The sequence below is a fragment of the Castor canadensis genome, chromosome 4 (assembly GCF_047511655.1).
Source record: "Castor canadensis chromosome 4, mCasCan1.hap1v2, whole genome shotgun sequence".
NCBI classification, from domain to species: domain Eukaryota; kingdom Metazoa; phylum Chordata; class Mammalia; order Rodentia; family Castoridae; genus Castor; species Castor canadensis.
In genome coordinates this window covers 126,641,438-126,713,526 of record NC_133389.1, presented here as the reverse complement: position 1 = coordinate 126,713,526, position 72,089 = coordinate 126,641,438, and positions in this window count along the sequence as shown.

The following is a 72,089-nucleotide window of genomic DNA, read 5'->3' as shown; positions in this document are numbered from 1 at the left end:
GAAGAGAACCAATTAAACTTTTGCCAATTTATTTTTTTCCATGAGAAGAGCCATTCGAGAAGAACGATAAAAGTTGAGAGCTGCATATTTATAAACTTCTGTGCCAAGGCTTGCAAAGACTCTAAAGATGGCTGTTCTGTTATCTCTGTGTGACATTGGCTCCACTCCCATGGTGACCACAGCTGGATCAGGCCTGGCCCTGCCCATGCAGAAGCCAGTCTGAGCTATGCCAGTAGCTTTCTAGTTCAGAAAGCCAGGACCCCAGGGCAAAGCCAAGACATGATCAATGCCCAAGGGTGAGCCTTGGTGGCAGGACATACAGCCCCAAGCTTTGATTTTTTGTTTTGTTTTTGTCATCCTGGAATCAAGATGTGTGCCCTACAGGTAGTAGTTCTTGGACAAAGCTCCTTTAGCCTGCAGCCTATTTCCTTTCTCTCTTTCTCTCTCTCTCTCTCTCTCTCTTTCTCTTTGATCATAAAAGTAACATTTGGAGGTACTAAGATATAGTGAGACGGGAGCCAGAAGTTCTGGTGTGCTTTTATACGGTAGGGCAACTATAGATAACAATAATGTCCTACATCTTTTCTTAAATGGTAGAAGAAAGAATTTTGAATGTTTTAACCAAAAGAAATGATAAATATTAGGTAATAGATATGTCTACCCTGATTTAAGCATTATGCAATGCATACATGGATCAAAATGTCACATGGTAGCCTGTAACATGTATAATACAGGTTTTTGTGAATCAATTAAAAATAAACTTAATTTTAAAAAGTAGTACTTGGTAATTGGGCAGCTGCACAAATTAGTCATCAATTCCTTATTTGTCCCTTTACCCTCACCACAGTGTGTCACATGAATGGTCTATAAATCTCATTATTTGGTTTCTCATAGAGACCAACAGAATCCCTAATGCTGCTCTATATTTGACCAAATCACTAGGATCACCTCATTTTCTGTGTGAATTTGGGTTAATGGTCTCCTATAGTCTTGAGAGATCAGAAGCATCACAATAAATAAAAATAATATCTGCATAAAGCATTGCTCCAATCTTACAAGGCCAGGCTCACAGTTTTCCATTATTTGCTCTTTTCTAGAGAACTACCCAAATTATAGACAGATTCCCACCACTGCTTTGATTTGAAATTGAAATGTAGACCAGAAAGGGAATTTAAAAAAAAAAAAAAAAACCCTAAGCAAGAGGGAGTCGGAAACTGATGGAGCAGACAGGACTAGATAGGGGACCAGAGGGTCTTATGCCTGCCCCTAGTTGCTAAGCGGGCTCCTCTTTTATAGGGACTGTACAGTTTCACTCAGGACAAAAGAGAAGTTAGTAAGATTGCAGGGCCTGTTCATCTTACTCCAGCTCATCCCAAAGTTTCCTTAGTCAGTTTCTCATGTTCCATGGCTGCCCATCTAGGCCAAACTCCTACTAGTGGATTAGGATCAGAAATTGGCAAAGCTGTCGTTGAGAAATAAATGAGACATAACAGAGAATCCAGAAGCAAACCCACATACATATATGGTCAATTGATTTTCAACAAAGATTCTAAGGCAATCCAATGGAGGAAGGAATAATATTTTTGACAAATAGTACTAGAAAAATTGAATACCCAAATGCAAAAAATGAACCTCAACCATTACCTCATGCCATTTAAAATAATTGAAATGTGTCATGGATCTAAATACAAGGAGTATAAGTATAAAATTTCTAGATAAAAATGTAGAAGAAAATACTATTGACCTTGGATTGACAAAGATTTGCTTCAAATCAGCTACAGAAAGCACAAAGTATAAAGTAAAAGAAGATTAATTGGACTTTTTGCTTTTCAAAAGACTTTGTTAAAAAAATAAAGAAAGAAGCCCAGGCTGAGAGAAAATATTTGCAAAACAAATCTAACAGAGGACTAGTTTCTAGAACATGTAAAGAACTCTTCCAATTCAAAATACCTCCATTACCACGATGGGCAAAAGATGTGTGCAAACACTTTACTAAAGAACGAAAGAAAATGGTAAGTGAGCAGATATAAAGATTTTATTATCATTAGTTACTAAAGAATTGTAAAATAGGACTGGAGGTGTGGCTCAAGCAGTAGGGCACAAAACTCTGAGTTCGAACTCCAAAAACAAAGAATTGTAAACTTCACATTAAGTTTTCACTATACACCCACTACAATGGCTGAAGTTTTTAAAACATAATAGCTAAAAAGAAAAAGGTGTCCATTAATTGGTGAATGCACAAATTAAGATATATCCATAGAGGAATATTACTGAACAACGCAAGGGCATAACTTGTAGACCTTACATTCGAACACACATATGATTTTGTATCTGGTCAGTCCTTCAAGGTCCCCCCGTTTAACACAGAAGTGGCCACAAAAGTCCCAGCTACAGCAACACTGATACCTTCTGGTCTTTTCAGCCTGCATTTTTGTGTTACTTTTACTTTCTTTTTTCTTTTTTTTTCAGTACGGGGGCTTGAACTCAGAGCCTACACCTTGAGCCACTCCACCAGCCCTTTTTTTGTGATGGGTGGTTTTTTTTATTATTATTATTGATATGTGCATACAAGGCTTGGTTCATTTCTCCCCCCTGCCCCCACCCCCTCCCTTACCACCCACTCCACCCCCTCCCTCTTCCCCCAACCCCCTCAATACCCAGGGGGCCAGGCTAACCTCACTCAGAATGATGTTCTCCAATTCCATCCATTTACCAGCGAATGATAACATTTCGTTCTTCTTCATGGCTGCATAAAATTCCATTGTGTATAGATACCACATTTTCTTAATCCATTCGTCAGTGCTGGGGCATCTTGGCTGTTTCCATAACTTGGCTATTGTGAATAGTGCCTCAATAAACATGGGTGTGCAGGTGCCTCTGGAGTAATCTGTGTCACAGTCTTTTGGGTATATCCCCAAGAGTGTAATGCTGGATCAAATGGTAGATCTATGTCCAGCTTTTTAAGTAGCCTCCAAATTTTTTTCCAGAGTGGTTGTACTAGTCTACATTCCCACCAACAGTGTAAGAGGGTTCCTTTTTCCCCACATCCTCACCAACACCTGTTGTTGGTGGTGTTGCTGATGATGGCTATTCTAACAGGGGTGAGGTGGAATCTTAGTGTGGTTTTAATTTGCATTTCCTTTATTGCTAGAGATGGTGAGTGTTTTTTCATGTGTTTTTTGGCCATTTGAATTTCTTCTTTTGAGAAAGTTCTGTTTAGTTCACTTGCCCATTTCTTTATTGGTTCATTTGTTTTGGGAGAATTTAGTTTTTTAAGTTCCCTATATATTCTGGTTATCAGTCCTTTGTCTGATGTATAGTTGGCAAATATTTTCTCCCACTCTGTGGATGTTCTCTTCAGTTTAGAGACCATTTCTTTTGATGAACAGAAGCTTTTTAGTTTTATGAAGTCCCATTTATCTATGCTATCTCTTAGTTGCTGTGCTGCTGAGGTTTCATTGAGAAAGTTCTTACCTATACCTACTAACTCCAGAGTATTTCCTACTCTTTCCTGTATCAACTTTAGAGTTTGGGGTCTGATATTAAGATCCTTGATCCATTTTGAGTTAATCTTGGTATAGGGTGATATACATGGATCTAGTTTCAGTTTTTTGCAGACTGCTAACCAGTTTTCCCAGCAGTTTTTGTTGAAGAGGCTGCTATTTCTCCGTCGTATATTTTTAGCTCCTTTGTCAAAGATAAGTTGCTTATAGTTGTGTGGCTTCATATCTGGATCCTCTATTCTGTTCCACTGGTCTTCATGTCTGTTTTTGTGCCAGTACCATGCTGTTTTTATTGTTATTGCTTTGTAATATAATTTGCAGTCAAGTATTGTGATACCTCCTGCATTGTTCTTTTGACTGAGTATTGCCTTGGCTATTCGTGGCCTCTTGTGTTTCCATATAAATTTCACAGTAGATTTTTCAATCTCTTTAATGAATGTCATTGGAATTTTGATGGGAATTGCATTAAACATGTAGATTACTTTGGGGAGTATCGACATTTTTACTATGTTGATTCTACCAATCCATGAGCATGGGAGATCTCTCCACTTTCTATAGTCTTCCTCAATCTCTTTCTTCAGAAGTGTATAGTTTTCCTTATAGAGGTCTTTCACATCTTTTGTTAGGTTTACACCTAGGTATTTGATTTTTTTTGAGGCTATTGTAAATGGAATTGTTTTCATACATTCTTTTTCCGTTTGCTCATTGTTAGTGTATAGAAATGCTAATGATTTTTCTATGTTGATTTTATATCCTGCTACCTTGCTATAGCTATTGATGATGTCTAGAAGCTTCTGAGTAGAGTTTTTTGGGTCTTTAAGGTATAGGATCATGTCGTCTGCAAATAGGGATATTTTGACAGTTTCTTTACCTATTTGTATTCCTTTTATTCCTTCTTCTTGCCTAATTGCTCTGGCTAGGAATTCCAGTACTATGTTGAATAGGAGTGGAGATAGTGGGCATCCTTGTCTGGTTCCTGATTTTAGAGGGAATGGTTTTAGTTTTTCTCCATTAAGTATAATGCTGGCTGTAGGTTTGTCATATATAGCTTTTATAATGTTGAGGAACTTTCCTTTTATTCCTAGTTTTCTTAGAGCTTTTATGTGATGGGTGTTTTTGAGATAGGGTCTCGTGAACTATTTGCCCAGGCTGGCTTTGAATGTCAATCCTCCTGATCTCTGCCTCCTTAGTAACTAGGATTATAGGTGTGAGCCATCAGTGCCCAGCTGTGTTACTTTCTTAACCATCTTATATATAGGGGAATATTTTTATCCTTATGGAACAGACATAAGATTTAAAGCAGAGGAATTGTCACTTCCCAAAGTTTAAATTACACTGATCCTGTGGGACAAATTTTATGATTATTTACTCATTTGTATGTAAATCAAAGCACAAACAATGATCCAAGTTACCTGACTTTTTTTTTTTGGTGGTACTGAGGTTTGGACTCAGGGCCTCATGCTTGCTAGGCAGATGCTCTACTGCTTGAGCCACTCCACCAGCCCTTTTCGGTGTTGGGTATTTTTGAGATAGGGTCTTGCAAACTATTTGCTGGGAGTGACTTCGAACCTCTATCCTCCTGATCTCTGCCTCTTGAGTAGCTAGGATTATAGGCAAGAGCAACCAGTGCTGGGCTAATTGGGCAACTTTTGATCAATTCCTTTTTCAAGCTCATTATTGAAAGAATTAACCCAATATTCTTATTAGTGAACACCAGAATTTATATATATATGTAAATAAATATATATTGTATTCATTGTATTATTCATGTATTGATGTTTAATATTATCTGTATAAGAAAATGACCTTAGAGATATTATACCTATATTATATCTATATGGATGACCTATATCTATACTTATCAATGTGAGAAAATGGTCTTGTCCTACAAACAATTTGGGCAGCTCAAAACACTTCTTTGATTGGATAAGAAGTCTCGTGTAACTTGATGTAACTTGCCAGATTCAGTCAGTTTCCCTCTGTGATGGAGGCAGTCATGTAAACTAATCTAGTTCAGCTGATAGTAATAATTCCAGAAATCCAACACAGAGGAAAAATAAACATACAGGTTTGGAATGTTACTAAACACTTGCAAATGTATGTAGAAATATGATAATGTATACTATTTTGTGAGAAGATTGTGGTTGGCATTAGTGATGTGTCATGTGATTGCATTAATTGAAAAGAAACTCAAAATGGTTTAATTGTGCCTGATATTCAAGTAATAGAAATGGAATTTAAAGTGTCGCTAGAAAATGGAAAATGTTACCAAGGTGAAAAGACTTTCAAACTGTGAGTGCAAAAGCAAACCATTAGCACGCATCACCTTTCAAGGTGATAGGGACTGCCAGTGACACGGACAAGGCTGAAAGACGAGTAGGAGGTGAGCGTTGGCCTCTGGCAGGTCAGCTCTGAGAGCAGGAACGATGGCTGCATGGTGCCGTGTCCTCACATCAGGAGGTTGTAAGAGAATTGGCTGGCATGCTTAGTCTCATTGGTCCGAGAGGCAGCCGAGCACAGCAATGACGTGGGTCTTTGTGTAAGTGATTCAGAGCAGTTCTCAGCATGCCACATGGGCTGAGTTCAGGTGCTGCCTCTGCTGCTGCCATGGCTACCTGTCTGGGCAAATCACCACATGGTTCTTTGCCTGAGTTTCTTATTTGTAAGATGTGGGGTCATTCATTGCATCTTCCTGCAGCTAACTGTAAAGACTAAAGAAGTAAATATTGCGATGCTCTCAGGACTGTGCTGGTTACAACAGGAAATGATATATACATGTTTTCTAAGTAAAAATGTTTTTAGTTGACTATAAAAATGCACATATGGTGTTTTTGTACCAACATAAGCTTCTCTGGAAACTCATTCTCTGAGTGTCTCCTTAGATTCTGAGGTCAGGAGGAATCCTGATCCATCACAATGCTTGTAGCAGGGTGAGAGTTTACTGCAACCAGCCACACCCTTGACTGATGCAAGTTATTTTCACCCACAGCTTTGTTAATGAGGCAGCCCAGGTGGCAGTGCTTATGGCTGACCACAGTTTATTAAACCAGAGACAAACTCCTGACTAAATCTAAACAAAAAGATTCTCCTCCAAGAAATTTTAAATGGGAGACCTGAAACATTGAGGAGGCTAACTTTGGAATATATGTATATATACATATATATATGTGTATATATATGTGTGTGCGTGTGTATATATGTATATATGTACATATGTATATATATGTGTGTATACATATGTATATATGTACATATGTATAGAATGCATTATTATTTATTATAGTCATTCTGTGCAATAGAGCTCTCTACTCTTGAGTGTAACTGTTTTATATTCTACATAGAAGTAAGGTCATGCAGTATTTTTCTTTTTGTGCCTAGCTTATTTCACCTCCAGATTGTTCCAAAGGACAGAATTTCCTTCTTTTTCAGGCTGAATAGCATTCCACTATGTGTACATACCACATTTTCTCTATCCATTGATCCATTGATGGACACCTAGGTTGCTTCTGTATCTTAGCTATTGTGATTTAAGATAGGGGTGGAGGTCCTCTTAACATTTCTGCTTTCAGCTTCTCTGGATAAATACCTAGAAGTACGGTTGGTAGATCAAATGGTAATTCTATTTTCTGAAGAACTTCCCTATGGTTTTCTACAATGGCCGTACTAATTTACATTCCCACCAACAGTCCACAAAGGGTCCCTTTTCTCCATATACTTGCCAACACTTGTTATCTTTCATCTTTTTGATAATAGCCATTGTTTAGGTCTGAGATAGGATTGTGGTTTTAATTTGCATTTCCTTGATGATTAGCAGTGCTGAACACTTTTTCACATGTGTTGGCCACTTGTATGTCTTCTTTTGAGAAATGTCTATTTAGGTCCTTTGTACATTTCTCTTTGTTATCTTTCTATTGAATTCAGTTCCTTTTAAATCTTAGATATTTGTTAGTTACTTTTTTTTTTTGGTCTCTGTGACCAAAATGCCTGATATAAACAACTTAAGAGAGCAAGGTCACTTGGTTCCCCTCACTTGGGTAAAACATCATGGTGGTGGGAACACTGGAGGAGGACCTTCTTCACCTCATTGCAGATGAAAAGCAAAGGGAAGATTGGACCAGGAACCAGGTATAACCTTCAAAGTCATGCCCACACTAGCCCACTTCCTCCAACTAGGACTCACCTAAGTTTCTAGAACCTTGAAAAATAGCGCCAGCCAGGGACCAAGCATTCAACACATGAGCCAGAGAGGGACATTTCATATTCAAACCATAACAAGATATTAGCTCTTATCAGACATGTGGTTTGCAAAATAGTTCTCCCAATCTGAGGGTTTTTTTCCTCTACTCTATTGTTTCCTAAACTGTGCAGAAGCTTTTTGATTTGATGCCATTCTGTTTGTTAATTTTTGCCTTGACAGCCTGTGCTTTCCTATCATGTCTAAGAAATTTTTGCTCAAGCCAATATTGTGGAGTATTTCCCCTTTTTTTCTTCTAGTAGTTTTAGAGTTTCAAATCTTGCATTTAAGTATTTAATCCATTTTAATTTTTGCATATGGTAAAAGAGTCCGATTTAATTCCTTTTGCATGTGGACATCCAGTTTTCCCAACACCATTTTGTTGAAGATATTCTGTCTTCTATTGTGTATTCTTGAAAATCAATTGACCATAAATGTGTGGGTTTCTTTCTGGGCTTTCTATCCTGTTGCATTGGTCTGTGTGACTGTTGTTATGCCAGTGCCACCATGTTTTGATTACCGTAGTCTTGAAATAGATTTTGAAGTCAGGAAGTGTGATTCCCCCAACTTTGTTCTTTCTGCTTAAATTTCTTTGGCTGTTTAGGAGTCTTTTGTGGTTTCATATGAATTTTAGGATTGCTATTTCTATTTCTGTGAAAATAACCAAGCTAACTTTGGAAAGCTGAGGTGCAAGATCATGCAGAATCAAAGCTGGAATATCAACATAAGATGAAGTCACAGACCAGCAATCTGGGAGCACAAACCAAAAGCCAGAGAAAGAAATCCAATCCATGAGATTGTCTCTAGCACTCACAATTAATCCTCTGTTCTCTTGAGCTGGTTTGAGTGGATTGTTATTCCTGGCAAATGGAGACAGTGCTAGAACAGTGCTGGAAAGTAACCATTGAACATGGCCCATGGGGAGCACCACTGGGCCAGATGCCAACTGTGAGGAAAGCTGGAGAGAACTTTCAGTTGTTGAGGTCCTCAGCGTGGCAAGGCAATGCTAGGCCCTTACATACATCATCTCGTTTAAGCTAATGGTAATTCTATCACCCCACTCTGACCACCATGCTTATAGAAAAGACATGGAGGGTCAAAAGAATAAGTTGGTTTTCTCAGTTAGAATTGTATCTCAAATTTGCACAACTTTTAGTCCCAAGCTCCTTTTTAGAAAGTGTATTCAAGGTTATACACATGAAAAAATGCACATGATAGCTCTAACTCTTTGAATTGTCCACAATGTATTCAAAGACTGCTGTATACAGCATTATAGCAACAGACCCAAAGAGAGCCAGTCTCTGCTATTTTCCATTCTAGCAAACTAAGGACAACAAATGTTGGTTTTCAATGTCAGAAGTGCCTTTTAGAGATAGGGGAAGGAGTAAGTTCAGAACTTGGTTGAACTTGGGAGAGGAAACAGAAGAATTTCCCTTCTATAATGATCAAAGCGAAAGGACACTGTCAGTACATCCGGGTTGAATCTGGCAGCTTTCCTACTGTCCGGGGATCCCAGGGAGCCTCCATGTGGAAGTCATCTCTCCCTCCTCTCTACTCCCAGTGGCACCGGTTATAACATCCTTCTTGCATTTAATAGCATATCTCTGTACTTAATGCGTTCTAGGAACCCTTTTGCAGAATTGTGCAACCCTGGGCAGTATTCTGACATTATCTTTTCAGCAGATGTCAGTGTAAACAACTTATTGAGGAATCTCAGCTCTTTGGCTTGTGACCATTAAAGAATTTTATCTCTGCAAAAGTCAACACTAACTATACTGTGCTCATCCCACCCATACCTCTCTTACTGATCAGTAATGTTCCATTGATAATAACTAGGCTAGATTGCATACAGTTTTAGCCATCTTTGGTTATTAAAATAATCTTCCAGTCCTATATTTGTAAAATTTCAATCCCTAAGCACAAGTAGGACTCTGTGGTGGAGAAGGTGCCTGGCTCTCAGCCACCCCTTCTCCACTTTGATGCAGGTTCCTCAGGAGTATGGAGGAGGGGGAGGGAGTGAATAGGAGAGATGTCTTCTCTAACTGGTGGGTCTTTGGTCCTCTGCTTGGTCATCCACAGATGCTATTCCCACTGGATTGGGCTAGGATGCACAGCTAACTAGGCCTGAGGAGCCCCTGGTCATATTTAGCCTCTTCTGCCAGTTTACTCTGAGCTGGAGATCTCAAGCTACATTGCTGGAGTGCACCCTCCTTTTACCAATAATCCCGGCAAAACCATAGCTCCCAGGATTTCTCTACAATCTCTGGCAAACTCTCAGGCTCCCAGCAAATGGGGAACATGCCCACCACCTGGTATGACAGGGGAGAGCAGCAAATCTGCTAGCTGAGTAGTCATTCAAGAGAGTTTGAGATGCTCACGTATCTTTTCAAGGTTCTGTCAAGGCCTCTTTTCTAGTGACTTTGGAGTAAAAAAGGAAGAAGCCTTTCTCCTCCCATTGCTACACAACTAAAATCCCCAAGTGTCCCTTTCTCCCATATGTTCCTCCTTCTCTTTAAGCCCTGCCTACAGAGCAGGAGCCAGCCCCACATGGGTACATTCCTCTCGTTAGGATGAGCAAAATTCCCACCAGTCATTCTGTTACAAGAATCAGTCACCAATATACCCTTATGTTTATATCAAACAATAATATTTATTTGTAAAATCTCAACCCCTCTATGAAATTTTATTTTCCTAAGTTTTTTTTTTTTTTTTTTTTTTGAGACTGGACCTTACTATATAACCCAGCTTAGCCTTGAACTCTCAATCTTCCTGTCTGTGCCTCCTGAGTACTGGGATTATAGGTGTGTACCACCACTCCAGCTAACTTTTTTGAGACAGGGGCTCTCTATATAGCCCAGACTAGCCTTGAACTCACAATCTTCCTGCCTCAACCTTTTGAAATTTTAAGATATTATATAGGTTATTTGATTTTAATCTAAGTTTAAAAATATAATACTTCCAATTAAAATACTTTGGTAATTCTTTGGGTTTTAAAATGTTAAACATTAAGTTTCTAAAAATTGCATGTAAAATTTAGTGTAATTTTGGTAAAAGAGGAATTGGTAGAGTGAGGAGTAAGTTTTAGATACCTTATTATTTTCTTATAGCACTATGCTACCTGTTCCTTTTTCCTCCCCTTTATTGTTATTGTTATTAGCTTTAAAAAGTGTTTTTCCCTTCTCTTCCTTTAACTTGAGGGCCCTCAGGACTGAGGTAAAGGAGTCAGTCAGGGCTCAGGAAGCTGATGAGTCTCATATGGTCTGCAGGGCCAGAGCAGAGGAGGCAAGGTCAGGAGGCCACTGTCCTATGAGGAGGGAAAAAGAGGTGGGGAGAGAGTATAGGAGGATGAGTATGGTACAAATATTATGTATGTATGTATGTATGTATGTATGAAAATGGAAAAATGAGACCTTTTGAAACTATTTTAGGAATGGGGAGAGGGGACAAAGGAGAATGATAGAAGGGGTGAATTCAATTAAGATATATTGTAAGCACTTTTGTAAATATCACAATGTACCCCCAGTACAACATTAAAAAATATATATATATAAAATGATAGTGGAAACCAGTTTTTCCACAGCTGAAAAAAATGAGTTATAGAGAGAGTAATGACTAAAATGAACCTTATGATATTGTGTTAGAATAAAATGGTGTGAATTCACAGCTTTTATATTTAGGTAGATATACAAGTAGATACAGACATGTGTGTTTACATCTGCTTGAACATATATGTCCTACTTCTGTCCACTGAGAAGTCTCAGAAGCAGTGAGCACATCTAGTGACCAGATCTTGTTTTCTAAATACCATTCTTCACGGATAGGAATCAGGGCTCTTTGGAGAAATGGCTAAGGCTGAGAAGAACCTGGAGTATTTTGTTGTTCCAGAAAGTGAGCAAGCCTCAAAAAGCTATGGGGACCTATGTGTGACAAATTCACATAGGAACCAGCTTATGGAATTCCCCACTCACCAAATATGGGACAACTTGAACATGACAATAAATAACGATACAACATATGATAACCTATTGAGTAAACTTGAAATTTGTGTATCTTGCCAATAGGAATAAATCAATAAATAAGTAGGAAATAAAACAAAAAGCACTTCCTTTCAGTAAGAAGCCAACTAATGAAAGTAAAATTAATTATTAAATTAAAAATAGTAAAATTTGGCAGCTATCCTGGTAATATTTTATTCAGGCGAGAATCATCCAAGGATTAAAAGCAAGAGGAAAGGTTTTAAGGAATAGGTACTTACAAAATTTCCAGGTCACTCCCCACAAAATACTTTTTAGTTACATAGGGGAAAAATAACAACTTTACAGTGAATAAACATGGCAAACACTACCCTAACCAAATAATTAGAATATACATCACCTGTGATGAGACATGGATACATGTCCTTTGTCCTTTCTATTATGATGCACTGAGAAAGAGATCTCACTTTTGATATTTTGATATATATATAAAATACATAACTTGAATCTAACCATGAGGAAGCATCAGAGAATCTCAAATAAAGGGGTATAATACAAAATTGCTTTCCGGTACACTTTAAAAATATCAGTGACAAAGGATAAGAAAAGAGTGAAGGGGTGTCCTAGATTTAGGAGACTAAGAGATAGAAAAAAAAAAGATGTAACAAATAAATACAGCATATTATCCTGGATTGGGCAAAAAAAAAAAAATCGCAGAAGGATTTTTTTCTGCTGTAAAGACCATTACTGGGACGATCGATGAGGTTTACATGGGATCCTAAGATTAGATAGTAAAATTGTATTGTTGGGTCTGATAACCTAAAGCAGATGAGTGAGTGTCCCATCCCCCATGGAGAGCAATATCATTCCTGCATCCTGAGGAGATGGAGGCCTGCATTCCTGCATCCTAAAGGAGAGATGCAGGGTCTCATAAATCTGCCACAGGGCTGATAAACAAAACGCTCTCAAGGTTGTTCCCCCTCTCCCCCAGTAAGGGGCAAACAGACCAGCTCATCTAAGACAGCCCGCGTGCAAATGCATGGCCAATGAGAAAAAGCCACCTAACCCAGAGTTAGAACGTCCATAAAAACCCCAGCCTTCACCTGTGCAGTGAGCCACCGGCTTCCGGGCTCCACTACTCTTCTCTAGCTGTAGCCTTTCCTTTCTCTCTAATAAATCCTACTTTATATACCGGCTTTGACTCATCATTCAGCTGCCTCACAAGCCAGTTCTCTGGCTTGTGAAGGCAAGGACCCTCGACACCGGCATGTAACAGTATCAATAATAATTTATTGGTTTTGATGGTTGTTCTGTGATTAGATAAGTGAATATCTTTGTCTTTTATGAAATACACAGTGAAGTATGCAAGAGTTTGCAACTTACTCTCAATAGATTCAGACAGAAAAGAAATATACATATATACACATATTTGTTCAACAGGAAAAGAATGATAAATCAACTATGGTAAAAATCTCACCAACTGGAAATGTAGATAAAGGGTATATTGGATGTACTCTTCTTCCACCTTTTCTCTAAATTTAAAATTATTTCAAAATAAAAGCTCAAAATGGTACAAGGAATCACTGTGACTCATATTTTACTTTCATTCTTCAAGGGCAGAGACTTTGCTCTCTGCACCTGCTGTCCTCAGTCTGGCCTGTTTCCAGGCAAGGAAGAGAAAGCCAATGAATGTAATTGGTGATTATTCTTGTCTTAGCTTCCTTACTAAATTGTAAGCTACTAGAGGGCTTGAACCATTTCTTATTCGTCTGAGTTCCCCCAAGACCCCGCTCAGTGTCCTCTGCATAATTGACACGATTGGTTATTTGTGGAACTGAATAGAATAATGTGGCTGGTTGGATGTTAAGATAATGATTAGCTTCTGACAAAGATCCCCTTATGGGCCTGTGACAACAACAGCAGCACTTGAAACGCAGATTTCTCCTCCTGGGCTCCTGAAAGCCCGGGTCCAGGTTAAGCAGCCCTTTGTGGAGCTGCATTCTCTTGGAGGACCATCTGACTCTCCACTGAGTCACCTTTGGCAGGGAGCCTTCCTCTTGCTCTGCCACCATTACCCTGATGAAGTCCAGCTGGGGAATGAACAATGCATTTGTGCTCAAGTGGCAGCCGTCCTTAAAAGAACAGTCCCCTCACCCACAACAACAGCCATGCAGGCCAGACATTGGCCTAGTGCTTTATGTCTGGATGGGATGTGGACCCACTGGGCATTAGAAATGGCAGCTGCAGAGTATGCTATTGATAGAAGAAAAAAAAAAAAAAAGATGCCAGTTTGAAGTGGAAACTCTGCCCAGAGTGACAAGAAAGTCTTGCCATGTATTTCAAAACCACCAGTGTGGTTTTTAAAACTGTGTTTGCAGAGAAACCTGACACGATTTTGCCTCTGGACAGTTGTCCTGTTCCTTCTACCCTGAGTAGATGCAGGGTAGACTGGACATCAGCCTTTAGGGCCATGAATACAGAGCAGCTCCAAGCAAGCAATGGGATCTCCAGAAAAATCTCCAAAGGATGTGCATTTTCCAGGACTTTTTCTCTAAAGAAAAAAAAATTTCTATGGAAGTCTATGGGCCACTTGTCAGAAATCCATACCTCATGAAATAGACAGAAAAATAGTATCTGGTATAACCCACATCACAAGCTGGGGGTATGACTCAAGTGGTGGAGCACTTGCCTAGCAAACTGGAGGCCCTGAGCTCAATCCTCAGTATGACAGAATAAAAAAAAAAAAAAAAAAAAAAAAACAGGAAGAAACCCACAACACAGAGTGCTCACTAGGTGACAAACACTACTCTAAGAGCTTTGCATGATTATCTCTGTTAATCCTTCCAATATCCCTGACAGCAGAGGACAAAAAAGGGACCAAACTTGACCAAAGCCACAGAGCTAGGAAGTGGTGAAGACAATCTGAACTCTGACAACAATGTTAACTGTTCATGTCAGGTCTTTCAGAATTGTTTTTTGTTTTGTTTTATTTTGTTTTGTCAATATTGGGGTTTGAACTCAGGGTTTTGCACTTGCTAGGCAGGTGCTCTACCACTTCAGCCATGCCTCCAGCCAAGAATTGGGTAATTTTCCAAGGAAATTTGGGATTGCCCTTGAAAACAAAGATGAGAATATATGCATATTGACTTGTTTTGATCACACACACAGTGCTTTGAACAAGGAGCATAACTATGCAATGTTAATAATTATATAGCAGAAGGAGAACTACATAGGAATATCAAAAACACTTATTTTGGCTGTTTAGGGACAAACCTGAACCTGAAACCAAACTTAAAAGTGCAGAATGTGACAAGGGTGAAGTCATGCTGTCTTGAAGGCTTAAAAAGCTTTGCTTGACTGGGAACACGTCTTCTGTCTAAAGCACTCACCTCAAATGCTGCTCAGCTGTGCCATGGCTGTCACAACTGTAGACAGGATGGTCCAGTAGACAAGGACAACTGGCAGGCCACACTGCATGTGGAAATGCATGTTTGACATGGGGAAGGATGGGACTTGTGGAACAGAGATACATGGGCTCATTAGGGGGGACTAATACTCAGCAGAAGAGAATAGGGGAGCCATATCAGAGATGGGGAAAAAAAAGGAAAGGGCATTTTTTACTATGTGGGAGACTTACACAATGAGTCAGAGAGGCAATTCACACTGCCTCATTGTATGAAGTTTTCTGCTCTGTCAGTCATTAACTACAGATGTGAAGAAAGCAAAACACAAAGTTTTCATGAATCAGTCACTCATTAACTTCTATGAAGCATCTTTGTATAACCAGACTGTGCAGTGAGGTGTTCAGAACAGGTCAATGACACCAATGAGCAATGCAAATGGGATAGCAGAGAATGCCAGAGGAGGGTTCTGGGAGCCCTATCCAACAGGGCCTACTGACTTGGTTTATCCGTGGTCCCAGAACCATCTCATGACCATTTGGCCATCTTCCACACAGGAGGAAAGAGAGATCATTTTGATGTAACACTAATTCCTCACAAAGGTATTTTTGTGGGATCACTTCTCTCCCTTTAAAAATACCAGTAAAGAACTCTGCAAGAGCACATGGATTGCATTACAGCAGTCTAGATCGTTGCTCCTCACGTCAGACTTTGTCTCTGATTTAGGGCTTTTTAGCTTGGAAGGTAGAAAGTGGAAAGTAGGAAGAAAGTTTCGATGAAATGGATATATGAATAGCTTACTGATTAAATACGTAGCCACCAAAAACATATTAAAAGGAGAGAGCTTGAAATACAGAAATTAAGAAATAATTTCCAAGTAAGAATACTTTAACTTTGAAATTGGTTGCTACAGATTCTTATAATGCTTTTTTAGCACACACACACACAAAAGATAAGAATAAGGATCAGTCAATACCGTTGGAGTAATTTAAACATATTTATCAACCTGAGGCTGTGGGGTCTGGAGATGGTAGAAGGATTTATAATTCTTATGTTTTTAATTTGATGATTATTTCTAAAAATTATTTTGTGCCAGACTGAACATGACCCAAGTTTGGCAAACAATGGCTTAAATTCCTGAGTTCTCATCTCTTGTTCTGCTTTTATTTTTTATTGTTCTGGTGTAAACTTTTCTTAGAATAACCAATCACCACACAAAAGAGATACAATAGATCATATGCTCTGTGCTACCCTGCTGCTAAAGAAGTAATCAAATTGCTAAAATTGCAGAAGATAAAGGGAACATATTTACTTTCTATGAGTTGGGTCAATTGATACTGTGAAAATGTCAAATGCTGAAAAATCTTAGGGGTCAGGAAATAGCCATGATTCTTCAGAAGGGATATTTTAGCTCTGCAGATAATTTTTATTTGAAAATTTATAGAAGAAATTTTATCGATTTCTTTGCATTTAGATATTCTATATACTTATTCTCCATAGACAAGAGGTAAAAAGTTGATTTTGAAAGAAAAGATCAACTATAAATGCCAAATCTTAAATGATTAATGGATTAAAGAGTTTGATGCACTGTTTGTTTACCTCATACATTACTACATTCAGGTAACGATGAGTATGTATTTTTCTATAAGCCACTAATTTGCTGCCACTTTGCCAAGATGCCTCGTTACTTTTCAGTCTCTGATTGGGAGATGCTGACCAGAATTTTAAGAACTACACTGGAGCAGTGCAATGGGCTCTCTGCTGTGGGAATCTTATTCTCCCTGGGGAGGCTATGCACGTGTAAGTGTCCCCTGCAGCAAGTATATTTGTGGACTCAACGAAGATAACCTCTCAAGTGCAAATTCATTAATAAGCAGCCGTCATGAATGAGCCTTTAAAAATCCTCACGCTTTCAATATATAAAATAAGTGCCAAGACATCCATTAAAATTTAAATAACAAGTGAACATATTCTCCTAGGTTTTCATTCATCTTAAACCCACAGTTAGGTCCTGCCTCTGTCTGGATGTAATGGCACAATTTACTAAGGATACCACATGGTATTTTAAAAGCATTTCAACTTAACAATACTTTTCTTTTTAAAATATTTTATTTCTTTGATAAAACAAAAAAGATGCAAAGTGAGTAGGACAAACTGTAAACATAAGCAAATTCGAGGTGATAATACATGGATCTCTCTGTTACTAAATTCTCTTCTGTCTAAAAAAGGGTCCTGCATTCATTGTGAGCATTCAGGAATTGTTAATAAAAGAAAAAAAAAACAGTTTTGTAGAGTTTCTCACTCAACTATTTGTAATAAATGAAGTAAGAATGTATGCAAAATACATTTCTGAAGTCTGAGTTGTTTTTTTTTTTTTTTCAGTTTTGTAGGCATTACCTAATTCTTCAAAGACAAGTTTTGATTGTGGCAGGATGGAACACTTTGAGGGAGAAAGTCGATTACAGGGATGCAGCAAGTCTCTTTTGTACAAAGATTCTAAAGAAATGTCAAGGGTTAGATGCAGACTTGAGAACCAAAAGGATCTATATTCCCCAGCATCACACGAAGTGGTCCCAGAGCAAGCTCCTGAAACTGTGTCCATTTGATCAGATGGATAATAGACAAATAGATGAGATAGATAGATAGATAGATAGATAGATAGATAGATAGATGATAGATGGATGGATAGATAAATAGATGATAGATAGATAGATGATAGGTAGATAATCGTTTTGTTCAAAATCATAATTAAGTACTTTGTGATTTTAGAAATAACGGAGCTGTACTTTCAGCATTAAGGTGAATGATTATTCAGAAACATTCAGCACTGTCTTTCAGTTTATGACTGCCAAGTTGTTCAAGCCCGTTGCCAGATTGAGAGATGCTTTGCCAAGGCTAGGAGGCTTTCAGGACATAACTATAAGATGGACAAGCCATAGCATTTGAAAATGTGTCTTCAGATACTCCCTTGCAGCTCCCATTTATGTCTCTAGGAATAGAGAAATGAGAACCCAGGGATGAAATCTGGCCCAGTCAGATTCATTGCAGTGAATCTGACTGGGCCAGAAAAATCAGAGTATAATTGTCCATTGCTAATATACTTCATTCAGGTTACAAAGGAGCAAGCAAAAACCACTTCACTGTCATTTTTAAATGACTCCATCATAATCATGCGAAAGTACTCTTTCCATTCCTTAGATTGTTAAAACTGGATACTCTGAAAGTGAATCTTTGCCATTTGCTTTCCATACAGATGTGTCTGTGTATCTGTCATCCCGTTTAGTTGGTGAGACCGTCTCTGGTTGTCAATTCTCTGTGTCTGCGCCCATCGCATTCTTGGCATTCTTTATACAAAATAGAATGTTCAAATAATTAAAAGCATTCACTGCAGATTTCATGGTGTTTTAGGGGTGGTCATGGTATCAGGGGGAAGAGGAGGGCCCTTCTTTGCCCTGCCAGGCCACCTGTTGGACCCTTTTCTTTTTTGATGTATTTTCTCCTTGGGTTATTCTGTTTCCTTCTCAGCTCACTTCTGTTCCAGTCTTACAATGACAACATGTATTTATCAAGCACCCGCTGTGTGCCAGCCATTCTGCCCAGCACCTCAAATTTATTGTGTCTTTGATCCTAAAAAGAATCTTCTAAGCACTGGTTTTTATTCCTGTAATGAATCTCTGTTCTGCCTTTCCTTTTTTTCTAAACTGCTCTCCATGTGGTTCTGGAGGGAGAGATTCAATCAATACCCCTATCCCACCTCCCTGTCAAGGTGTGGGCACCTGATGTGAGTTAGGCCCTAAGCTTGCCCTGAGTGACACCAGTGTGGAAAACGGTTGGGGTGGAGTTACTTTAATGTCAGAGTGCTAACAAGAATGTGTTTCTTCTGCCATCTACATTCATGGAGCTGCACAGTTTCTAGTCTTTACAAGGCCTTTTCCCTTTGATTCTGGGAATGAACCCAAGATCATTCTAATATAATATACACTCCTTTGCATTAGTGAGTCTGTTTTTGTGGCTTGCAACCAAAGAATCCTAACTAACATGTTCCTTCTTCACAGATGAAGAAAGGAAGCTACATCTTAGAGAGGCTAAGTCACTTGCCCAAAATAGATGGGAGAGCCTCGCATACCCACGTTGGCCACTGTCCAAAACATAGGAAATGACGATTGTGCTGCTGACCTTACAGCAGGGTGAGTCAGGGCAGAAGTGCCTGGAGCCAGCAGAGGCAGCACCCACTTGGTTCTCGTTCAGCTTCCAATCCCGAGGTGCTCCTCTTGGATTGGGTGCTACACACTTCAGGTTTGCTCACCTCAAGTTGTCCATCATTAGTGAGATACAAACAGAAAAAGATTCATTGACTTAGACCATTTCTTCTCTTAAGAATGTGACTTTACGACTGGTAACTAACCCCATTGCATCACCTACCAGGCCAATGATTTTATACCTTTTAGATTTTTATGTTCCAGAACTCTGAATGTGCAATGCGAGGGCAGGTTCTGTAGTCCTTTTACAGGCAGGTGACAGGATGCGATTGAAACAAATAAGATGTGAGGTCAGAAGACAGGCTGCTGGGCTCAGACTTGTCACTTGCTAGGGAAAACTGGCCTCTGTGGGTCTCAGCTTTCTCATCTGTAGAGTGCAAATGGTGATGCACTTTGAATTCACTAGTGAACTATTAGGCAACACACACACACATACACACACACACACACACACAGAGTATTGTTTCCACTGTCAGGATCTAAAGAACTGCAGTGCTCAATGACAATCTCAAGCTCATGTTCGCTGTTGTACAACCTCTTTTGTTGATGCTCCAGCCCCAGTCTTCTTTCTCTTTCCCCACATTTTACTAAGACGAATGGCAGAGTGTTTATAATAAAACACACACTTCATGCTTCCAATCACTGGGCATAAGAGTGTTTGTGATTTTTCCCTGAATGTGTGCTCCTTGTGACAACTCTGATTTCACTGAAGGAAACCTGATCTCAGGGCCGCATGTGGAAGGGAGAGGACAAATCCTATGGATCACAGACCCAGTTTCAGCTCTCATTGGTAATAGGCAGAAATTGTTACAATTCAACTAGAGGTCAGTGGTTCTCTGAGAAAATGGGCTCCACACACTCGTTTCCTGGGAGCAAGCACTGCATGCCCCTGGCATCGACCTGGCCCACCAGGCCAACCCTCTCCCTAGGGTCAGGGTCAGGAACAGCTCCTTGTGCCCTATATGAATCTGTTAATCATATTAATTTCCTAACAAGAAAACTCTCTGCTTCCTTCCTTCTACTTTGCTTTTTATTTTTTGGTGGAACTGGGATTTGAACTTAAGGCCTCACACTTGCTAGGCAGGTGTTCTATCACTTGAGCCACTCCACCAGCCCTGTTTTGTGTTGGGTATTTTTGAGATAGGGTCTTGCAAACTATTTGCCCTTGCTGGCTTCAAACCACAATGTTCCTGATCTCTGCTTCTGGAGTAGTGAGGACTACAGGTGTGAGAGCTCAGTGCCCAGCTCTACTTTGTTTTTTGGCATTATATAAACTACACATACTTCCATTCATTTGGTCAAAACTGAGATTCTACCTATGCAAGGCATTGGGTTTCAGGTCTGAAATGAATCACAAGTAAGCTTTGCCCTGAGGACAGCATATAAGAGAAGGGCTGTAAGACATAATTACAAATAACCAATGTAACAGGAGAAAGAATATTTTAAAGGTTGGCAAATACATCGTAAAGAGAGAAGCATTTTTCTTTAGGAAACATAAAACACAATTAAGCAAACAAAAACCCTGACAGCTCTTCCAGGAGTGAAGGCAAGACCCTAAAGCCAAAGTCTAGAAGGACACAGTGAAACAAAGAACTGGCTAGAAGAATTCAGAGTTGAGAAAATGAGAGTAAAGAAGATGGGGAAGGAGGAAGAAAGAGGGAGACAGGGCTGAGGCTCTTCCCATGGAGAAAAGGGCCCATGAGATGTTCTGAGAGCAGGGTGACCAAAGGACTTTGAAGATGAAGGATGAACACGGTGTAATATTATGTAGACACATTGCTGCAATAGAAACCTCCGTCCACTGCCCTAACTTGTTAGTGAACTTTACGCACAAATGCTTCCTCCTCCAAGTGACTGCTGTGTTGGGAATTTAAAGACGGAAGGCGGGGTGTGTCTCCTATCTGCTGAGAGAAGAGAGAGCCACAGAAGGTGAGGCAGAGAATTTAAATATTTAGAGAGAACAAGAACCTGGAGACAGAAGTGCTCAGGGTGTGCGGTTCCCAAGAATTTGTAGAAATGCACTTCCCATGGGACTGACCATTCAATTTTATTTAGATCTCTAGGACAGGTGACTTCTGCTGCAATCTGGGGTGAGAAGCAGCATAGGAAAGGTTGTAAGGACAGACTATGAAGGACTTCGTGTGAACAACAGATCTTGGGACGGATTTCTTGGGTCCAGGCAGAGGCAGAAGGCTGGTGTCTGTGCAAAGAATAGTGGGAAAATAAACTAGCAGGCAGTTTAAACCATGGGGGCATAGAAAACCTTGAAAGACAAGTTGAAATTTTTGTAGGTTGTTTCATTATATCAGAAAATGGGAGTCTACCTCTTTCAAAAAACATTTGGCATTTAAAATCTCTCCTGATTTTATATTCTAGTTACTTATAATGGACATGAAGTAAGTATTGTCAATATTCCCATTTTACAGGTAAAGAGACTAAGAAGCAATGATCACTGTTAGCACGGTAACTGAAAAGGAATTCCACCCACATTTCTTAAATTCTAGTTCAACAACCCTCTTGCGCTGTGTCCATAAATACTCCTTTTGAATAAACATGTCCTCAGAGCTCCAGGAGACTCCCTGAGGAGGCTGGGGTGGGGAGAGAACCATGCTGCATGCGCTGACTAATTTTCTTGGGAGCCATTCTGGAGGAGAATTTCTGATGAATAAAATTCTCCACTTCATTACACAAGTAACTAATCTAATCAACCAGTCCAGTAAGTGGGTTAATTTCTGGTGTGCGCTTTGGCCTCGGCCCACCCACTCTCCCCTACGTCCTTTTGTTCTTCCCAAGTATCAAGTAGCTGCTAGCAGCTTACTCATTCCACTAAAACTCTGTACCAGGCACTCTGGGAATGCTGGGAAGTGGCCTTGGGGGACAATGATCCACCCTTGTCCAAAGCCCAATTCTTCATCTTTCCCACCAATAAGGTCAGTTGTGTCATTATACCAGTTACCTACCCAAGAGCTTAAGAGTGCTTTGTCTTGATGAGCTGGTAACAAGGAACTGCATGGTGTTAATACTTCTATTCCCAACTGTCAGTAGAAAACATCCACTCATTTTCCAAGTTCTGTGTATTCCTGCCTCCCCGTCACAATAAAGATCAGCCTCCTGATTTTCCTAACTTCCATTCCTTAATTCTTCATGCATACCACTGCTACACTCATTTTCTCAAAGTTCATGCTGGTGGATCACATCCTTGCAAAAAAAATAAAAAATCAGTAACTCTCTGACTAGCAATTCCATTCTAAGGTCCTTCCCCACCTCCCCAAAATGAAAGCATATGTCCACAAAAAGTCATGTAGGAGAAAGTTTACAGCTGCTTTCTTTACAGTTGTACACACACTGGAAATACTTGAAGGTAGGTAAACAGAATGTGCCATATTCACACTATTTAGCCAGACAAAAGGATGACCTACTCTCAGAAGTCATTGAATTGTACACTTAAGGTCCATGCATTTCACTGTTTGTGAATTTTATCTCAATTAAAGTCATTGGTAGTTTCGGATTCTCTTTTTAATTACACAAAAATCGTCTGCACAGTGTATAAAGTCAGATCATAAATTAGAATGGGGAATAACTGCTAATAGGTATGGGGTATTTTGGGGGGCAGGGTGATGAAAATATTCTGAAATTAGATTGTGTTGATGATTGCACAAGACTGTGAATATATGAAAAATTAGTCAATTGCACACTTTGAAAGGGTGACTTTTATGATATGTGAATTATATCTCAATAAAATCATCTATCCAGCATTCAAAGCAGTCACAAGACAGCCGTAAACTGCTCAAATCGGTCAACCTGTAGGTCCCTGAATGTCCCACCCTGTACCAGTTCTCAAACTCGTCTTTTTCCCCAGAATCCTGAGCTAGGCCACATCTCCACATCATTCAAGGCCCATCCTGGAGGCCATGCCTCTCCCGCTCTTCCATGGGGCCACTCTCCACTGCCTCTCTGTACTTTGTTGAGATCTCTCTTGAAGAAGAGTCACCATTTCTGCCTCTGATGATCTTTATTTTTGCAAGTGTCTAACCTTTCTTATTAGACCACAAGATCAGGAATGATGAGAGCTGGATGCTTCTCGTCCTTGTGTCTTTTAGATGTGACACATAGATATTGCTCAATAAGTGCTCAACAAATTGGAACATTAGTGACACTAGCTATCAATTTAAGCCAGGAAGAATATGATATCAATCTTTCCCCATCTCTCTCAGACCCTGCTCTTCCCAGCCTCTGGTAACCACAACTCTACTCTCAATTCTGTGACATCAACTCTTATAGATTTCACATAGAAGCGCATCGAGTAGCATTCACCTTTCTGTGCCTACCTTATTTCATTTAACACAGTGATTTCCAGTTCCATCCATGAGGTTCCAAAAGACAGAATTTCTTTCTTTTTAAGGCTCAATAGTGTTCCATTTTGTGTATGTACCATATTTTCTTTATCCATGTTTCAGTTGATGAACTCCTGTTCTTGGCTATTGTGAATAGTGCTACACTGATATGAGAGTGCAATGTCTCTTCAACCTGCTGATTTCTTTCCTTTAGTTATATACACTGGAGCAGGATTGCTGGGTAGTTTTTTGAGAAACCTCCACAGTGTTTTCCAAAATGGTTGTACTAACTTACTTTCCTACCAACAGCGTGCAAGGGTTCCTTTTTGTCTACCTCCTCAACAGCTCTTATTGTCTTTTTGGTAGTAACCATTCTTACTGCAGTGATTTACACTTCCCTGATGATTAGTAATGGTAAGCAGTTTTTTTTTTCATATAGCTATTAGTTATTTATTTATACTTTAAAAAAAAGTCTACTTAGCATTCCTTCCTTCCTTCCTTCCTTTTAAACTCAGGGCCTCCATCTTGCTAGGCAGGCACTCTACCACTTGAGCCACACCCCAGCCCTTTTTGCTTCAATTATTTTTTCAGATAAGATCTTAGTTTTTGCCTCAAGCTGGTCTCCAATCAGGATCCTCCTGCCTATGCCTCCCATGTAGCTGGCAGCACAAGCACATGCTAGTATGCCTGGCTGTTTGTTGAGATGGGTATCACTAACATTTTTGCTTGGACTGTCATGAACCTTGATCTGCCCAATTTCTGTCTCCAAGAAGTTGGGATTGTAAACGTGAGTCATTATGCTCAACCCTACTGCCCACACAGAATAACGGGGTAATTTGTGTTTTTGCTTTTGAGTTTTGGAGTTGCTTCCTCACATATTCTAGATATTAACCTTTTGCCATGTGCATAGCTCACAAACATTTTCTCCCATTCTGTAAGCTATCTCTTCACTCCAATCATTGTTTCTTTTACTCTCAGAAGCTTTTTATCTTGATGTAATAATAGTTGTCTATTTTTGCTTTTGTTTCCTGTGGTTTTGGGGTCCTGTTCAAAAAAATCCTTGACTTTTCTGATATCCTGAGGCATTTCCACTAGTTTTCTTCTAGTAGTTTCATTGTTTGAGGTCATAAGAGGCCAGGCCAAGTGGTCAACTCCCTGTAGTCTAGGTTGTGTAAGTATAACTCATGATGTTCACAACAAATCACATTCTCAAGACAAACCCTGGGCATTAAGTGACTCATAGTTGTATGAATTCACTTGAATTTTAAAGACAGAAGTCAAAAAGGCCTTCTCACAATAATTCTGTTTGCAAGAGAAGATACAGCATGGATCCAGCCCATTTAGGAGGGAGGCATATCTTACAGGACTAGAGACCTATGAAAGGAAGCAAAAAAGACACTGAGTCTGAAATCAGTGACTGAAAGAGCAGAGAACCGTGTTTGTCCTCATGGCTCATGTTTCTCCTTTTCATTGTGTACCCTGCTTGATCCATGGCCAAGAACATCCACTGGTGCCCACAGGACTCCCAGGGAGCTGAGCAAATGGACCACCTTCCAGCAGTGAATCATTTGGAACCCCTGGTCTTCTTTGGATCTGCACAGCTGTAGGCCTTAGATCCTCCTGTCCCCTTTACCAGTAACCCGAGACAAGCGCACCATGTATAAAGCCTGGGCAAGACAGCTTTCAACTCAGGTGAGCCTTAGGTTGGGTTTAATGGCTGGCACTGCCTGATTTTGCGCTGAGATTAATTATTGTCACAGTCTCACCCCTCGTGTCACTGAAACAGCAGTACTTACAAGACAGGAAAGAAGTCCTCATCTGTCCTACAGCTTCCCGTCTTCCTTGCAGCAGGACTCGCATTGCACTGGAATGTGCCAAGGAGTATGCATTCTGGCCCTGTGTGGATGCTGGGGCACTGATGGTTCACCCCTGTGACTGTGAATGGATTCTGTTCCATTAGTCAGAGTGGACTAATACTCCCAAAAGATGTAGGGTGGCAACATCGGGTTCCCCAAGACATCTCAGACATTCTCTCAATCAGAGTTGAAGGCGATAAGCGAGGGCAACAGTAAAGAAGGGCAAGGGGATTAGCCAGCAATTTCTCACTGCTCCTCTGACTCTCCAGACCTCTAACGAGCCCTAGATTTGTCTTGCAAGATTAAGTGGACAGGGTGGGGACATTGATGAGCGTCACTGAGAGGAACATGTGTTAACTGTTGTAAGTAGACAGTCTGTAGTCTAGAACACCACTGGGTTAGGTTGGGGATACCTCAGGACTGAGGAAGGTTTAGCCCACTCTGGGGTGACCTTGGAGCTACTGAGTGTTGAGCACCATTAACCTGGAGCCACTGCTGTTCCTTACCTACCCAGCCCACTGGCACCAGTGGTGCCTCTCTGGGTTCGTCCTGTGGATTCCATACTGTGACAGCTTCAGCCCCCGCTGGAGACCATGGCACTTTTCAGTAGGCTGAGACTCAGCTCTCCAATTGTGAACCCATTGTGGGTTCTTGGACAGTTGTTCCAGCTTTCTGAACTTCAGTCATTTTTATTTGGCGCATGGAAACAATAGCTACCTGTTAAAATATTGCGTATCAAAGTTTAGTACTAGTACCATGCCTGGTCCTGAGTGAGCAGTCAGTAAGGACTTACTCTAATTCTTTGTAATGCAGGTTACACAATATCAATGTCACTAATACAGTCTGAAAGCGATTTTGCACTAATCCCCACTTGCCTCCAAATCCTGCAGCACTGATGCCAGGGGTGGACAGAACAGCTTTGGCAAAGGAGCAAAGGAGCCTGAAATTTAGGAACCTTGGCTCCCCTAGTGGTGTGACATCAGAACGTTCAGACACTGGAAGAAAAAGCAAAAAGCAGATTTGTTCATGCTGCTGCAGAGAAAAACGAGTCATACTGGGCCAGGACAAAGTTGTTTTCAGAGTGCCAGTGAGCTTTCCAGGAATAATTGTAAGCCAACCCCCCGTGATTTCTTGTTTGCAACTTTTTTCCTATGTACAGCCCTAGAATTTGCAAAGACTGGCAATTCTCGGCCCCCAGAGGCAGCACCAGGGACTCACGTCTCTCTCTGCTTCCCCTCCCCCTTCGCAGTACACTGCTGGCAGGTCAAGGGCAGACACAGGACTCAGCTCCAAGAAAGAAGGAAATAGCAAACCATTCTCAGCCTCAAATTTGGCAATCCCAAGTTAAATTCTTTAACCACACCGACTGTGAAAAAGGAAAACTACTAGCAACCTTACTCCTTCCTGAAATATTAAAATGTGAGTGCAAGAAACGAATGGGCAAAGAAAGATCTCTGTAGACCCCTCCCTCCTTGGGGTCACAGTAGTTATAAAAACCGAGAGATGATGAGAGTGGGATAAGAGCCCTCAGTGATCCCAAACTTCTTCTAAGGCAGACCTCAGATCCCTCAGCCTAACAGGCAGAGAGCCCCAACAAGCACCTCCTCCTCTTCACCTTGGAGCGACTGTGAACGTCAGGGATGTGTCACCTGGCAGTATTCTTCAAACTCAAGCTTTCCAGCAAAACTCAGGCATGGAGAAGTGTCAGCCCAGGGGAAGGCTGACAGGGAACCCAAAGCCAGATCTGTGGCTCAGTTTGTAGGCACCAGCCACCAATGTACTACGAGGTCCATGGGAGATCTGGAATCTTCTGGCTTGGGAATTAAAAACTTAAATTAAAAGGTTAAATCTTATTGGAAGAGAACCAGATCCGGAGCCTCCATTTTCTTTCTACTACTTGATACCAATGTGAACCTGAGTGAGCTATTCACAATATCTACACCTTGTTTTCTTCACTTGTAATAAGATCTACCTTACCTATTCGTGTTTTTGTGAGGTAAATGTATTTGTCCATGTAAAGTAGTACACCAATACAAGTGAGTGATGTTATTTCCATAATTCTGGGGCCTTGTAAGAAACAATGACAAGGTGATTGATTATTTTCAAGATACTTAGAATAAGAGGAAAGAACAAAAATAGCCTGTTGTTCTTATATGGCAGAGTGGAGAGAGGGGAAACTCCCCTGTGTCTTCTTATAAGTGCACTGAGCTCATTTCAGTGGTATGCTGATGTAGAAGGGAAAAGTAACTCAAACTCAGTTTCTCCTACTACACCCTCACAGCTCAGATCACTTCTGACAGATGTTGAGGTGGGGGTTTTCCCCACACCCTCAAGCAAGTAAGCAACAGACAATGGCTGAGCATCCTCTAATCCAATTCAGTTCTGACACTGTCTACCCAGCCAGAGCATCAGGCCCCACAGATCGAGGGCTTAGTCCCCAAGACTCCCCTCCCTCTGTAGGTGCCAACAGCAACTCCCAACTTGTTCTACCTTCAACTAACTGGCTGTAGATCAGGGTTCCCACAACCCTCTTCTCATGTTTGATTAATTTGCTTGCATGACTCACAAAACTCAGGGAAACACTTTGGTTTAGTAGTTTATTACAAAAGGCACAAATTCAGGAATGCACAGAATGAGGTATGGGGAAAGAGGCCCTCTCCAGTCACACTACACTCAGGAAACCTCCCCATTTCCAGTTATCTTCAAGCTCTCCATCCCATCCTTTTGGGGTTTCTATGGAGGCTTCATTAACTATGTGTGACTGATTCAATCCTTCACCATGGGTGGTCAATTTCACATCCCGCCCACAGAGGTTGGGGAGGTTTGGCTTTCCAGTGACAGGCCCCCATCTTGAAGCCACCTAGGGGCTGCTAACCATCAGTCAACTCATGATTATAAAACAGACTCTACCACTTCTGAAATTTCAAGGATTTTAGTAGCCATTATGCCAGGAAAAATGGACAAAGACCAAAACACTTATCACAACCTCACATGTGGGATTCACCCTTGTGACATAATTACCTCCTAAAGTCCCCACCTGCTAACAGTGTCATCTTGAGGGTTGGTATTTCAACATTTGAATTTTGGGGGCAGGGGTTGGGACATGAGCTCTTAGATCCTAGCCTAAACAATAGGGCTTTTCGAAGTGCCTAGGGCAAAGTAGGTTGAAGTACAATTTTCTTTCCAAATAAGCACACATGCCACATTCCCAGTGTCCCTTAGGACTTCTGGATTAATGACTTCTTAGGCTCTAGAGGCTGGGACTCCAGGACCCACGCTAGGAATAAAATGTGCTGGGGACTGTGTTCTTTCTGTCCGCATGGTTATGGATAGTTGAGTTCCAGCCAACATATGTTTCTTGAGTGTTTACTATGTGCTGCCTCAGCAGGAGGTGACTTGAATACCAGAATGCAAGGGATGTGACATCTGCCCCTCCAGGCTAAGTGGAGGCCCATATATATATCAATAAAAAAGAAGAAGAGAGACTTCATATTTAGGCAATAACTCTTAACCATCACAATGGTTAACACTGGAATTTCCTCTGGGGGCAGAATTGAAATTTCTCCTGCTTTAGATGAGACTAAGCTGCCAGCCCTCTTGGGCAATTAGACACCCACCTGCCCCAGAACAGCCTGGGGCAGGTAATATCACCAGGTCCCTTCCACTGTATAATTCTAAGACACCCTCATTTTGAAGTGTCTAAAAATAGAAGCATGGCGTCTGGTATGTAACAATATACAATATTGCAGCTGTGTCTTTATGATGAATAATAATACTTTGGAGTTATATGATGAGGCAATCACTCTGCAAGCGCAATCTCATTAACCCTCACGATATTCTGATTAGGTAGGCAGGTGGCAAGTGATCTGAAGTCACTTTGCAATTGAGACCAAGACACAGAGAAGCTAAGAAACTTCCCAAGGAGCACAGGGTTTCTGTGTCACAGCTGGGAGCAGAGTCCAAGTCTTCATTCCGCAGGTCTGTGACTCTGAGCAGAGGTTCTCACTGCTCAGAACAAACTGGAAATTGGTACTGTTCTGGACCTATGTCTTGGAAAATGTTGACTTCTCTTGAAAAAGTGCCCGTGCCACCCCAAGATTAAAAATCTAGTGCTTCCTGGCCCTACCCTTTCCCTCCAACATCCAACCTGTTTCCAAAAGAACCAAAAAAAATTTTAAATCATGCCGACATCGCTTTATGACTTCTTTACCAGCACTGTTCCTCTCTCCTGGGTTTTTGCTTTCATTCTTAGGTCCAGTTTAATTGAAGGTCAGTTGTTTTCAGAAATGGTCACTGTTCTAAAAGTCTTTAAGCACTCAGACAGGCACCCCAACTGGCTTTCTTCTCCCAGACCTGATTTTTATTATTTTCTTTGTGAATAGAAAAATTATCTGTTTGCTTTCATCAACATTCGGAGACTAGAGGAACAGATTTGATGGTACCGATATCAAATCACAGGAAAATGACACTAGCAGTCAGCACATTCACCAGCAAGAGCAAAAGCATATTCCCAGCCTCTGGGGAAACACAGGTGTGTGCTTATAGGGGATCAGAAAATTAATATAGGAACTCAGGTTTTATCCTTTCAGGGACAGAGTTCCCTGGCTTCTTTAGACACAATGACATGCAGCCACATCTTCAAATTGTTAATTATGTACTGCCCCCTAGGGATTTTTGTTGTGCCGGTGGCAAGCCGCTTCACATCCTACAGGAAGTACTTCTCCGCTTGCCTCCGCAGTATTTGTCTCATAGAAAGCTGCCCCCCTTTTGTGACCTGGTTGTACTGAGTCCACCCCTTTCTCTAGCAAGTCGCTTTCAGACACTTCATTTTGAATTGCTGCTTTTCTCTCCTACTTCTTTGTCTTTATCTTATTTCCCCGGGATGGCTAGATTTGCATGGTGTGGGGTAAACCCATTGCCTCTGGGGTTTAGAGCTTGGCTTTCTCCTCCTCCCCCCATTTCTCCCTGCAATTTTGTAAACACTCTGGATTGGGGGAAAGGAGGACCAGCAAACTGTGAATTATAGACACTTACACAGAGGTACTTACAAATTTATCTGCACTTACTGATGGAGGATTTCTCCACACACTGAAATGTTCTCTATGAAATCCCATTTAAATCAAAAACTTTTATCAGAAAAATGAAATTGCTTCATGATTGAATAGCACTTTGCTTCTAAGTACCAGCCATCGAGGCTGATGAAATGACCAAGGTGACATTCTTCCCCAGAAAGACATCCTTGCCCTTTATTTTAAAGTTGGAGTAAAAAAAAAAAAAAAAAAAAAATCAGCACCATATTCCTTCATAGAGTTTCTTTTGACAGGAGAAGGGTCTCTAGCAATAACTAAAAACTTGTTGGCATCTGAGATGAATGTTACACATGGCATCATTTCTGCTACTTGTGTAGTTTGTTTTTCTTAATAATGCATCAGACAGCCGTGAGGAGTCTTTCTTCATACATTATATATTTTTAAACACACACACATACAAATCCTGTACACAACAACTTTAGCAAAAATATGCATGATCAAAACAGTTCAGCAGTGTGAGATCTGCAAATGAGCAAAGGGTAGCCAGATTTTGAATAGGCTTCATCAGCAAGGGGAGAGGTCAGTCGTGGAGATTAGTTACAGGAGCTATTAAGTCTCCTCTGACACCCATGGTACAAGGCGCCTAACGTAATCAGCCGCAATCAGCAGAACTGCTGTTTATTACAAAACGGTTTTCCCTTTTAATATTTCATATTGTTATGTAAAATGGTGTGGTGTAGGGACACACACATTTCACCAGGGACAAATTGTACAAATTGTCAGCAATAATAATTTGTGGTTCTTCTCGTGACATCTTTTGAAGTTAAAGCCGTTGAACGATACCTCTCCAGAGCTATTTTCTCTAATGTGGTTAATGGTTTGCACTGGCATTGACCAGCCACTCTCTGTACGGTGTTGTGGTCGTTTATGGGCGTGAGAAAATATTTGTGTGACTGTGCAGCAGCCAGACAAGTCTGTCATTCTGGGCCATGAAGCTTGGTTCTACTTATTCCTCCCCATTTGGTCCGAGCCCTGAATTATAGGTATGTCTCATCCAGAATGAAGATTAGGAGAGGTATGCCCTAGCCTGTCCTAATCACCAAAGGAGGCATTAGAGTGGGACCCAGGTGCAGTATTTTATTTACACAAACATGATAATACTTAAATGGTTAAAAAAAAAAAAAAGCATTGTCCCTTTTCAAAGCCATGAAAGACAACCAGCGTCATTAGTCATTATCTTACACTCACACCATTCTTGGAATCCCAGCTTAATCATCTATTTAATTCATCAGGTCTGGCTCCAAATAAATGAACATCCCTCACACTTTGGATACCCCTCTTACTACAATAATAGAAATTGATAGTGGAATAATCCTTTTGGGTTTGTAAAAAAACTTCTTAAGGTTAGGAACTCATTTTCACTGGTACATGCTTCAGTGTCTGGCTACGTTGGCCCAAAGGCACTCAGTTGATATTTGTTTAGAGAAATTTAAGCATTCTTAGAGGAAAAAGCTGGGCCTCCACTAGGGCTCTGGACTCTGAAGACTGTATTCTAACATGGGGCTTTTCATTTCTTGAATAAATTCCTTACAGCAGATTCCCATTCAGACCAACCACAGTTCAAGTGCTCAGTAGCCACACTCCTCTGTGACCCACCATATAGTGTGGTTCCAGATCTGCCCTGTTGTCCTTTGACCAGTGCCTTCTTGCCACTGATCCCTTTTCAGGTGGACTGCAGGGGGCAGCAACAGGCAATGACTAGATGTGCCCTGAGTGGTCACTTCTGGGCTTTATTTGCCCTTTTCTCCCCAGCAGAGGTGAAAGGACTGGTGACACGATTGAATTTTGTTCTGATTAGAGTAGCGAATAATAGCAGAGCTGATGGGACTCAGTGATGCACCATGTAAGCAAGAGAGGAGTCAAGGGTGTTTCCTGGGTGTTTTCCTCATTCGTCCCATGTAATTGGCGCAGTCACCTGGGGAGAGACAGCAGGTAGAGAAGCAGGTGTTGCTAATTCCAGAGCCTTGGGCTCTCCATACACTATGAGTAGATGGGTGTAGGAGGAGTCAACAAAGGAGGACAGAGTGGCAGGTCACATTGATTCCACAGGCCTGACAAATGCAAGGGCTGAGTCAGAGGAGAGTAGGTGTTAGTACACAACTAAGCAAACACTGGGCAAGGACACAAAACAGCATGGGAATCTTTAGTGCCACCATATCTCTCAGTTGCCTGGGAAAAGCTACGTCTCACTGTTTTCCTTCTGCACAGAGAAGACCCAGTGACCACCTCTCCAAGGGGCTTGTAGAGTTGAAGTGTGTGGTGGCTTGAGCCCACAGAAATGTAGCCTGAGACCTTGCTTTCTCAGAGTCATATTTGCTCAGGAAGTTTTACAATAGAAATTCTTATTAATATAACTGATCTAAACATTCATCAGTAGGGAATTTGCTGATGGAACATTCGACAATGTAATAGCAAGCACCCATTAAAAAGAATGAGTGAGGTCAAGTGCCTGGCAGCTCACCCCTATAATCCTAGCTACTTGGGAAGCTGAGATTAGAAGGATGGAGGTTTGAAGCTCACCCAGACAAATAGTTTGCAAGAACCCTGTCTCCAAAAAATGGCCAGAGCAAAATGGACTTGGAGTTATGGCTCAAGAGGTAGAGTGCCTGCTTTACAAGTGTGAAGACCTAAGTTCAAACCTCAGTCCCACCAACAAAAAAAAGAATGAGTGAGTACTGTACATGTTGATATAGAAATATGTGCAAGATTCATTTTTGAGTGGAAAAAAGTTCATTTGTGGGTGCTTCACAACAGTGTAGAGAAAATGTTCACTTTTGTGGTGAAGAAGGGGCTTATGTACATAAACACATTATGCATCTATATGCATGCACCTTGTATGCATATACAGGAATTTTCTGGAAGAATGAACAGGAAGCTGATAATGGTAATTGTCTATGAAGGAGGAACTAGAAAGGAATTCAGAGGGAGAGGGAGATTTGCCTTTTGTAATTCATCTTTTGTATTGCCCAATTTCTAATGGCCAGGTGTAGGAATTATTCAAATTAAAATAACAATTTAAAGTGTTTTATTTTGTTTATAGTGTTTACAGTTTTACTTACAGTGTTTATGTTAAACTCTACAATCTCTTGGAGAAAGAACTGTGTACTTTTGTGTTGTGACCAGTGTTCTGTACTTATCCATTCATTCTCCTAATTCCAAATATGGGAGTATTGGAAGACTGTATTAATTAGAGGTCCATTTTGCTCAATGTTAAATCTTTTCCTTTGAGTAATTCGACTCAGTGTCCAAAACTCAGATTCATAGGCAGTTCACAGATTGTGACACTGAACACCAGGTCATGTGCAATCCCAAAGAGAGGACAGGGAAAAGTGTGCAAAACAAAATTTGAACAGGTTTACTCCCACTCCCACCTCCAGCACTTCTAGTCACTTTATCGGTGCCACCTATATACCATATGACAAACCAGGAGATGCCAGGAGGCTGTGTATCAGGAGCAAGGAGCCAACGCTTATTTCACTAGAGCTCCTTCTAGTTTGTATATATGGGAACACTCACCCATTCCCACTAAACAGATGTGGAAAGGTTCTGCATCAAGCAGGGTGAAAGACAGTAGGATTGTAATCTCCTTGGAGAGATAAGGGAGAAATAGCTGCTGATAAGACTCTCTAGGCCTGGAATGAGGGCTGCATACTTTCCGTAGGAATTTACAGGTGGTAGGAATCACTTCTAATCAGTGTGATTAGCAAAGATGGAATGTGGACCAGGTCTTAATGCATGTGAAGTAAATATTATTTTAAAGTGTTATCCTGGGTAATTAGTATTCCCCCTCTCCTCTGCAAATTCTTGCTGTTTTGCAATCCTCTATCCCCTGGAGATCCTTCTTTTAGGAAAGGGCAGATGCCAGCCCTGAATTTGGGAAGGACACTATTTCTTCCTTCCTGTTTCAGGCACAAAGTTGTAAAAGCCACTTGCACTTGAGAGAGCCAAACCTTGGTTGAAGGAAGAAAGGATTGATGAATTTCAGGGGCCCAAGATTAGAAGAATCGAGTTTTTATAGTTAGCCATAGGAGACTAGGGGAATCCGGGATATGATACAAGGAATGGTCCTGAAACGATGTACAGGGAAAGACCCTTGCAACGACAGGGAGGGAGGTAGGCTTGTCTGGCATCAAAGCACTAGTTAAACCCATGAGAAAGGACACAGTGTAGTCCTCAGAGTGCATGATCGAAACTCAATACACTGAAGGGGGCTTGGGCCTTGCTTTCTGTTGAAATTCAGGGAAGGGACCACCTAGTGGGTGCAAATACCAACAGGCATTGCTGCAGGCTAATGTGGTAGTGGGGAGTGTTCAGCTAAAGAAGATCTGAGGTTAAATCCTCCAGATCCTCACAGGCTTCATGTGAGGTCCAGAAGGTATTGCATGGTTCCATGGGAGAGTGGAAGGACTGAGAGAGAAGATACGCAAGACAAATCTTGAGTTAGAATTAGAGAGATGGTGGATCTTGTAAACAGAGGACTTAGAAGGAACCTCAACTATCAGCCATTAGATGTTCTGAGCAGGAGAAACCTGAGACATGTGACACTTTATCCGGAAATAGGTCTTGAGGTTGGGCTGGCTCATGGTATATACTTATGAGGCTAGATGTCAAAGAGTTCAGAGCTTACACAAAAGTAGGTCAGCCAGGCAGCAGTATTTCACTGAGTTATAAGGTTGGGCTACTTCAAGGGAACATCTTTAATTTTAATTTTAACTTTATTTTATTTTATTTTTACCTAGTGTGGAGGAGAGAGTACTGTGTTGGTTCTGGGAGTTGTCTGGGACCATTGTAGGTCTTGGTCCTGCCATCTGGGGGCAGTCACCTCAGGTGATGTTTACCTGGTGGCTAGAGTCAATCGGAGCCCACATTCACCCACTGCTCATGAGCTCTGTATCTTATCTTCACCTCCAGGTAACATTTCTCGCTCTATAATACATGTCTTTAGCATTCAATACTGATCAATATGGCCAAAATGCTAAACCAAACAAAACCAGAAATACATTGAAAACATACCGGGACAGGGACGGGGACAGTTATGGCCCCCTTTTGAGCTTAAATTTGTTGACCTGGAAATGCAGTGTGAACTAAGCTCTTCAAACAAATGATAAATTGAGACTGCTGCTGAGGGAGGAGACACATTCATTCAAGAGGATTCACTCTTGGACTTCTTTTAACTCATCCTTTCCTCTGGCCTACATTGCTAGACTTCAGCTAAAATCATACATAGCAGGGGGGCTCTACTATTTCTTAGAACATAAATATGTTTGCACACTGGCTCCGACTAGCCTGGCTAAAAAACCAGAACTGCGTATTTCATCCCTGCTTCCTCCAACATTAGGATGGTATTTGTTTCTATCAAGAAAGATCATCCAGCCATAAAGATGCAGACGAAAAACAGAGCATATGCCTATCCAGATGCCTTTTCCAACTCTATAAGAAGTGTTCTACCAATACATGTACATCCCATGGATTTTAAATTTTATTTATAGAGAAGAAACACTTACCCCATTAGACATTGCATCTCTGATGGACAGTAAAGAAGATTACAGTCAATTTGCTGCCCTTGGTGTATTGTTTTTTCTCCCTCATTAGCTAGAGCTAAGATAGCCAAATAGGGCCAGCAAGAGCCAGACACGGGAGCTCATAGAGTTTTAAAAGCATATTTGGTTGAATAGTAAGTCAAAATCCCCTCCTAATGAATTTCTCTCCTGAAAATTATCTTCCATGTCAGGAAATAGTCCATAAGGAACAAGCATCTTCTCTCTCTGATTTGCATTGTAGAAGGAAGAGGAAAATGGCCCAGATGCATTCGGTATTGTACAAAGAGCGTATATGGGCATTTCAATCCCTAACATCACACTAGTTTCTGATGCTAATGTAAAATATGTTCTTTTTGCATTTATAATCATATGAGCAGATGGCGAAGACGGTTTAAAGTAGTACTGTATGTCTATTAAAATAATGTATGCTGCTAGTGAGTCTTCCCTGAAACTGAAGTTTAATTGCTTATAAACACATCTATTAGAAAGAGCCATGATTCCAGGAGCCATTTGCTTTGCCAGGACAATAGTTAGACAGGGTTCCCTGTGACAGGCTTTGGCCAAAGGATTTCTTGTGGTGGCAGATGCTTCACTGTGCTTGCGCTCTCTCTGTCCCTGTCTCTGTCTCTCTTTAAGAGTTTAATTAACAAAAATGTTGATATTGGCACAAAGGAGCCCTGGTTTCTTAAAGAAATCCCTCTTAAAATTAAACTAAAATGGAAAATGTGGGCTGAGGGAAAGCTAGGAAGGAAAGAATTCAGTATGTAAGCTGCTCCATTTAAAAATTTTCTTTTTTACTACCATCTCCAGCAAACCATCAACAATGGGCATTTTGTAATTTTCAGTGATTAATATTGATTGTATGGTGGTTGTGCTTTTTGAGAGGAGAACCTGCCAGAGAACAGAGTTTTCTTGTTTCAATCCAAGGGAAGGAGGAGATGGAACCTTCTGCCTCTGACAGTTTTAGGCCACCCACTAGGTCTCACTGGAAAGGGGTGCTCCTAAAGGGGGACATCTGATCAGAGCAGATGCAAAGTTGGGAGAATCGAGTCTCCTGAAACACCAGCAACAGGGATTGATACTGTTTGCAAACAGGAGAAAGAGGGAGGCAGCAGCAGAGAAGGCAGGCTGACAGCCAAAGACCCTAAAAAGGCAGCAAGTTTCAGAAAACATTCATTTGACTAATTTGCCTAATATCATAAAGAAAGAATGATTTCATTTTCAAATGCAGAAGTGGTGATTGATTACGTGGGCATTATATTTGTAGCATGTGGAATGAATAATGGTTGTGAATAGATATGAAAAATATCTCACCAAGAAGGAGGAAAAATCCATAAGTCATACAAGGCAGGGCACAAAAATACCAACATACCAACATTCAGAGAGAGTTTAAATAATAACAGACTGAATCTTGGAAGGGGTCCAAGGAAACAGAGGAACAGAAAGAAAGCTACACATAGCATAATGGTTTCTAGACAATAGGCAATGAGAGAGGGTCTGCACATGCTTGTGAATATGGTATTAGCTCTTTCATTATTATAATTACCTAAGTTTAAGGTCAAGTCACCTGTGTAATGCTGATAAAGTGAATGATTTCTTTTAAAATAGAAATAGCTCTTGAATTACCCAGGATGTTATAGGAATAGCTAATCCACATGGGTAAGATATTACAGAATTATCCCCATTTTATAGTGCAACAGTCTTGATGAATAATGGCACCTGTCCTACCACATCTTCAGCATTCTTAAACACAGAAGCCTGGGAATGCATTCCCCTGCTGAGTTCCCCCTCTTATTACCTAAGACATACATTCATTTGACACTTTAAAGGCATTGTCTTGGAATAGAGTCTACCTCAGGTACAATGCAGCCAGATTTGGAAACTTAAACTCAAGTTTTGCAAGCTCAGATCAGTCATCAAATAACAGCCTGAATCCAAAAACAACTGGTTTAGAAGATTTGCAAAATACTTGTACTTTGAGCGTTTCTCAATGATGAAATTCCATGAAGTGTTATTTAAGTGGTAGGATGAAAGATTTTAATCTTTTTTTTTCCCACAGAAATAACTAAAATAGTCCACAATTTAATTTTTTATGAATTCCAAATAGTCAAGAATAAATAATGGAAGTACCTGATACAAAAACTAGTTGAAAAAACTATCATATTGGCCAATAGGTAGGTCCTGAATTAGCCTAGCCATCTGCATTTTTCAAATGCTTCCTAGGTGATTGGACTTAGATCAGGCCTGAGACCGTGGCTAAAGTAGCAGACAGTCTAAGTGGTTTTCACACCAGGTCAAGTCTGCATTTTTCAAAGGATCACTAGTTAAAATAGTGGATCACCTTGCAGTGAGGCAAGACTATTGTTAGGAAGTACTCTTAGAACACTAATGCCATATGAGAGTTGCTGAGTGTCTAAATTAGGGTAGTGAAAGTTGGAGAGGGAAATGAGGGATTAGGGATAAAGAGGCTGAGTTGATTAATATTTAGAAGGTAAAACCAGCATGACTTATGAATTGCATATGGAGGGTAGACTAATATCTAAGTCTAAAATAATTCTTAGATTTCTACCTGAATGCCTGGTTAATTTTTTTTTTTGCTACTGGGATTTGAACTCAGGGCCTCACACTTACTAGGCAGGTGCTCTACCATTTGAGCCACTCCACCAGCCCTTATAAGATTTCTAATCTTTCTTTCTTTTTTTTTTTTTGAATGACTGGTTAGATGTGGAAGCTTTTATGTTCTAACTTGAGTTTTCCAACACCAACTGATACCTTCCAATTCAACTCAACTCTGACACAAACTCTTCAGAATTGTGCAGATCCCATAGGTTAAAAAGCCCCACCCCCAAAACTGCCCCCACTTCAGATTCCAGCCATGAGTGGAGTCCCCATGCAACCTACACTTCAGTTTGATCTGGTTACAAATTTGGAGATTCCCATGACTCAGTTCAGGCTTTATAATTCCCTAAAATGGCTTATGGAACTCACAAAAGCATTTTAATAAAAGATACAAATTAACAGATGAAGAGGTACATAGAGAAGGCTGGAAGGGTCTTGAGTGCCAGAGCCTCTGTTCCCATGGAGTCAGAGTGGACCACCAACCAGGAAGCTCCTCCCAGCTTCCTCACTTCAGAGTTTTCCTGGGCTTCTTGTGTCTGTGTCATCTGAATGGGTGTCTGTGAAGACCTCCACTCTTCAGGAGGGAGCAGCTCTCTTGGCTCTGTGACAGCCCCTCCCCTGGGGTTCTCTTACCAGGCTGCTGCTTCTCAGTCTACTTCACCAATTCCTGCCTGCTCCTCCTGCCTGAGCTGAAATATTCCCAGTCAGTGCTGGACCTACTCTCTGTCTGCACTCCCCTCCTGGCCAGTTTTATCCAGTACTCTGGGTTTAGGCATCATCTATATTCTGATACCCTCCAGATTACTATCATTAGTCCTGACCTCACCCTAGAATTCTAAATTTGCCTCTCCAACCAACCACATGATGTCTGAATGGGTGGGTCTAATAGGAATTCATACTTTCTCTGCCTCAGCAAAGAGCACCACTGTTCACCCAATGGCTTAGACCTCAAATCCAGTCTCTCTTCCATATCCTCATATCCTGGCCATCAGTATGTGCTGTTGACCTAATTTCCAAAACAAACTCTATCTACTTCCCCATCTCTTCCCTCCCCTCCCCTCTGTCCCCAAAACTAGGCCACATACCCCCTACCCAGATTGCAGCAAAACCTCCAAACAGATCTTCCTGTCACTACTTTCCCTCTCTCATCCACTTCCCAAAAAAACCACTAACTTAAAGCAGTTTGGGGTTTACAGAAAAATTGAAAGTACACAGAGTTCGTATGTCCTCCTCCTCATCCCTTCTCCCCCTACCCCCACTCCGCACAGTTTTCCCTTATTATCGATATCTTCTATTAGTGTGGTACATTTGTTATAGCTGGTGAGCAAATATTGACACATTACAAGGAACTAAAGCCCATACTTTACATTAAGGTTCACTTGTTCATGCCTTTTGGCAAAAATATAATGAAACGTATCCACTATTACAGTATCATACAGAACAGCTTCACTACCCTAAGAAGCCTTTATGTTCTACCTGTTCACCTCGCCTTTATTTCCTCCAAGCCCCTGGCACTAGTCTCTTTATGGTCTCCATACTTTTGTCTTTTCTGGAATGTCATATAGTTGGAATCATATAGTAGGTAGCATTTTCAGATTGGCTTCTGTCACTTAGCAACATGCATTTCATGGTCCTCCAGGTCTTTTCTTGGCTTGATAGTTCATTCCTTTTTATCAATAAATAATATTACCACAATTTATCCATCCACCATTCCTTGCTTTCAAGTTTCAGTGACTTTTTAACACAGAAGTCAGGACATGCCTCTTGATCATCACAGCCAAACACTCTGTATTCTGCCTTCAATGAATGTCCTAAGGATCTGGTTCCATCTGCCCTTCTCAGCTCCCTCCCACTGTGCTCCTTCACTTTGTCCTTCCTCCTGTTCCTGATGTAGGGCCTTTGTGTCAGTTGTTCCATCCATGGAATGCTCTGCCTTTGGTTATCAACAAGGGCCATTTCTTATTTAGACCTCAGCTTACCTTCCCCACCCTCTGTGAAGATCTCCCTGACCCCAACCCAAAGTTGTCATTCAGTCTCTGTTACGGCAGACAATTCTTTTGTTACCATTTTAATCCATTTGAGATTTATATTGTTTTTCTTCCCTCAATAAGAGCAGGGACCTACTCTGTTTTATCCACTGACATATACCCAGCATCAAGAACTATACTGAATAAATAAACACTTATCATTAAGTGGTTCCCATTTCTGGAAGCTGCACCAGAGTATTTGCAATACTTAAAGTAGAAGTGAGTATTTTGAAGTGAACTTTTTCAGGACCATGTGTTGTTTGCTTCATGAAATTTTCCTCCTGATTCCCGTTCTTAGACAGGCCCTCTGAATCTTTTCTGGAGTCTCTCTCATTTCTGCTAACGCAGCAAAGTTGTAAGCAGAATTAAAGTGACAGGGCAGAGGATGACAGCCTAACCAGGTAGTACCCAAAGAGGAAAATGGAAACAGTAAATGGATGATGAAGTCAAATGGTCAAGTAAAAAAATCTGATTTGGTAAAAAAAAAGTCTGAAAGCAATTCAAAAAGTAGTCTTCCAAATGTTTTTAATAAGTGAAACATATTCTGAATAAGTGTTTTTCCTCCTAAAGAGATGCCCTTCAAAGAAAATTTTCATTAGAAGTGAAATAAGATGTGTTTGAAATTTCATACCTGCACATTTATTTAGGCTTTAAGTACAGCTGATAAAGGAAAAAAGTAAGTGCTTAGGAGATGGTTGCAATCTTCCCTCTTAAGAAAATACACAGACTGTATAGCTTTCATTTTTATGGATTTAGGATCAAACTTGGACTTTATATCTCTTTCCAGCTGTAAGATCCTACAGTTCTGTATGTGACCATCATTCAATCCATTTTGCCTTTGTGAAAATGTGGTAACAGATCAAAGGATAAAATGTCCAGTGGACTTTAGGGTCAGGTCTTTAATATGGAAGTCAGTGTCTAATTTCCTAATGGAATAATACTCAAGGTTGAGGAAGCTTTTTGTTCTAAAAAAGCAGAGTGCTTAATACCTAGATGACAAAAGGCTTGCAGGGTAGAGGTTAGTGGAGAATAAAGCCATTTCAGAGCTTGAGAGGGCCCTGACTCAGAAAGGCAAATCCTCAGAGTGGTGAACAGACTTGCTCACAGGCACTTATTTCTTACAAACCATGGCCAGCACTGGAACTTGACCTCTCAGGCTTCTCATCTGTTGTGGTTTAGATCCAAAATGCTCCCCAAAACTCATGTGTTGAAGGCTTGGTGGCCAGTGCAGTACTGTTCAGATATGGGGTCTTTTGGAGATGACTGGATCATGAGGACTCCAACCTTATCAATGAATGAGTCCATTGATGAATTCAAAGCAGAATGGGCTACTGGAAAGTGGAAACTGTAGGAGGCAGGGCCTAGTTGTAAGAAGTAGGTCACTGGGGTATAGATCCGCCCCCCCACCTCCCCTAGGCCATCATGGGATGAGTTTTTTCCATCACATGCTCCCTGCCACAATGTGCTGCTTTGTCACTGGCCTTAAAGCAACACGGTCAAGTGGCCATAGACTGAAACCTCTGAAACCATGAACTAAAAGAAATCTTTTCACCTTTTAAAGTGTTTACATCGGGTGTTTTGTCACAGCAAGGCAAAACTGAGAACACACCATCTAGTTCTCTACCTAACTTATATACACTGCCTTTCTGTTGTTATTTTAGATCATCAGGTTTTGGGGTGATTTGTTAAACAGCATTGGATAACTGGAGCATACTTGGTAATTGAGTTTTCTTTTTTTTTTTAAATCAAAGAACAGAAGTGTTTATTATGACAAACAACAATCCCTTGCCCCATCTCCCATGCCAGACCCTTACCTCATTCAGCTGTGTCTCTTGGTAATGAGTTCTTTCATTTATCCCTAGTAATAGGCATAAGCTGGTATTTTTTTTCTTTTTTGGCAGTACTGAGGTTTGAAATCTGGGCCTCACACTTGCTAAGCAAGTGTGAATTGAAGACATAACCTCCTCTACTGCTATCTTTGCAATACACACTTTAATTCCTTCTTTGCTTTTCTCTGTTGTCTTAGATAACACACTTGTATCTCTATTTCTTGTTCTATCAGCTCTAGACAGTATCTCTTGACTCCCTGTCCTATGACATACTTGGTAATTGAGTTTTAAAAAAAAAAGAAGAAGCTGAAAGAAAAAGGAAGTGAGGGAAAGAATGAAAGGCAGGAAAGGAGAGGGGATGGAAATAAAAGATGATAATGTAACCAAAACCGGGATCTATTTTACTAAAAGATCCCCCCACGTCCCACCAGATCCTTTTAAAGAAAACCAAGAATCTCCCCTTAGAGAGGCCCTTCCACATTAACTGGCTTGAAGGAACTCCTTTTTCACCTCTGCTTTGCTTCTAGAAAAATAAGCAGGGATTGGGAAGTTAAGCAGCAAGCTTTGTGCTCTAAGGGTGTCCTCAGGTGAGTGGTCGTCCGTTCATGTACTTTGGGAAGGTTTCTGGTGACCAGGCATGCCATTTATTATTCACTAAATATCATGACTGAGGTCATTTCTAGAAAACTTGGGGCAAAATGTCTTTGAATAGGAGTGCTGTACTGTGCTTGTAAGTCAAATCAGAGGAGACTCACTTTGTTTCCACTAGTAGCCTCATTTTTCAGAGATATGAATGCAAGAACCCTCAATGAGAGAATATTCCTACTTCTGAGTCTCTACAGAGTCCAAGTTTATCCTTTTGGCAATGCTCTGGGAGCTTACCCTAGCACAAGGTTTTTCTTACAGACTAATTAGCATCACTCTCCAGATACAGAAAAGGATCAATTAATTGAGAGTTTGAGGGTGGTGTCAGAATGCAGAGCAAACTTGCTTTTAGTGTTGTCCTTAAAACTCTATCATGAGCTTGGGTGTCCCAGCACTTGGGACATTGAGGTAGGAGGATCACTATGAGACCCTCTCTCAAAAAATTAAACCAAACCAAAACCTCTCTATGGTAATATTTTTTCATACCAACAGTATGGTAAAAATATTATTGAACTACTCAGTTTTGTATAATTTCTTCATTCTCTAATTGTCTCTTCTTATTCATGACATTTCTGGATTAAACAAATGAGGTTTTGAAGCCTCTGATAACTAGGTATTGCCATTCAGTAGATGGATATCCATCCCCCCCACATTGCTAGTAAAAATAATTAACCAAAAATCCTGCTATGAGGATGCATTCCTGGATAATTTATATGTCAACTGGAGAAAACAAAAGTTTTCATCCTTAAAATCTTATCAGCTTTGCCTCTTGGCAAATTTTGTCAATAAAAGCCTTCCTGCAGTTCTTTCTGGAATTGACTCATCCAAGTCAAACAGAATTAGACGTCCACTTCCTCAGCACTGACTATTCCTCGCATTTTTCCTCAAAATCAGTATTTTTAAATGAATTTTACAGTGGAATGCCTTTTCTGTGTCAGCTACATATGTTTCATCTTGTTCTTATTAATCCTATCTCAGTGAAGTTTTGTATCCTTGGACCAACATCTTCCCCATCTTAAGGCTGCCTTTAGAATGACTGCTTCTTCTTAAGAATCTACTGTATGTCATTAGCTACTGAATGCCACATGAGGAGGTCTATAAAATGTGTGAAAAGTACTGTTCTCACCTGTGACGTTACCATCTGTGCTGAGCACTGAGAGAGCCATTTCTTCACTGTGAATAAAGCTTTTTCTCTTGTCTTTCAATAAAAGTTTCAGGCAGTGCAGCTTTGCCCACTTCTCTTTCCCTTTCAGGGTTTGTTAACTGCTCTCAAGACACTGAAAGCTCTCTCCTCCTGCCTTTACTTGCCTGGTACTTGGAGGCAGTAGAGGCTCTTTCTCAGCCTTCTCTTCCACTTCAATCAGAACAATGGGGTGCTTACTCAGGCGGTCAGCTCCCTTGGCGTGGGTGATAGCTAATTTCTGGCTTTTATCCAGAAGAGCCCAGTAGGAACCTTGTGCTTTTTTCCTGCAACTTTAGCTCCTTGGCCATTTTCAGGGGTCCTCAGATGTGGAGCACCTCAGCTCAGACATCAAAAACAATGCTGCCCAGCCCCCTATCTCATGGAAAGCATACTACTACGCATTAATCAGCACAAACACACATGATCAAGATGCACCACATTCATTTAATAAACAGAACTTCACTGTCTCAGATTCACACACGAGAGTCCAGCATGGTGACAGTCACAGTCATTTGCTACATCAGACACTTAAAAGATCATTTTACAGAGGTTTTTTTTTTTTAATTTTTATTTAAAGGTAAATTTGTTTCTTAGAATCTATTTCCTGCTCATGCTTCATCTAGAAAAACACAGTGTGTGATTGATTAGTAGAACTTTTTTTTTAATAATGGCATACAGGAAGGTTGGAGGCAGAAAAATCTTTAATTTCCGTTTTTTATTTGTTTTTGGTAATTGTGCTTCTTATGAATGAGGTGTTGCCCTATTCTGATAATTAGTAGTCAGTATATAGTTAACCTTTAAAAACATTTACATGGAATCCAAATCTTAAAACAAAAAGAGATACTTCACGTTAAATATGGCAAAATTGTAGCACGCATTAGTCTCCTTTTTCTCCCCAAACTCACCTAAAAAGACAGTAAAACAATTTAAAAGGCATTACCATTAACATACAAGGATAGAAAGGATGAGAGAGAGAAGAGACTAAAGTTTCTGAAGATGAAAACTGGGTTAGAGAGCTAGTAATAGACTTAGCAGAGTGGAGGAAGTTTCAAATAAGAATCCTGAAGAGCTATATTCCTTAAGGAGTGAACCAACCTCCCACCACCACTTCTGTGGGAAGTCAAGGTTCATTTCGGGAAAAAATTGAACAAAAGAGTCTTTAGAGCAATAACGAGGCTTGAGTTCAAACAGAGAGATGGATAAAAATCTGGGCAAAGAATGTGGGACGCTCAGTCCCTGGCCTCCTCCTACCTCTGGAATGCTAGCAGTCACATCTGTCCAGGAGGAGGTTGGAGGACTTTTAAAGAAAATTGAACAGCCTCAGAGAAAAGACTTCTGCATCCAGGATTTAGGAGGACTCTTCCAATAGAAAAATCCCATAAAGTTGGACCTCCTCACAGAGACACCACCACAGAACAAGTTCCGACCCTCAAGTCCCAAGTTCTCCCAACAGTTGTCGGTGTTTTGATCTTTCATAAAATCAAAACTCAGCGGTCAGTTAAGGAAAATCTCCAGCATGATGGATAGAGATGAAAATAAGCAAACAGAAAAGAGAAGCAAAGGCAATACATAGGGAGCAGTAGAGCAGAAGCAACCTTCACAAGAAAAAAAGGAGCCAACTTCTGATTAAAGCAAGTCATTCATAAAACAAATCCAAGGAACGATGAGAAAAATAATTGTGGAAGGACCAAAAAGATTTTTTAGAGATTAAAAAACATTGCCTGTAATTAAAAAAAATTTAGTAAGTCTGTGTATAATTGAATTCTTCTAGAAAGTTGAATAAAAAATATAGACATGGAGGATAACTGAGGATGGTTTTTAAAAAGTAAAACCAAAATTTCTAGAAACAGAAGCAGAGAAAAATGAAGAAAATATAATTATCAAAGATACATGAAAAATTTCCCAGAACTTAAAGACATGCATCTCCGATTTCTCACTGAACTTCTCTTCTTGATACCCTTAGAGAAACTTCAAGGTCAACATATTCAAAATTGAACTCTTAATTTCTAGGCACTGTTTCTGACCTCAGTGAATGGCACCATTCATCCAGCTATGGAAACCAGAAATGGAAATGCCAGTCCCAACAAATCCCCCACCCCCACCCAGGCTCCCAGGATTCCTTGCAAGCATTCCTGCAACGGATTGTTTAAATCCTCTCCTGCGTGCATAGAGCATGCTTTACAGAAAATTCCTCCAAAAGACAGACCTGAGCACATTTCATATCCCACAATTGAAAACCTCACAGTGGCTTTCAGAGCATCTCAGTAAGAACAAAATTTTTAATACCGCCTAGAAGGCCTGCATGATCTGATCATCCCGGTATCTCTAGCTCCATCTTGTACTATGTCCTCTTCAGTCTTATCCCAGCCACATTATTGTCCTCTCAGTTGTCTTAGAAACTGGGCTTACAATAAAGAATTCTGGAAGGCTTGGAATCACACAGGTACAAGCTCAAAACCTTGTATAGCTTTGAACACACAAACTTCTCCAAAGCTCAGTTTCCTCATCTGTAGAATAGAGATAATCACAGCACTGACCCATGAGTTTTAATCAGGATTCAATAAGATAATGACAATAAAGAACTCATCACAGTGTTGGCACAAAGTTAGAACCCAGAAAACTTTAGCTCTCTAATATAATGCAGAATGCCACCCAAATATCCCTGTATCCATCAATAACTGGTCATGGATGTCATTTATTAAATAATCTGAATCTTCACAAATTCTATTTAAATCTTCAGTCTGTACAGATTCGTGGGCATAATAAATTTTATGACTTTATTACCCTCAGTCCAAAGTAGTTGAATAATGCCAGAGGTGTGCCAGGGCTGGCTTGTCCCAGTTTACAAGAGCTGATGTTACATGGTCAGGAATTTGGTGAGTCAGTTGTTAAACATGACTTTTATCAGAAATTAGACTTACAAACTTACCATGAAAGGAGTTAAAAGTAATGGTCATAAAGGTAAGTACTCAAAATGCTTCGATTTCCAATTCTTTCTGCTCGTTTGTGAATATTTATCTACTTGATAAAATGCTATGTGATAATGCTCTTGTCTATTATCTCCTACATTTGGTGATGTCATATTGTCGTTTGGCATTGGCCATACAGAGGGTATTTACATCATAGACATTAGCAACTACTCTGTATCAAGGCTTCTAGTCCTGCCCTGGAGAGCTGGATTGTAAACATTTACCAGCACACCAATGAGTGAAACCCAATTATGTTGACATCAGACATAGATAAAGACCTCCCCATAAGACACAGTAATCTCTTAGCAGAGTCCATGGCTCTCACAAATTCCTTTAACAAAATATCACTCCCTTTGTTCTATTCATGAATGTTTCCTTTTAGATATTTCCTTAGAGAACACTCACTTTAATTTTATGTACAATTCCTGTTAAATTTGCCCCTCAGTTTTGTTAGTGTATAGAAATAAATAGAAGGGCACCTTTCTGTGAGGGAGACATAATAGCAATGAAAGTCTAGATAAGAACAAATAAATTCCAGCAGTCTGAGGAGACTAGTATAGACTGTCCCTTGAGAGGTGCCATAATACATCATGGAACAAGAGTTAATGATCTTAGCAGTAACCCGGAATTATCAAGGAAAGGTCTACTATCTTCTGTACAATGGTTAAGAAAGCCGAATTGTGTGTAATGGGCATTTAAAAATACCTAAAAATGCTTCTCAACTTATTTTACTGGGAAAATTGGATTCCTATATGCAAAAGAATGGAGTTGGACCCTTACCTTAAGCGAATACCAAAAAATTACTCAAAATGGATTAAAGATCTAAAAGTAAGAGCTAAAACTGTCAAACTCTTAGAAAAAGACAGAAGGGAAAATTTCGTGACATTGGATTTGGCAGTTACTTCTTTGGCATGACACTAAAAACACAGTCAGCAAAAGAAAAAGTAGAGAAATCGACTTCATCAAAATACAAATCTTTTTGTGCATCTCAGGACACTATGAGTAAAGTGAAAAGGCAACTCTTGGAGTGGGAAAAGATATTTGCAAGTCATATATAAGAGACTAATACCTAAAGTATAAGAAGAACTCCTACAATACAACAACAACAACAACAACAAATAAACAACCCAATTTAAAAAATGAACACTGAAAAAGGACTTCATTAGACATTTCTCCAAAGAAGATATCCGGTACAAATGGTCAATCCACTTATGCAAAGGTGGTTGATGTCATAATTGTTAGAGAAATACAAGTCAAAACCACAAAAAATTACAATTTCATACACATTAGGATAGCAATTATAAAACAAAACAGAAAATAGTAAGTCTTGCTTAGGACATGCAACAACTTTTAATGTCCTTGTCTAATAATTCTAACATCTGTGCCATTTCTTGGTTGCTTTTTATTGGTCAAATTTTGTCTTCATTTTGGACTGTATTTTCCTTCTTTGTGTATCTGGCCATTTTTGATTGGATGTCAGACATTGTGAATTTTAATGCAGGGTATTTTGAATTTTTATAAACAATTTATGCCTTGTTTTAGGATGTAGCTAAATTACTTAGTCAATTTGATACTTTTAAGATGTACTGGACAAGACCAAAGAGGCAGTTAGATTATAATTGTTACTACTGAGGCAAGATCATGTTGAATGCGATACCCATTGGGCTATGAATTCTAAGCTTTTCCAGTTTTGTTAGTTGAATGAGCAGTTTTTTTATTCTGTGTGAATTCTAAGTCCTGTTTCCATTCATCATTTTGGGTAGCCCATCCCCAGGCCTCAAGTAATTTCCTCAGGTACATGAACTGACCAGTATGTGGCTAGTATTCCTGGAGATCTTTTGTGGATGTCTGGAATTAGCTCTCTGTTTATTTCTTCCCTGCCTCCAGTTCTCTTCTGGTGAACTCCAGCTGTCTTGGTTCCTTGACGCTCTCAGCCGTACCTCTTCAATACAGGAAGTCCATGAGGCTGTCCTTGGGTTTTGCTACCCTATGTCTAGGTCTAGAGATTTCTGTAAGTTTAAGCTGACACATTTACAGGGGCTATTTCATTTTGTTTCCTATTTATCAGAAAACACTACTCTATTTTCCCCCTGATGTCTAATGTCTTAAAAACTAATATTTTCTTAGCACTTCTGACAGAACACAGCTTCTGACAGAATACAGCCTCCTGCCCTATGCTTAGTGCAGCAAGTCCTGACCTTCAGCCTTCTTGTACCACTTCCATAATTCTTATTGCAACCAATAACCTGCTGTCCTGTCATTCCCTCTAAATCAGTGTACTGTTTTCTTTGCTTACTTTCAATTTGGCCTTGTACTAAACCACAGGTCCATGTAGTCATGTGTTGCTCTTAAGCTGTTTTTCCCTCTGATACATGCAAAAAAAAGGCATAACTGTTAGAAAAAAAAAGGATATGCAGAAATTGAAACCTTTGTGCATTGCTGATGGTAATGTCAAATGATGCAACTGCTATGAAAAATAGTACAGCAGTCTTCAAAAATCTAAACTTAGAATTATGTATGAAACATGATTCTACTTCTAAGTATACACTGAAAAGGATTAAGAACAGGACTTGAACAGATAAATGTATACCATGTTGATAGCAGCATTACTCACAATAGCCCAAACATGGAAAGAACCCAAATGTACACTGATGAATGGGTAAGCAAAATTGGACAAACAAGAAGTGGTATATGTACAATGGAATATTACTTCTTTTTAAAGAGGAGGGCTAGAGATGTAGCTCAGTGATAGAGCACACGCCTAGCATAGGCAAAGACCTGGGTTTGACTCCCAACACCACACAACACACACACATACACACACACACGTACACACATACACACATAGACACACATAAACACACAAATATACACATACACAAACACACATACAGACACACACCTACAGACACACACACGTACACACACCTACAGACACACACATACACACAGGTAAACACACACAAACACATACACATCAGCATATACCTACAGACACACACATACACATGTAAACAAACATACACACACATACACACATACATACACATACACACACATACACACCGACAAACACACCCCCACACATAAATACACATGTACACACCTACACACAAACACACACACATACACACCTACAAGCACACCTACACACATATAAACACATGCATACACACAAGCACACACATACACACGTACACACCTACACACATACACATGCGCACACACATACACACAAATACTCGCATATACACAAACACAAATACAAACACACATACACACACCTACAAACACATACACACCCACACACATACGTACACATACCCCTACACACACATACACACACCTACACACACATACACACACATACAAACACATACACACACATACAAACACACACACATAAACACATATACACACAAGCACACACATACACAAACACACACACCCTACACAGCCCTACACAAACCCCTACACACACTTACACACACACATACATGTGAGCACACACATACACATACACACACATACACACCTACACATACACACCCACGCAAACCTACACACGTACACACACACAAACACACACATACACACCTACAAACATACCTACACACTTAAACACATAAACACACACATACACACGTGCACACACACATACACACCTACACAGGCAAATACACATACACACCTACAACACCTACACACAGATACACATACATATTTACAAACAGACCTACACATATACACACAAACACACACATACACACTCACACACCTACACACCTACACACGTACACACACATACACATGCATACACACATACACAGACGTATACACACATGCACATACAGACATACATACACATACTCATGCACACACATGCACACACACACATACACACACATACTGACACACACACACACCTAGAAACATACGCACACCTACACACATACACATGTACACACACATACACGCATACACACCTACACATACACACAAATACACACACATATGCACATATACACACCTTCACATACACAGAGACACATACACACATATACACACATACAGACCTACACACACACATACACACACATACACAACACACATACTCACATACACATGCACACATACAGACACATGCACACATATACATATACACATATACACCCACAGGTACACACACCTACACATACACACATGCACAAATGCACATATACACACATACACATATACACACATACACAGCTACACACACCTACACACTTACACATACACACACATACACGCGTACACACACATACACACATACACACACACAGACTCAAGAGAAGGAAATTCTGACAGCTGCTACAACACAGATGAACTGTGGAAACATTTCTGTTAACTGAAATAGGGCAGATATAAAAGGACTGATGTCCGGGATTCACGCTGGATGAGGTGCATAGTCACAAGCTTAGACAGGAAGTGGGACAGGGAGTACCAAGACCTAGGAAGAGCATGGGCATGGGGTTCTTGCTTCTAGGTGCAATTTGAGCCCATGAAAAATCCTGGAAATGGATAGTGGTGATGCTTGCACAACAATGTGAATATTCTTAATGTAATTACATTGCTCATTTAAAAATAATTAAAATGGTAAATGTTATGTACGTGTTACCATAACAAAAGATGCTTTATAAGCATAAAAATGTACAAATGGTTACCTTTATTAAAAATTTACAACTTAAAGTGGGCAAGCTTTGGATCTCCAGAATCATACCTTCTGTGGAACATCTGTGTGGAATGAATGATGCATGAGATGGAAGACTTATTTGTTAGAATGTATCTGTAGCCACAGACAATGACATCCTGTTTCTCTAATACAAACTTATGATCAATATACAGTCATTGTAAGAGATTTAGGGAGAGGAAGAGCAGAGTTAGACTAGAGGTAGACAATGGGTGGCTTTGTTGTGGGAAGTTGCTAGCAGTGATACAGGACACTGAGGCAGGTTAGCAGGAAGCAATGTTGTATTGTGCCAGCACAGACCCAGCAGACTCATGTCCAAAGGCTGAGCGCCGAGAACAAAGGGGGGTCTCACCTTGTGTACCCTTGCAAGGTTACAGAAGCAAAAAGCAAGGTCTGATCCATATATGGTTATATTTAATTTTATTGACTACTTTATCTACCCCTCCCCGTGCTACGTGACCTTCCTCGTGTTCAGATTTCTCAGGTTTTATCTCTCTGCTATGCCATCCCTACCTCCCTGCTACTTTCTCAGGACTCAGGCCTAGTCTGTTTTCTTCTCATCCTCCTCCCTGCTACAGCTTCTCTCAGGGAAGATAAAAGGTAAGTTGTCACAAAAGGGGTGAAAAGTCACAAGCAAATCAGTGGGGGTGGGGATATATTATTGGCTTTTGAGTTGTCACAGGGGAACATTTTGGAGTTATTAGCCAAGGTGCTCCAATCCTCATCCCTTGCATCCTGCCCCTCCAGACCTGTTCCTTTTCCCTTTGTCATTTGCCCCATCGGAACCTTGCCCTGGGCTCCTGGCCTCAGACAGGACAGAAAACTATTGTCCTCAGAGATTTTTCTTGGGTTTGTATTTCATAGCCTTTGCACTGAAAGGAACCAAAAAAAAAATCACGGTGTTAATAATCGCGATGTTTGAGCTTTGAGGAGCGTGATAATCTGCTCCCTCTTCCCCCAAAGAACATGGAGATCAGAAATGGATTACACATGCTATGCTGACAGATAGTGGTGGGGGGAAGGAAGGAAGTGTGCATGTAGGTGTGGGTTCACCCTAGAGAGGGGAGCTCTGCTTAGCCATGAGGGCCTGTGGTGTTTAGGGCAGCTTTGCAGAGATTTTTTTGCGGGGAGGGTCTGGGGAGAAAAAAAAAACCCAGATTAAGGATAAATGAGTGAGATTAAATTTCTGCCACTTCAGGAGAATGGTGATGCAGATTAGACACTAAGCTACAGAAAAAACAAGGTGACACTTCTTTCTCCACATGTGAATTTGTATACTGATAATTTGCACAAACTTCATCCTTAAGGAAAGTCTTAAAATGAGAAGGCTGTGTAACAAGTGGAAACTTTAAACAGTGAAGGGGAAACATCTACAAAGAAGATAAAGAACCCAAAAGGTAGGGGGAGAAGGAGGAGGGTATAATGGCCTGTCATGTTAGAAGGAGGCCTGCCACTTCACCTCAATGTGAGCTCACTTTTGAGGTCCCCCTTTTTTTTTGAGTGTAATCCCCTGCTGTGACTCAATCCTGTCCTCACTGCCTGGAATTCCAAGTCCCCAGCTTCCCATTTTGAGTTCTTTGATTCTGGTGACATAAAGGCCCCCAAAGGCTTTCAGGTCATATTTGACTGGTCTCATGAGTGCTTTTTCCAGTGGCCCATAATGGTTGCTATAGCTATGTGTCTGTCACTTCAGCTTGGTCTCACCTCACCACCATGCTGTGACCTTACCTCCTCCTCCCAAGCTGTCCTCAGGACTGGGATCAATACCTGCGGCTGGCTTTGCTTCATGTGATGAATGGCTTGGGACACTCTTATCTGAGCTGTCTTGCTGTCTCCATCTGATGCTCCAAACTGACCTTCAGCCCGACAGCCTTAAAAAATGTCCATATTTCAAGGAAAGATGGATGATTCTCTGTTTCAAATAAGAGGGAAAATCTTTGCTCAGACCTGAAGCAAAGAGGGAATTTGGCCCTTTTCTGTTTCAAGGACTCTTTGAACACCAATTAATAGCATGGCTTTCCTTTAATTATGTGCATGCCCCAAACTAAGTAAGGACCTATGTCTTTTTTCTATTATTTTTTTCCTTTTTCTTTCTTTTTTTTTTTTTTGATATACTGGGGTTTGAACTCAGGACCTTATGTTTGCTAGGCAGGTGCTGTAATACTTAAATTACACCTCTAATTTTTTTTGCTTTAGTTATTTTTTCAGTTAGAATTTTGCTTTTTGTCTGGGCTAGCCTGGGATCTCCATTCTCTTACCTACCTTCCCAGCTATTTGGGATTACAGGTACAAACCAGTGTGCCTGGTTTGTTGGTTGAGTTGTGGTCTCACTTGCTTTTCTAACAGGCTGTGATTCTTTTCATCTCCACCTCCTGAGTAGCTGGGATTACAGGTGTGCACTACCACCACCAGCCCAGGATCTAGGTCCTAAACAAAGTATAGTCTTTTTGAAAAATTCTTACCAATAATTATTTTCTGACTTTTCTTTCAGGCCCAAGAAATACTGTGAGCTAAGAACAGGGCATAGTGGCATATACCTGTAATCCCAGCACTTGGAAGACTGAGGCAAGAGGATTGAAAGTTCAAGGCCATCCTAAGGTACATATTAAGACTGTACTGCCCCAAACAAACAACCTAAAGAAGAAGAAGGAGGAGGAGGAGAAGGAAGAAGAGGAGGAGGAGGCTAAGGAGAAGGAGAAGAAGAAGACAATAAAAAACAAGAAATGGCTAAGAGTTCATTTGGATACTCAAGTGAGATCCCACAAGCTGAAATTCTTTTTTTTTTTTTTTGTTAAACCTTGTTCTTTTATTATTTTTTTAAATTTCTTTTATTAATATGTGCATACAATGTTTGGGTCATTTCTCCCCCCTACCCCCACCCCCCCTTACCTACCCTACCCCCTCCCTCTCTCCCCCACCCCCTCGCTACCAGGCAGAAACTATTTTGCCCTTATCTCTAATATTGTTGAAGAAAGAGTATAAGTGATAATAGGAAGGACCAAGGGTTTTTGCTAGTTGAGATAAGGATAGCTATACAGGGAGTTGACTCACATTGATTTCCTGTGCGTGTGTGTTACCTTCTAGGTTAATTCTTTTTGATCTAACCTTTTCTCTAGTTCCTGGTCCCCTTCTCCTATTGGCCTCAGTTGCTTTAAAGTTTCTGCATTAGTTCCTTTGCATTGAGGACATCAAATGCTATCTTGTTTTTTTTGAATTTCTTGCCTATCCTCATCCCTCCCTTGTGTGCTCTCACCTCATTATGTGATCAAAATTCAATAACCTTTTTGTATTTGCCCTTGATCTAAAGTCCACATATGAGGGAGAACATACGATTTTTGGTCTTCTGGGCCTGGCTAACCTCACTCAGAATGATGTTCTCCAATTCCATCCATTTACCAGCGAATGATAACATTTCGTTCTTTTTCATGGCTGCATAAAATTCCATTGTGTATAGATACCACATTTTCTTTTTTTTTTTTTTTAGATTTTTTTTTCTTTTATTATTCATATGTGCATACAAGGCTTCGGTCATTTCTCCCCCCTGCCCCCAACCCCTCCCTTACCACCCACTCCACCCCCTCCCTCTCCCCCCACCCCCTCAATACCCAGCAGAAACTATTTTGCCCTTATTTCTAATTTTGTTGAAGAGAGAGTATAAGCCATAATAGGAAGGAACAAGGGTTTTTGCTGGTTGAGATAAGGATAGCTATACAGGGAGTTGATTCACATTAATTTCCTGTGCGTGTGTGTTACCTTCTAGGTTAATTCTTTTTTTTTTTTTTTTTTTTCCTTTTTTTTCATTTTTCTTTTATTATTCATATGTGCATACAAGGCTTGGTTTATTTCTCCCCCCTGCCCCCACCCCCTCCCTTACCACCCACTCCACCCCCTCCCGCTCCCCCCCTCAATACCCAGCAGAAACTATTTTGCCCTTATCTCTAATTTTGTTGTAGAGAGAGTATAAGCAATAATAGGAAGGAACAAGGGGTTTTGCTGGTTGAGATAAGGATAGCTATACAGGGCATTGACTCACATTGATTTCCTGTGCGTGGGTGTTACCTTCTAGGTTAATTCTTTTTGATCTAACCTTTTCTCTAGTTCCTGGTCCCCTTTTCCTATTGGCCTCAGTTGCTTTTAAGGTATCTGCTTTAGTTTCTCTGCATTAAGGGCAACAAATGCTAGCTAATTTTTTAGGTGTCTTACCTATCCTCACCCCTCCCTTGTGTGCTAAGGCTTTTATCACGTGCTCAAAGTCCAATCCCATTGCTGTGTTTGCCCTTGATCTAATGTCCGCATATGAGGGAGAACATATGATTTTTGGTCTTTTGGGCCAGGCTAACCTCACTCAGAATGATGTTCTCCATTTCCATCCATTTACCAGCAAATGATAACATTTCGTTCTTCTTCATGGCTGCATAAAACTCCATTGTGTATAGATACCACATTTTCTTAATCCATTCGTCTGTGCTGGGGCATCTTGGCTGTTTCCATAACTTGGCTATTGTGAATAGTGCCACAATAAACATGGATGTGCAGGTGCCTCTGGAGTAACAGTCTTTTGGGTATATCCCCAAGAGTGGTATTGCTGGATCAAATGGTAGATCGATGTCCAGCTTTTTAAGTAGCCTCCAAATTTTTTTCCAGAGTGGTTGTACTAGTTTACATTCCCACCAGCAGTGTAATAGGGTTCCTTTTTCCCCGAATCCTCGCCAACACCTGTTGTTGGTGGTGTTGCTGATGATGGCTATTCTAACAGGGGTGAGGTGGAATCTTAGCATGGTTTTAATTTGCATTTCCTTTATTGCTAGAGATGGTGAGCATTTTTTCATGGGTTTTTTGGCCATTTGAATTTCTTCTTTTGAGAAAGTTCTGTTTAGTTCACTTGCCCATTTCTTTATTGGTTCATTAGTTTTGGGAGAATTTAGTTTTTTAAGTTCCCTATATATTCTGGTTATCAGTCCTTTGTCTGATGTGTAGCTGGCAAATATTTTCTCCCACTCTGTGGGTATTCTCTTCAGTTGAGAGACCATTTTTTTTGTTGAGCAGAAGCTTTTTAGTTTTATGAAGTCCCATTTATCTATGCTATCTCTTAGTTGCTGAGCTGCTCGGATTCCATTGAGAAAGTTCTTGCCTATACTTATTAGTTCCAAAGTGTTTCCTATTCTCTCCTGTATCAACTTTAGAGTTTGGGGTCTGATATTAAGATCCTTGATCCATTTTGAGTTAATATTGGTATAGGGTGATAAACATGGATCTAGTTTCAGTTTTTTGCAGACTGCTAACCAGTTTTCCCAGCAGTTTTTGTTGAAGAGACTGTCTTTTCTCCATTGTATATTTTTAGCTCCTTTGTCAAAGACAAGTTGGTTATAGTTGTGTGACTTCATATCTGAGTCCTCTATTCTGTTCCACTGGTCTTCATGTCTGTTTTTGTGCCAGTACCATGCTGTTTTTATTGTTATTGCTTTGTAATATAGTTTGAAGTCAGGTATTGTGATACCTCCTGCATTGTTCTTTTGACTGAGTATTGCCTTGGCTATTCGTGCCCTCTTGTGTTTCCAAATAAATTTCACAGTAGATTTTTCAATCTCTTTGATGAATGTCATTGAGATTTTGATGGGAATTGCATTAAACATGTAGATTACTTTTGGGAGTATCGACATTTTTACTATGTTGATTCTACCAATCCATGAGCATGGGAGATCTCTCCACTTTCTATAGTCTTCCTCAATCTCCTTCTTCAGAAGTGTATAGTTTTCCTTGTAGAGGTCTTTCACATCTTTTGTTAGGTTTACACCTAGGTATTTGAGTTTTTTTAAGGCTATTGTAAATGGAATTGTTTCCATATATTCTTTCTCAGTTTGTTCATTATTAGTGTATAGAAATGCTAATGATTTTTCTATGTGATTTTATATCCTGCTACCTTGCTATAGCTATTGATGGTGTCTAGGAGATTTTGAGTAGAGTTTTTTGGTTTTAACGTATAGGATCATATTGTCTGCAAATAGGGATATTTTGACTGTTTCTTTACCTATTTGTATTCCTTTTATTCCTTCTTCTTACCTAATTGCTCTGGCTAGGAATTCCAGTACTATGTTGAATAGGAGTGGAGATAGTGGGCATCCTTGTCTCATTCCTGATTTTAGAGGGAATGGTTTCAGTTTTTCACCGTTAAGTATAATGCTGACTGTAGGTTTGTCATAAATAGCCTTTACAATGTTGAGGTACTTTCCTTCTACTCCTAGTTTTCTTAGCGCTTTTATCATGAAATGGTGTTGGATCTTATCAAAGGCTTTTTCTGCATCTATTGAGATGATTAAGTGGTTTTTGTCTTTGCTTCTGTTAATGTGGTTTATTATGTTTATTGATTTTCGTATGTTGAACCACCCTGCATTCCTGGGATGAAGCCTACTTGGTCGTGGTGAATGATCTTTTTGATGTGTTGTTGAATTCGGTTTGCCATTATTTTGTTGAGGATTTTTGCATCAATGTTCATTAAGGAGATTGGCCTATAGTTCTCCTTTTTGGAGGTGTCTTTGCCTGGTTTTGGGATAAGTGTAATACTGGCTTCATAAAATGTGTTAGGCAGTTTTCCTTCCCTTTCTATTTCGTGGAACAGTTTAAGGAGGGTTGGTATCAGTTCTTCTTTAAAGGTCTGATAGAATTCAGCAGAGAATCCATTAGGTCCTGGACTTTTCTTTTTTGGGAGACTCTTGATTGCTGCTTCAATTTCATTTTGTGTTATAGATCTATTCAGGTGATTGATTTCCTCTTGGTTCAGTTTTAGATGATCATAAGTATCTAGAAATCTGTCCATTTCTTCAAGATTTTCAAGTTTATTTGAATATAGGTTCTCAAAGTAGTCTCTGATGATTTCCTGGACTTCCATGGCGTTTGTTGTTATCTCCCCTTTTACATTCCTGATTTGGATTTTTTCTCTTCTCATTTTAGTCAGGTTTGTCAGGGGTCTATTGATCTTGTTTATTTTTTCAAAGAATCAACTTTTTGTTTCATTAATTCCTTGTATGGTATTTTTGTTTTCTATTTCATTGATTTCAGCTCTTATTTTTATTATTTCTCTCCTTCTATTTGTTTTGGAATTTGCTAAGCTGAAATTCTTATAGGCTCCCTCCTCTTTATGGATTACCTCAGGAGCTCTGTGTTTGGGTTTTAAGCCCAGGGAGGTGGGTGGAGATGCCACCAAAAAATGGTCTTTTCACCCTATCCTCTGCAGGACGCTTTGATGTTACACTTGATTGGCGGCTCCCTCTTCCCCAATTATTGTTCAATTCCTAACCTGTCTTTCATAAATCTGTCCATTTGATTTAAAATTTAAAATACTTATCAGAGTTCTCAAGACATGCAAAATATGGAGCCAGCTAGAGCATGCTAGAGAACCCCCATCCCAAGATGACCTCCTGCACCTCAGGAACCAGAGGATAGGAGACAAGTATGAAAATAATTGTATGAACAAGAGTGTCATCAAAGAGAAAAGAATGAAAAGTGGTGTACATTTTACAGTAGAAAAGAGAGAATTTTCAAGCAAGGGGCATTTAATAAGGAATTGTGAGACCTCATTTGAGCTGAACCTGGAAGAATGGGTACGATTTTAAGCAGAGACATAAGGTCTCTGCTTAAAGTCTCTGCTTATTAGAAAATAAGCAATAGCAGTCTAACTCAGAAGAATGAGGCACTAATGCCTATTTTAAACTGATTTATATCAAGCTTTATTTGGTACTGGTATGAAAGAACAGGTGTGTTCCTGAAAATCTGACCATAAACCAGATTTCTGCACAGGACATTGAATGGTGTTTTTCTCTCAGTAACTTATATATATTCAAGTTAGAAAGGCACTTCTAGAGTGGGGGAGAGGGACCAGATCATCAAAAATGAAAAGATTTAAATTAAAAAAACCATTTAGTGGAGCACTGATGTTTCATGCCCATAATCCTAGGTACTCAGGAGGCTAAGATTGGAAGGATGGAGGTTCAAGGCCAGCCTAGGCAAAAAGTGCATGAGACCCCATCTCCACCAATAGCCGGACTCAGTGGTGCATGCCTGTCATCCCAGCTATGTGGGAGATTGCCACATCGAGAGGATCATGGTTTCAGGACAATCTGGCCCGCCCCCCCCCCATAGAAAAATTCACAAGATCCCCTTCTCAAAGGCATAGTGGTACATACCTATCATCCCAGCTATGGGAGAAGGCATAAATAGGAGGACTGTGGCCCAGGCTGGCTTGGGCAAAAAGTGAGACCCTATCTCCAAAATAACCAGAGTAAAAAGGGCTGGAGGTGTATCTCAAGTAGAGTGCCTGCCTAGCAAGAGTGAAGCCCTAAGTTCTAACTCCAGTACCACCAAAAAAATTTTTTGTAATAAAAAACATTATCCAACAACTATGAGAGATACTACAGTAAGGAAGACAAAAATGTCAGTTTCAAGATGTATACAACCCAGGATAGGAAGTCACAAGGGTCCTTCCCCTGAGATGCCTGCTTTGTGAGTCTGGGAGTGACCAGAAAAAATGGTTGGAAACAATTCAGAGCAAGGACAGATAGAGACCTGGAGGAGGGATTACAGTACCATAAAAGACAAAGAAAACAGGCTTGTTGAATAAGCTTGGGCAACCATAGTACATTGGATTTTAAATTTAGAAACCTCTGCAACCTTCCAAAATGCTCAGAGATGATCGTGGGTCAAAAAGATGTCAGAAAAGAGAAAAGGAGACAGAGCAAGGTGCCCACCCTCCTAAAGAGTTTGAAGAAGTGGAAGCAGCAGAAGTGGACAAGGAAGAATGTGAAGTCCTAGGGGTTGGTAAAAGTGACGAGACAAAGGGAGGCAGAAGTGACTACAAAATACAAAGACAAAGTTAAGAGTCCGGAGGTCAGGGTGGACAAGAGCCAAGAAAGGCATGGCTGAGAGGTCAGGATGACACCAAGGTTCTCAGGAATGCGAACCACTCCTAACAAACAAATTAATAATCCTCATTTTCCCCTACACACCTCTGGTTCCAGTTGGAAATACAGTGGGGGTGTTAAGTTCTCAGAATGAATTCCTTCAGGATAACAAAAGCAGAATGATAAAATAAAATCTACTCTCTGACTCAGGGGAAAGAATGACTGTTAGAGAAGCAGAACTACTACGAGCCATGAAAGGTTCTTTCAGGTATAAGACCTGGCCCAAGCATTGGAGCAGGTTAAGCAGTTTATGTCAGTGTGCTCTCCCTGCAGCTGATGGCGGCCCTGAAGTCAGCAACTGGGACCATGGACGTGAAGCCAGGAGCAAAGACAAACTAGAACTGCACTTGGTCTCTCTGGAACCCCCTTTGTGCTGCTCCCACTGTCGGCCTCTTCCAAACATTCAAGAAATTGTGTTTGAAAGAAAAGCAATGGTAGAGCCCAAGTGAAGAAATGAATGGAAAGTCACCAGAGGCTGTCCGCCTCTGTGTGGGTACAGCTGTATCTTTGGAGGCCCGGCACTACTGAGTCTGGTGGCTTTTTGCACAATATCTTCTGAAATAGCCTCTTTCAGGAAACTGGAAAAATAAGTCCTCTCCTAATGGTTTTTGAAATAGCAGAAAAATTGTAATGTTACTGATGAGATGAGTTATCCTCTATGGTAAACACATTTTTTCAAGTCACATTTCCTTCTCTACCAGTTTCTCCCACCTCCCTTAGACTTTCTGGTCTGTCCTCCCCAGGTTTGAGATTCTGAGCTCCAAAGCTATAGTTCCTAAAGTGATGGTCAGCAAGAAGCCTCAGCTAGATCACCTAGGAAAAATTTTAAAACATACATGGTTCAGTAGACCTGAGCCTAAAAACTACGCCAGGTCAAAAGATACCATTTAAAGTGGATAACTCAAGAAATAAGGAATAGACTGGCAGAGTGGCTCAAGTGGTAGAATGCTTGCCTAACTCCTGAGTTCAAACCCAGACATGACAAGGAAGGATTCTCTTTAGAGCCTTCACAGGGAGTGAGACCCTCCTGACACCTTGATTTCCAATTTCTGGCCTCCAGAACTGTGCAACAATACATTTCTGTTGTTTGAAGCCACCAAATTTGTGGTAAGTTGTTACAGAAGTCACTTGGAAATGAATATACCCTTACCTGTCTCCCCTAACCCTGCAGATGGAAGTCCAAGCCTGGTACACTATAGACTTCCAGGCAGCAGTTCTGATTGGTTGGTGGACAGGCCTCACCCAGAATAAAAGCACAGAAATGCATTGTTGAATATTACGGAAGTAAATATAAGAAGAATAACTTAAAACAAAAGTAGTTTTTTAAATAATTAGGAGTTGAGGAGTTGAGGCTAGGCAGGCAGGATATGTTATCTTTCATTTTGCTCTCTTTCATACCGTTTGAAGTCTTATTTCTATGTGCATGGTTTTTTGTTTTTTGTTTTCAGTCTCAGGGGAATGAATTTTTTTGTAATTACTTTTTTTTAAACCACTAAGAAAAGCGAAGTACCAGGTAATTCTGATAAACAGACATGTTTGGGAATACCTACATTGGAGAATCCTAAATGCTTCCAAAGAGAATCAGCCAAGGCAAAACTGGAAAGCAAATAAGGCAGTTCTGAGAGTTTCCAACCAAGACAATTCAGAGGGTCAAGAAAGAAAGGTCAAGTGTCTGTGAAGCACCTGGGGCGGCTGCCAAAGCTTCATTTGTTTCCCAGCTTCATCACCTTGAAAGCCTGGATCTGTGGTCTGGTCGGGAGGACAGTCCATCCATGAGTATAGACACTGCTTTACATATCATTTTGTACTCCACTACCTGCCTTGGTAAGTGGCATCCTGAGGTATTTATAACAAGGAGTGATTATCACATATATAAAAACACACTAATTTTTATATGAAAAGAAAATCACACTGAGGAGAAAAATCCATGGTGTCTTGTTGACAGTCCCTACCACCGTAGACTCTGCCAAGAGTTCTGGTTGCAAAACATTAATTTTATAATGGCAATAAAGTTTACAAATGACAAAAATATGAGCTTGTTTACTTGTGCAAGATTTTATTACTCATGAAAACTTTCAGTCAAATACAGAGGCTATGATAGACTTCAGGGAGCCATTTATGAACCAGACAGACCCCAAGGAGAGAGATTCAATGGGAACAATTTGGAAAATCAATTTGAAGGATTCTTATCCTTAGATCAAAAAAATCAGACTTGCTGAATGTATGGAAGAATTTGCATTTTTCCACTCTTGAATCAAAGCTGAAGCCCAGTAAGGATCTCTGTGATTAGGCAGAAGGAAAAGTATATGTTTTTTTTTTTTCCCCCAGTAAGGTAGGATTTATTTATTTATTTATTTATTATTTTTATTTATTTATTTTTTATTATTCATATGTGCATACAAGGCTTGGGTCATTTCTCCCCCCTGCCCCCACCCCCTCCCTTACCACCCACTCCGCCCCCTCCCTCTCCCTCCACCCCCTCAATACCCAGCAGAAACTATTTTGCCCTTATTTCTAATTTTGTTGTAGAGAGAGTATAAGCAATAATAGGAAGGAACAAGGGTTTTTGCTGGTTGAGATAAGGATAGCTGTACAGGGAGTTGACTCACATTAATTTCCTGTGTGTGTGTGTTACCTTCTAGGTTAATTCTTTTTGATCTCACCTTTTCTCTAGTTCCTGGTCCCCTTTTCCTATTGGCCTCAGTTGCTTTAAGGTATCTGCTTTAGTTTCTCTGTGTTAAGGGCAACAAATGCTAACTAATTTTTTAGGTGTCTTACCTATCCTCACCCCTCCCTTGTGTGCTAAGGCTTTTATCATGTGCTCAAAGTCCAATCCCATTGTTGTGTTTGCCCTTGATCTAATGTCCACATATGAGGGAGAACATACGATTTTTGGTCTTTTGGGCCAGGCTAACCTCACTCAGAATGATGTTCTCCAATTCCATCCATTTACCAGCGAATGATAACATTCCGTTCTTCTTCATGGCTGCATAAAATTCCATTGTGTATAGATACCACATAGGAAAAGTATATGTTAAGGTCCCTCTTACAGTTGGCTGTGTTGTTTGCACCAACAGAAACTTCCGGGCTCTGGGATGCCCCCAGCGTAAACCCAAGTGCAACAAGCCATCCCAGACTCCCAGACTAAGTCAATCCCTCTGCTGCCTAACAGAGCTTATTCAATGGGTCCTGCCAGGCGCCATGCTCACTGCTGGTTTTTTGGGTGATTTATGCGTCTCCTTCACTGGCATGCACTTAATACGGAGGCAACTGCTCTCCTCTGCTCACACCACAGCCTAGTTCTCAGCTGGTTCCCAGCGTCTCTTGTCCAGCCGTAGCTGTTCAACGAGAAGCTGTATGTACTTAGCAGGATAGATCTTTTCCCTTAACGCAGTACCACATACTTACAACTCTCTAAAATACATTGTCCAGATTCTAACTCTAGGTTTTCTTATTGTAGAATATCATGCAGGAGGTTCAAATATAGCAATGGTGCAGTTAATTCTACCAGTAGCCACTGCACCACGCCAGGGGCAGATACTAGAGGGTTTTCATGGATGGATAAACAAGCTGAAGCGTTTCCCTTAACTTTGATGGTTGATAGTGTTCTGAGCTTATTCTGTGCTTCTTTGCCTTCCTCACTCCTCTTCAAGTATTTATTGCTTCCTTTCTTCCCATCTTTCTACCATGACCCCAAATTTCTAGCTATTGTCTTTGACCCTACCTCAACTGGAACCTGCTACCTTTAGTCACTGTCCCATCTGATTGGTTCAGAGGTGAGTATGCAACATACATTGATCTAAGCAGAAGGGGGAAGCTCCAATAGGGGAGAAACAATCCATGCTTCCTTCCAGGAGATGAGAATTAACAACTCTACTTATTACTGGCAACTATTTTGCAACAAAGAAGAGTATCAGTTTTAAGAAGTGTCAGAGGTACAACAAAGAGAAGGAAACAGACTGGAACAGGTGACATTGATGAGCTTTTGGATCAATTCTCACACAAACCTCTTTAAACTCTGGATTTTCTGCCAATAAATTCCTTTGAATTCTTTAAGCCAATTAGAGTTCGGTTTCTCTTACATGCAACCAAAAGCATTGTAACTGCTAAAGTGACCAGCACACACAAAAAGTCAGCTCATAGATGCTCTGTGACTTTCCATGCAAATTCCTGAGTACTTTTCCAACAGTAGGAATGGAATGGTGAATCATCCCTGTGGGTTTCTAATTACTAGGAACCCTAAGATGCTTATTATAGGAACCTATCCACAAGAATTTTAGGTCAGGATTTGAGTTCTAGATAACTCTTCAATCTCCCAGATTTCTTAGTATTTGCTGAACACGGCCTCAACTGACAGGAGGGAAGAGGTCACCCCAGGAATACCCAGCTTCTCCAGGATTTTTAGACATAAGGATGAGTTCTGTCCGCTGCCAGTAAGATGGCTTGGTCATACCAGGATTTGACCAGAATGAAGACAACTTCCTACACAACTGTTCATCTCCTATTTGCACAGTGGCCTCCTAGAGGTGATGAGAGAACATTTAGAATTAAAGACCAGACAGCTAAAACAATTCACCATACAAAAGTCCTTAATGTTACCACTAGGACTTTTGCAAGAAGAGTCACAGAGGGGTCCAAAAAAATGTTCCTGTAGGGTCAGTCTGTGAAGACAGAATATTTTAAAATCTTTTAAATGGTATTGGGTATATTGCTTTAATAAATAAATTTATTTATACCTACCTCCAAAAAATGATTTATGGTGGCTTTAAAAATTCCTAGGATAAAAACAATTATTAAAATAAAGCAGATAAAATCTATTAAGTAAAGATGGGGAAAGAAAAATACATGTAGGGTACAATGAATATATAAAATAAGTTCATAATGTTTTATGTGGTTGCTATAAGTGAACAACAAATTTATCTATGGCTTTCCAGGTTAACCAAAGCAAAGAGAGAAACATGCCTCTAAAAGATTCCAAAAGTCCAACAGACTTTTAAAAAAGGAAAGAAACCTAACAAAAATAGCCTTCTTTCCCCCAAAGAACAATTTTCCTAAGAAAACATCCTCCTGCAATAACTTACGATGGGAACATGCTGGAGAGTGCCCCTGGAGCAAAGGTTATAAATTATATCAAGGTAACTATGATAGTTTGGATAAATGTCCCCTAAAGGCCCGTATCTTAAAGGCTTGCTTGGGCCCTTCTGGGAGGTGGGGGAACCCATAGATGATGGAGTTTCACAGGAAGTTCTTGATCATTAGGGATGTGTCCTTGAAGAGGACTGTGGTACCCTGGTCCCCTCCTTATCTGTTGCCTGGCTGTGAGGTGAGCAGTTTTCTCTGCCATGTGCACCCAATCATCACCATCTGGTGCCCCTGAGATAGATTCACCCCCAAAGCAATGGGTTCACCCAGGCTTAGACTGGAATCTCCAGAACTGTGAGCTAAATAAACTTTTTTCCCTTAATATTTGAGTACAGTATCGGCAAGCTAATTAGCCCCGTAGCTGATGGTATGACCTTGACATGCTGCTGAGCAGAAGCAGTTCCAAGGGAGACATTGAACTCTCTCTGGTCATAGCACACAGCTCTTTAATTATCTGTCTTGGTCCCTTAAATATTTATTTAGGGAATCCTCTGATAATAGAATTTGCACCACTGGGATTTTAGTAGAACAGGGTTGATTGGAGTTTTATTTTCTGGCAATATTCATTGCTTGTGACCAAGGGCAAAGTCATGTGCACTGGCAGAGCAAAGCAAAGGTCTGACTATCTCATGAAATAAAAAAAAAAAAAAAAAGAGGAAGAAGAAGAACACTGATGCCGACTAGACACCATTTAATGTCTGCTATGAAGAGACCTGAGACACTCAGGGCAGAACTCACCCTGACTCATGCTTTGTGCATCTAACCTGACTCTTCAGGAAACCTTACAGCACCCTCTGCCTCTCACCTGGTTTTCCTTCATCCCGCTGTTACATGGTAAGTACCGTCTCCTTTGTCCACCCAGGTACACTTCTTTCAGAATTACTGCTCCCTCAGTCCATGGTGACCTACGCAGTCCCAGTGGCTTTGGAACAGCCAACTTTTCCCCCACTGAACCATGTGCTACAAGTGAGGAGTGGGCAGGTAAACAGAGGCCTGGCCAAAGTGAGCCCTTTATCCCAATTGGAGGGCTTCTTAAGCCCTTAGTAAATACATTTGCTCTTCACTGGGACCAGAGCTATACAGGTGCTGCCTATGGAAATCTCACCCTCATGGAGCACCATCAAGGAAAACAGACCTGAGGCAGGAGAGAGATGCACAGGTGGATTGGGTCCTCTGAACACCTGGACTATGTCTGTCTGTGAACCAGTCATTTACCTTTATGCCAAGCCAACTGGAGTCGGTTTCTCTCGACCCTACTTTATTCCCATATGCCTGAGGGATGAGACCCATCTCATCAAAAACAATGGCTAAATCCAGAGGACGAACATGGAGACCACATGTGTGCCTTGTGTGACACGTGAGAAGGTGGACGAATAGTAATTCTACACCCAGAAGCCCCTCCACACACTCTGGCCAAGCAGCAAAATGGCAACAGGATTTATATTTGCAGGTCCCTTCATAGCTGTGGTCATTTTGTGAAACTGATGGCTTTTGTTTCTTTGCCTGGAATTTATTCAATTGTGAGTCAATTAAGTGATCCTATATGATTGATCCTATTTATGAATTAATACATATTATTTGAGTCACCAAGTGTTGGAGAGCAGATGGTATGTCTGAGTCTGAGAGCCATTCCTCGCCTAAAAACTCTACTCCTTGCAACTGCTGTGCCCCCTGTGGCAGGACTGACTTGTTCCAGATAATCTATATTTATCAATAGAGTGTTAACATTGTAAAAACAAGGCAATTAGACTCTGGTGACAGAGCTTAATATTATGTCACTATATGAAGCAAATGGCATTGTCATTTCTTCAGATATGATTTGCTTTATGAAAGCTGCATTTCAAGGCATTGGAACACAGAGGGGATTCTTTGTCAACAGTCTGCCATTTCTAGCTAAATTAGGTAATCATCTGGCTACTATATTTAGAAAGCATGCACAGGCTACAGAACATATAGCTAGCTCCAAATGGTGGCTTTATCTTCAGGGGACACCATTGTAGAGAAACATCTGCTTTGAAGAGAAGTGAGCTTTCCATGAGAGCCACGGAACCTTAACAGAACCCTGAAAAGAAGTTACTTTTGCCTCCAGAAGATCTGGAAAGAATCAGGTTGCAGCTTATGAAAACAATGCAAACTATCTTTCAGATTTTCTTACAGAGAGCTCTGTTCATTCTAATTTTCTGCTCCTCCCTACCTCTACCCTAAGCATAAGGGTTAAAACAATCTTCACTATGGTTCTTCCAGGCTCCTCCTTTTGTAGAAAGCACTGTATGACCCCAGACTAGGGACTCATTATTTTAAACCATTAAGGTGGTTTTGGAGACAATGGTAGCAGTTCCTGTTTATTGCGCACTTACTATGTCCTGGGAATAATAGGCACTTTACGAATATTATTTGATTAAATAAATAAGATTAAATTGTGTATGTGTGTGTTGCCTAGTGTGCTTAGGATATCTGCACAAGGTATATATTTTTGTCCCTGTCTTATAAATAAGGAAAGCAAGGCACAGAGATACAAGAAACTTGAGACTGAGCTTGCTCTGGCTGCTTCACACCATAGTTGCCTCCTGTATTCATTCAACCTTCTGATGCATTTGTCCACCTTAGTGATCCCTGTCCCCTCCCTTGGATCTTCAAAGCTCCCTCAGCATTCTTCTGCTTCCTATGGAAATGGGTAAAACACAGCAACATTTTCAGGAGATGTAATGAAAAAAAAAGGAAGAGCAGCCTGGCAGATGACAGGAGACAAGTCTGCCCGCTCCTGGGCTTCTGGCAGATCTGTCCTGACTCCCGAGTCCTCTTTCTCCTGAGGACATGCTTATTTTCATGCCTGGGCTCCAGGCCACTGCTGGGGAAAAAAGACTTCAGGACTTCACTGCTTCTAAGACCTGCTTGCAGGAAGGAGTGGAGTGCGTGCAGGCAGCCAGGGCTGGGCTTGGCGTCCCCAACATCAAGTCTGCACATCAGGCTTTCGTTAGTACCTGAGACCTGCTCTGTGGTCAGCAGGGGGACAGACCTCATGACTCTCCCTCAGAGAGATGAGATCTGGAGGCTCCGCAGGAGCAGGGCAAGTGAACTTGGCAGGCATAGGCTAGAGATTTCAAACAGCCTATTTGATGGAAGTACTGATAGCACACTAAATGTTTGTCCTTGGACACGGAAGACCTCTAAAACTGACACAAGTTGTCTGTCTGGGGGAGTATGACATTGTTAGAAATAGATTCCAGGTCTGTCTGCTCAATTTCAGATTTAATTCGCTTATGTCGGAAAGCACACTCTTCATAATTTCGGTCTCTCAAGTAGATTGATGCTTATTTTACAGCCACGCCCATGGTCTGCCTTGGTGAATTTTCCATGTCCCATTGAAAACACTGCATATTCTGCCATGGTCGGATGGGATGCTTATAATCATCAGTTCAATTGAATGCTCAAAATGTTCCGGTAGTCTGTGTGTATCATTGCAGATTTTCTGTTTCATGACAATTTCCGGTTGTGATCATGCCCAACTGACATTGTGGATTTACTTTTTTTTTTTTTAACTGTCATTTTTTGCCTCATGTATTTTGAAGCTCTGTTATTGGAGGCACACACATTTAGGATTTTATGCTTTATTGATAAATTTTTTTTTGATCATCATAAATGTCCCTCTTTATCTCTAGAAATAGTCTTTGTCCTAAAGTTTATTCTCCCTGATATTAAAACAGTCACCTCAACATCCTTATGATTAACTTTTTGACATCAGATCGTTTTCCATCCTTCAACTTTTAACCTATTTATAGTCAAAGCAGTTTTCTTAAAGGAGCCATGATTCCTCCTTTTTTTAATCCAGCTTGATAGTTACTGTCTTTTAATTGGAGTAGTCAGCTCTTCCAATTATTAATACTAATTATTAATAGTTAGAAAGATGTCCTTCAGATTTTCTCATACACTCACCACCTCCATTGTTCTTCATTTCTACCCTTAATGTGTTTCCTTCTTCCTTCAACACTTCTTGCAAGTAAACTCACTAGCAATGAATTTCCTCTGCGTTTGTTTGCCTGACAAAATATTATTTTGCATTGAATTTTGAAGGATATTTTTGCTGGACATAAAATTCTAAGTTGGTAGCTGTGGTTGTTCTTGTTTCCTCAGCACTTTCAACATGGAGTTCTATCTTCTGACTGTATAGTTTCTAAAAACAAGTTTTTGGGTTATCTTAGTTTTGGTCACTTTGTTCTTTATGTACTTTTAAGATTTCCTCTTGGACTAGGCACCATAGCTCACACCTGTAATCCCAGCTTTTTGGGAGGTAGAGATCAGAAGGATCCTAGTCAGAGGTCAGCCGAGGCAAAAAGCTCGAAGCAGTCTGAAAAATAATAAACCAAAAAAAAAAAAAAAAAAAAAAGGGCTGGGACATGGCTCAAATGGTAGAGCATCTGCTTAGCAAGCCTGAGCTCCTGAGTTCAAAGCACAGGAGTGTGTGTCCTGTTTAGAGCTTGTGGGACTTCTTTTATGTACGAACTTGTCATTTTTATTGAATTTGGAATTTTCAACCATTATTTCTTCAAATACATGTTCCATCTTTTCTCTCATCTTCCAATTAGGACTCTAATTACATTTTTGGTAAGTCACTTAATACTGCAGTATAAGTCACCACAAAAAAAGGCTTCCCTTGTTTGTTTTTCTTTTCTCAGGAATCACAGCCCTGAGCTGCCTCTGTCCAGTGTCTGAAAATAGCTGTTTCACAGAATTTGTCGTTTTCTAGTTGTGTATGGTAAAAAGGTAAATCTGGTCCTTGTGGCTCCATCATGAAAGAGAACAGAAGTCTAGGAATCTTAAAATTTGACAGTTATCCTAATAGTTCCCAAATGCATTTGGCCATGCAGCACTTTTACAGAGTTCCTGCCGATGTCTTCAGGAATTGGTCTTCCTTGAAATCCATCTGAGAAACCTTTGCTTTGAGGAGCATGACTCCCAGGGTAGATACAGGGATATGTAGGTTGCCAAAAGAGGCTGACAAGCATGGACTCTTAGAGTTGTTTCTCTCCAAATGACTCACCTTGTCAGTAAGTTTGCTTTGGTCTGTTGAATATAATTATAATGGTTTAGTTTTTTAGTTAGTATGCCGCATTTTTGAATAATTTAGTTACTAGAGGAAATGATGTTGCAAAATTCCTCCCAATATTTAAACCCCAAATTAGTATAATTAATAGATTTCTCAATCAATATTCTAAGCCTCCAGTTACTTGACCAGCAAGAGGACTGCCATTTTAAGGGTTTCTCTTCAAATATATGAAAGACTACTCAGATATACTGGCTTAGGTGACACAAATGTCCCCAGATGGTAGCAGTTGGTAAGTCACATTATTCACCCTTGAGTATGTGGAAATTAAGTGACATGTGGTCACAGTTACTACCTCCATCTCTGCGTGTCTGGGGTTACCATGAGCCTCTAGACTCCATACTGTGCTGAAAGGTGATTTCTGTTTCAGACCTCAAAGCCTGCCCAGGGCTTCCCTTGGTCACTATTTTCAACATTGTATTAACAAGAAGTATGATGTAAGAAAATACAATGCAAAAACACTAAAAGAGTTCTTTTTTTTGTCGTTGCTGTTGTCTTTTCTCTTTTGGTGCTAGGGTTTGAACCCAGGGCCTGGCACATGTAGGTAAGCACTCTACCACTGAGCAACATCCCAGACCAATAAAAGAGTTCTTGATGTCAGGTGGAATTTCAGACCACAGGCAGGGAGAAGCGGGATTTACTAATTGCTAACGCCACTGGGAACCTTGGTTCCACTTAGTATTTATAAAGCATATAG